The sequence below is a fragment of the Tasmannia lanceolata genome, unplaced genomic scaffold (genome assembly GCF_043159265.1).
Source record: "Tasmannia lanceolata isolate RefF3 unplaced genomic scaffold, GAP_Taslan_0.1 ptg000015l, whole genome shotgun sequence".
Lineage (NCBI taxonomy): Eukaryota > Viridiplantae > Streptophyta > Magnoliopsida > Canellales > Winteraceae > Tasmannia > Tasmannia lanceolata.
Window position 1 is genome coordinate 58,096,802 of NW_027518692.1, and position 57,644 is coordinate 58,154,445.

The 57,644-nt window shown below is 37.3% G+C and overlaps 5 protein-coding genes across 7 annotated transcripts; 4 read left to right on the forward strand and 1 right to left on the reverse strand.

The window, feature by feature from the left end:
• Positions 1-528: 528 nt before the first annotated feature.
• Positions 529-10,943, reverse strand: MKK3 (mitogen-activated protein kinase kinase 3). Of its 2 annotated transcripts, XR_013255569.1 has the most exons (12): positions 10,787-10,943; positions 9,218-9,409; positions 8,884-9,138; positions 7,865-8,083; positions 7,610-7,747; positions 7,278-7,445; positions 6,564-6,677; positions 3,688-3,795; positions 3,378-3,469; positions 1,756-2,145; positions 1,096-1,172; positions 529-795 (listed from the first exon to the last, which is right to left on the reverse strand). XR_013255569.1 is itself a non-coding variant. In XM_077397437.1 (11 exons), exons 2-10 carry the CDS (start codon positions 9,317-9,319, stop codon positions 1,785-1,787), a joined length of 1,557 nt encoding a protein of 518 aa, XP_077253552.1. In that variant the 5' UTR covers positions 9,320-9,409; positions 10,787-10,943; the 3' UTR covers positions 809-1,172; positions 1,756-1,784. The 2 variants fall into 2 exon arrangements, 1 of the variants encoding a protein (XP_077253552.1); XM_077397437.1 differs by lacking the exon at positions 529-795 and having other exon boundaries at positions 809-1,172.
• Positions 10,944-24,343: 13,400 nt separating this feature from the next.
• LOC143846242 (protein LATERAL ORGAN BOUNDARIES-like) lies at positions 24,344-26,354 on the forward strand. Of its 2 annotated transcripts, none has more exons than XM_077354673.1 (2): positions 24,344-24,629; positions 25,566-26,354. In XM_077354673.1, the coding sequence occupies exon 2, from the start codon at positions 25,570-25,572 to the stop codon at positions 26,104-26,106; it is 537 nt and encodes a 178-aa protein (XP_077210788.1). In that variant the 5' UTR covers positions 24,344-24,629; positions 25,566-25,569; the 3' UTR covers positions 26,107-26,354. The 2 variants fall into 2 exon arrangements, with proteins under 2 accessions (XP_077210788.1, XP_077210787.1); XM_077354672.1 differs by having other exon boundaries at positions 24,346-24,672.
• Positions 26,355-33,734: 7,380 nt separating this feature from the next.
• Positions 33,735-34,928, forward strand: OLEO2 (oleosin 2). Its single transcript, XM_077397438.1, has 2 exons — positions 33,735-34,120; positions 34,452-34,928. Exons 1-2 carry the CDS (start codon positions 33,809-33,811, stop codon positions 34,590-34,592), a joined length of 453 nt encoding a protein of 150 aa, XP_077253553.1. The 5' UTR covers positions 33,735-33,808; the 3' UTR covers positions 34,593-34,928.
• Positions 34,929-36,366: 1,438 nt separating this feature from the next.
• Positions 36,367-43,531, forward strand: LOC143892664 (lysM domain receptor-like kinase 3). Its single transcript, XM_077397439.1, has 10 exons — positions 36,367-37,152; positions 37,985-38,185; positions 39,114-39,253; positions 39,406-39,495; positions 40,076-40,181; positions 40,682-40,833; positions 41,892-41,989; positions 42,064-42,202; positions 42,308-42,406; positions 43,117-43,531. The coding sequence occupies exons 1-10, from the start codon at positions 36,480-36,482 to the stop codon at positions 43,279-43,281; spliced, it is 1,863 nt and encodes a 620-aa protein (XP_077253554.1). The 5' UTR covers positions 36,367-36,479; the 3' UTR covers positions 43,282-43,531.
• Positions 43,532-44,154: 623 nt separating this feature from the next.
• On the forward strand, positions 44,155-56,697 carry LOC143892665 (AP-1 complex subunit mu-2). Its single transcript, XM_077397440.1, has 11 exons — positions 44,155-44,598; positions 45,407-45,553; positions 45,674-45,736; positions 45,988-46,164; positions 46,248-46,351; positions 52,527-52,634; positions 52,791-52,887; positions 52,962-53,059; positions 53,189-53,330; positions 53,504-53,626; positions 56,180-56,697. Exons 1-11 carry the CDS (start codon positions 44,470-44,472, stop codon positions 56,276-56,278), a joined length of 1,287 nt encoding a protein of 428 aa, XP_077253555.1. The 5' UTR covers positions 44,155-44,469; the 3' UTR covers positions 56,279-56,697.
• The last annotated feature ends 947 nt before the right edge of the window (positions 56,698-57,644 follow it).

A 57,644-nucleotide genomic window follows, 5' to 3' on the forward strand; every position in this document is an offset into this window, starting at 1 on the left:
TCGCGCTTTGTTGTCTCTGGATTCTCATTAGGTTTACTGGGACGGGTGTGCCTAAAACCTTGGTGTATGAGTGTATGTTGAGAGGGATATAGCCGAAGAAGATAAGGTACAAACGAGTGATGATCTAAACCATTCATTATTTGGTATCCTCCATAGTTAGGTTGTGCCCCTAAAATGGGGCCATAGGATCCAAACACCTTCGATTTGTGGAGTTTTTATTACCGTGCCATCCAAAAATGGAGGCCACATACCGAAGGTTTCGGACCATCCCATGACCCCAATTTTTTGGGCACAACCTATCTACGGCAGAGACAAAAAAAAGAAAAAAAGAAGAAGAATTGTTGAGATCATTTATTTATGTGCCCCCCTATACTTTTCTGAGGCTACACAACTAATTCACAATAAGTTATTCTCAATCGTGCACCACATAAAAACAGCCCTTCTACACATAGTTATAAAACCCCCCTTTAAAACACCCCCGCAACATTGTGGACTCCCCCCCCCCCCCCCCCCCCCCCCCCCCGAGTCGAGTCCATTTTACCTTGGCCCCACTCGGTATTTTAATGCCACATTTGCCGTTTAACCCTACATAGTCAATAAAAACTCCTCTTGACTTTCCTGAATTATGACCGTGTCAAGTACCAGACGCATCGTGCCGAGTCGACTGGAATTTTCTTCAGCAGCGTTTTAAAACACTGCTTCTACATGCTTGGGGCCAGCAGAGTGTTTAGGTTGAGAATCATACTAAAGCTTTATGTGGGCTAAGAGATCATCCCTTGGACTGTTGGACATGCTCTGAAAGATCAGATGATCATAAAATTTTCAATCACAAAATTTTGGTAAAACGAACAGTGTAAAAATATTACATCCCATTTTAGTGCATGCAAACAAAGGGAAGATTCAGGCGTGAAATTTTACCCGGTTCACATTTTACCTCATAAAATGTTACGCCATTTTACATCGAAACAAACGGAGTCTCAATAAATTGACAACGGACTCCAAGAAAACTAGCGGACATCCCATAAATACTTCATATCTACAAAGCTCACTGATTCAAGCAGAAGCAACTCAAGAAAATATCACGGAAAAGCGCACCTGTCATTTTGTTATTAAGCACTTGCTGTAGCTCTTGCTTTGATAAAAAGTGGCAGCTTATCACTCTTTGATAGGACCTGTTCAAGGAAGATTGCCATCAGTTTTATTTGAGATGGTAAATGTACTTAGAAATCAGCTTGCTTCATTGCTAATGCAAGTTAATTCAAGCAATGGATTTTTTTAGCGTTGATAGCCATGTCACATCAATACAGGTACTAGCTATGTTGCACCAATACGGGTACGTGTCGGAATCCGACATGGATATCGAGTGTCAGATTTGACAAACCTCAGGAAAAAAGATCCATGGATTCACAAAAATATTTTATTATATTAAAAATTAATAAATTAAGTAAATGCAATGTTTTATTTCCATGTTAAACTTACTATTCAAAATCAAAACATATGGTACTTGTAAAGTTTTTAAGAAAGAATAGACACATGAGATTTAGAAGAATCTATGTAGCAGAGGTTAATGGTAATGCATTAAAAATTAGAACAGGCTACATCAGACAGCAGAAAGAGGCACCCAACAGCAACAGAAGAGAACAGAAATACAATGGATGATTTTAGCGCTAACTACTGATTTATTTTATTCCATTAGTGGACGGTAACCAATCTAAACTTCAGGAAAGAGAAGCAAAAATTCTTAAATCTACTAACCTTGGAGGAGAGAGATCCAAAAAAAGTTTCTATTGGAGGATGTATAGCTCTTGCTTTGCAATGAAGAAGCATCCAATAACATTCCCTGGTTCCATTATGAACTGTTCATGAAAGGTTCCCATCCGTTTGCTGGCGAGATTGAGCGAAAGATCTTGGAAATTGGGCATGCCGTCTACTTGTACACCATTTCCGCATATAAGAAACTGGGTTCCAATTATAAAAGACCCTGATACCCGGATGGCAACTCCATCTTGCCCGTGTGCACGGCACTGAAGATTTTCTACAACATGCACAAGCTTCTCGTGGGGCCGGTCACCTGCAAGTGTTCTTCGCGTATTCGACAGAGTAGTGAAGATATCGTTAGGCCCCACATGCACTTTCTCTGCAAAACTGGCAAATGGAAGGCAGCTTTATTTTTCAGTTGTAAACGGAAGGAAGGTACTAGAAAACCCAAGTGCCCGAATGCACCATCTCTAGTGATCAGTAACCCCAAATCGAGCAGCAACCATATGCATGCCAATATTTAGGAATTTGTTATAGTAAAAAACTTGCCAAGTCTCCAGACTCGGGTAGAGTCAAGGGGCATTAGGCCTTCTACATAACCCAATACAAACTTGATCACGTACTCAGGAAACTCTAAGGGCATGTTTGGCTACCGTGAATTTTTTTTTCTTTTTTTCCCTGGAATATTAGCTTACCCAAGGGTGAGGAAGGCTGGGAGAGGGATGGGTGAGGGACTGAGTGAGGAGACGGTAAGAAAAGCCTGAAAAACAAGGAAACAAAAAATATCTACCCAAAATATGATCGACTTTTTCCTTGTTTTTTGGGCACTTCTCACCTTCTACTCATTCGTGCCCTATTAAGTCTCTCCTCCCACACGAACTACCCCTCTCACCGCTTGGAGAAACTATTTTATCATGAAAAAAAGAAATCATGGTTGCCAGACACAGCCTAAAAATCAACCTCATACTAAATAAACCACAAAGCTATGAAGCCAGGAACCTGTGAATAAATAATATCAATCTGCATTCAGTGGATTACAAGACCTACCATTTTACACATGCAGTCCTTTTCACCAAATTGTTGATATCCCACTAGTCTTGTTTTTTTTATGGTAATATCCAGTAGTCTTGTTAATACGTGCATAAAGAAAATGATAAAATGCCAATATGGTAGAGTTGAGCAGCGTAAACATTTATTTGTTTCTTTACTCCAAAGAGGATGTCTAGTCACATGATGATTTTATTCTCTAATACCCCTGAACCCCAACACTATGAAGCCAGGAACCTGTGAATAAATAATATCAATCTGCATTCAGTGGCTTACAAGACCTACCATTTTATACATGCAGTCCTTTTCACCAAATTGTTGATATCCCAGTAGTCTTGTTTTTTTTTTTATGGTAATATCCAGTTAGTCTTGTTAATACGTGCATAAAGAAAATGATAAAATGCCTATATGGTAGAGTTGAGCAGAGTAAACATTTATTTGTTTCTTTACTCCAAAGAGGATGTCTAGTCACATGATGATTTTATGTATTCTTTGAAAATTTATTCGTATTATCTTAGCTAGCATGTATTCTTACTCAAATCAAAAGATCATCATTTCTGACAAAATTATACCTGAAGGTCGAACTTTGGCTATATAAGGTCTTTGTATGATGCCAAAGCTCATCAGGTCCATCAAAAAGCAAGTAATAATGTACTGTAAGCATCTGTCCAGGCAGGCACAGACAGAGTTACAAATATAAATACACAGATGCTACTAATTTCTGCAAGATGAAAATTGGTCCGGACATGTCTTTACATTTCTGAGTTTGATTTTGTCCAGTACAAGGTTTGAAATTTCGATTACGGTTTCGGTTTCGGTTTCGGTGGAAATTTCAGTATTTCGGCCGAAATTTAAAGCCATAGTCCAGTATTAGAAACTCACATCAGCCAAATCCTTCAATCTCTGTGTTGGATCAAAAACACTTCGGACAAATGAGGCAAGGTCCACTTTTGTTTTCTCATACTTGGTTATAAAGGGATGTGCTAGAAGCTGCAATATAACCATTATGAGAGAAGTGATCAAGTAATAATTTTAGATTATAATGAGAACCAAAAGAACTATTCAAAAATACTAAAAGGAATGACATTTGCATAAGGAAACATTTACTATTATAAAACATGGTCAAGGAACTGATACAAAGAAAATTTGCCAAATGCAGCTCGGAAAAGCTTCCTGGAATCACTTTTTCCAACAAGAATAAAATATCTATTAGCATTTTTTGTCACAATTGTGTAAGAACAAATGGAACACTCACCCACATCCATTTTTTTCTAAAGCTCTTTTTCATTATTTACGTTTCTTGAAGGAAGCCAGTTAAAAGCTTCCGCCCACTTTAACGGAATAAATTAATTTCAAGCATCAACAAAAAGACAAACACTGGCCTCAAATATCTACTCTGGAGATCAAGATAGATATTATGAGGTGAGCCTCTAAGAATAATAATCTTTGGGGTCTATATATAGATTATTTAATTAGGAATAGGATGCCAGTTGATTTTAGTAGGAAGCTACAAGTGAAGGCGGTGCCAAGATGGAATTCACAGCCTCAAAATACCACCAAGCTAACTTTGATGGAATTTCTAAAGGGCAACCCTCGACCAGAAGGAGTGGTGAAATTTTTAGGAACTCACTCGGCAAAGTAATCAAGACATATTCAGGTTCGATTCGTGGCATCAACTCAAAAGAAGTGGAGGTGAAAGGAGTTCTTGGGACATACTTCGCCTCAACAAGGCTCCTTTATCTTAGGTGACACCTAGGTGGATCCTCTCTCTCCCCCACACTTCATCAAGCTTAACTTTCATTTGATGTGACGAGCTTGGGGAGTCCCCCCCGCCCGGCAAAGTAATCAAGACATATTCAGGTTTGATTGGTGGCATCAACTCAGACGAAGTGGAGGTTAAAGGGGTTCTTGGGACATATTTAGCCTCAACAAGGCTCCTTTATCTTAGGTGACACCTAGGTGGATCCTCTCTCCCCCCAACACTCCATCAAGCTTAACTTTCATTTGATGTGTCAGGCTTGGGGAGTCCTCACCGCGGCGGGCGAGGATGGTGGCAGCACTGAGTGGGCTTTTACTAGACCATTGGGTCGCTCCGATTCGACTAATGCAGTGCAAGATATCTTGACTGGGTTACAGCTTATGGAGGAGGCAGATCTCGATCGTCTCACTGTAGGAAAGATTTTTGCAGTCGATTGAGGGACAGTCGATCAATATCCAACATGTTTAGAGGTCAACCAATAGTGAGACAGATAGGTTGGCTAGGGCTGGGGTGAACAGAATGAGGCTGGAGTTTTTCGACATTCTTCCTCCTTGATTTTAATCTTCTTTCCCTTCATCCTTTTTTGTTTGGCTTGCACCTCGGTCTGTTTCATTAATAAAATCATTGCCATTCAAAAAAAAATGAAGCAGAGGTGAAAGCTATTCTTTTTGGCTTTTGCATTTTAAGGTGGAATTATCTAGTAATAAATTGGTTCAAGACAGCCCAAATAATTATATTTCCTGAATATCAAGGCTTTTTCTGGGGCCGTGGCAACTAGCAAGCCTTGAATTTGTGCATGTATATAAAGCCATCCTTTAAGCACACTCCAAAGTTGGCATATGAAGACGGATGAACTAGCTAGGGAGGGTGTAGAAAGATCATAGTTAGTTTCAAGGTTCTGAAAATCGGAATTGAATCGTAAATCGTAACAGGGTTCGAATTGTATCGAATTGTAAATCGGATCATAAATCGTAAGATTTTTTCAGATTTATATAAAAAAATGAGAAAAAAGGTAAAAATATAAAAAAAGGTAAAAAAAAGAATAAAATGAGTAATTATCTATTTTCCATTTGAAACTATCAAATTAAATATAAAAGTCCATGATTAGTAATCCGAAGCACAAACCATATTCACCGCACAATAAATTACTAAACAAAGAACAAACTATATTCATCATATAATAAATCATTATATAATTTATCACAACAGTAAACAAAGCACATACTCAAATCTATAATAACTATCATACAAAGAAATGTCAGCAATAAACAAGGCATTTTGAAATGATTTTCGTTTTGAAATCACAATCAATTCTCAAAATCCAAAACAGACAGAATCGTAAAAATAGTAAAAAGAATCGTAAAAATCTCACGATTCAAAGTCGAATCGTACATGAATCGTAAGATTTTTACCAAAAAAAGATTCTTCACCCGATTTGAATCGTTCAACCCACGAATCGATTTGAATCGTAAGATTCAAATTGTAAATCATAAGATTTTAATAACAGATGTTATTGGAAAATGATTTCCCTTGTAATTGAGTGTGCAACAGTTAGCTGTTTTTTGGGAAGTTCAAGCAGGAGACAACTCCCTCCCTCTCCAGTTTTTGTTCTTTCTAGGCTGTACCTATTTTTATGTTTTGCTTTTTTTCATAACCACCTCCCCCAAATAAAATAAAAAATAATAATAATAAATAAAAGGGGGATATGATAAATTCGCACCCCTGTAACGTGAATTGACGTCAAAAAGTGTCAGATTTTAACGTTTTTTGACATCAATTCACATTAAAAGTAGTGTGAATCATCCTACAGGGGGTGCAAATTTATCATTACCTAAAAAAGGAAACAAATAATAACCCCTTGAGCATTAAAAGCTGAATAATAATTCGAGTATGAGGGAAACATTGGCATCACCAAGCTGCAGAAGCAAACAGATGAATGAAAAGGATGCAACCACCTTCAATATGCAGACATACCATAGAAGGGGCTGGAACCTCTTACCTGCTCGGCTGTTGGCCTTACATCTGCATTCTTCTGCAAGCAAGCATCGATGAACGAGCAAAACTCTAGGGAAAATGAATTTTTTGGAGGTGAAGGCGACGGGTCATACAAAATCTGCGCCAAAGCATGTAAACTCATTGTAAGTTGGAGCATTTAGATATCGGACGTAGATGGATTGTGTATACCAGAAGAAGGTTGTACGCACATAGAGGTATTACCAAACGAGAAGTAAAACCTTGGAAGGATATAATCGGCAAATAATTATGCAAGTTTCTGTATAGGTTGCTTTCCCCAGTAACGAGCACAAGTGAAAGTAATCCAATGCCATATTCGTACAACTGGTTGGTGTTAAACTTTATACTCAATCCATTTCGAAAAAAAAAAAAAACACCCTTTATACTCAAAGACAATGACAAGTTAATGTTAAATGTAAATTCTTCTTTCATACCAAGAAATAAATGTGTTCAATACTGTGGTAATGTGGGCCCTTTAGAGCACTATATCATGTTTATTTGCATGATAATAAAAACTGCTGCATGTTAACAAGGAATTCAGTGACTAATATCCAAAGAAAAAACATATAGGGCACCTAGTTCAAGAAAGCTACAGTTTATTTACATTCATCATAGAAAGGCCTCTTGCAAGAATCAAAGTATCAAACTTGAATCCTTACAATTAAATAAACTAAAGAGACAAAATGGCACAGAATCACACCTGCAACATGAGATTAACTGGCCCATCATTTGCTGTATATGGAAATTCTCCTGTGCCACACTCAAATAAAGCTAGTCCAAGGCTCCAAATGTCAGCAGGGTAAGAATAGCTCTCATTTCGAATTCTCTCAGGCGACATGTATGTAACAGTGCCAACAAAAGTAGCACACTGGTAAACCATGTTCATGGATATATTAGGCACATGTCCCACACTTGCTCTCTAAGTTACGAAAATAACCGTAAAACCGATAACAAAGTTTCTAAACCAGCCAAATATTAAGTAGGAGACTAAAATAATCTTAGGCACCCATTAATATGATATAAATCACATACCATTGCCACTGAATTCTCTAAGCCAGCACTTATACCAAAATCCGTGATCTTTGGTTCCCCTTTGAGATTTATAAGCAAATTTGCAGGCTTTATGTCTCTGTGAACTAAATGCCTTACTCCATGCAAGTAGCTTAGCCCCTTTAAGAATGATATAGAAGGTATACATATTCAGCTAAAAAAATAATGTATGATGTTGATCAATATCAAGATGACATAAAATGAGAAGAGATGGGTGGAATTGGGAGAGAATATTACATGCAAGAGTTTTTGAACCATAGATGAAAGGACTGGTTCTGGTATAAACTTCCTCACTCGCAAAACATCTGCAAGGGATCCTCCATCCATGTACTCTAGAGCTATGCTGATTTGCCCTGAATCAGGGGTATAAAATGCACCATGGAATTCCACTAGACCCTGATAACAAGGTGCCTCACACAGCGTCCGTATCTCATTAAGAAGTTGTTGCCTTTTTTCCTTCATAGGGAAAAGGAAGATTTACATAAGAAAAAAATTTCATAAAACACATTATCCATAGCTCACTACATGTCTGACAATTATTCCAAGAGTTCTTATAGAATGCCCATTACCCATATCTCATTACATATCTGACTATTCTTCTAGGAGTTTTCAGCTGTCTCAGATATAATATGCTAGCAGTGGATGACAAGACTAAAATGTGTCGTTCATTTCTCTTATTAAACATGCCAGACACACTTAATAGTGAAATGGTTAATTCTTGTTTGGAAATTTGTGCCATTGTGCCATCCCTTCAACAGAAAAAATAGAAAAGAACAAGGGAAAAAAGGAATTGACAAGTAACACTTAATTTCATGAGGGCTTCTGTCCTTCAAAATAAACGATCCACCAAGAGGAACACTATTATATAACATCTCCATAAATTAACACCATGAAGCACACTCTTGTATAGCATCTCCATAAATTAAGTCCATGAGACTAAATATATGTGGTAGAAGGGGAATGCACATCCATCTTATTAGTTCATTAGTTCGTTCCAAATAGAAGCAAATCACACGGTTATGGCTTGGACACAGCAAAAATATTTCAAGGTACTCTAAGAAAGGCTACTCATGAAGACAAGGGTCTCCTTCTAATGATGAGAAATGCTTTCAGTCATAGACCCTTTTAAATGTCACATTATAAAGTGTTCTTCCCCATAATACTAGCTATCCTTTCAACTACACAAAGCATTGCCAAGCCACATAATTCTTGACAAAGTACCTGAATAAATAAACAGAAGAAGCAGGGATATGCACCTTTTCAAAGATGTTAATATTCTTCAGGGCTAAAATTCGATGGAATGGTATATGGATTGCTCTTTGAACAACACTGCTTGCACCACAACCTATAGCTCCAAATGTACGCATCTCATGAGAAGCACATCGGTAAGTTTTTTCACTAGCATCTGTGTCATCTACCAATCCAGACGTGCGCTTTTGCAGACCAAGTTCGTTGATATTGTATACACCACATGATCTACTCAATAAATTGACGGTCCCACCATCCGATACCTTCAGGAAAACCAGTGGTATATTAGAGAGAAACTGACCCCACAAGCCAAAAACTTTTTGCCGAAAGCCTGAAACTTACCATGTATGATGCACAGGGGTCCATAGCCATGTCATCTTGGAAGCCTTTGTCGGCATCAAACAAGGGACCTAACTTCTTTTTCAGTTCCTCCAATGCAGCCATATTGACTCAATGTTGTTCTTCTCTTAACATGAAATAACAGCAGCTTCCAGATGGCCAGAAGGGTCCCCAATGAAAACCCATGGTTACCACCTGACAAAAGAAGACCATAGAAATAGAAAAGCACATGAAGCTTCAATCCTACCTATTATTCCTAATGTTGCTTGTTTATTCAACTTAGGATAGCATGGCCAAGAAAATGCTTTACTATATCGTTGCACTACCAAGTTTCCCATAAACCAATTGGTGATGGAAAAGACGCAAACATTATCTTTAGTGAGTAGCAACCTAGCGGGACGGGATGGGTTAATTACACCCTGGTGCGGTCTAGGCCTTTCGAGCACAGGAGCATCGCTGGCCCTCATAAGCCAACAATATGTTAAAATACGAACATGATAGAGAAAATAACTAGAAACATGGCACTGATGGAAGAAGGGAATCCCTTCATATACAGTACCCTCTTTCATAATTCAATGAAAGTGATTGCAGGAAGAGGTCATTAGGATTGGAATTTTAACAAACTGCTAATCTGCATTCCAACAACCCTGCTGCTAACATTGCTAATGAATAATGCAGTTTCATTGAAAGGCATAGAAAGAAGTAGAAAATTATACAGCATTGTTTCATCTTTAATCCCTATTTATCCAATAATGATATCATGATATAGTAATTAGCATAATGGGTCAATAAAATCAAAATTTCAACAACATAATGATAATGCATTCCAACAACCCTCCGGAAGAGAAAAATGGAAAACTCAAAACCCCGAGCAAAAAAGTTTCTATTCAAGCGCAATGCAATTCTACTTTTGGGTAGAGCAGTCCAATGAATCCAATGCAATACACCAACTTGCGCAATGCAATTCTATTTTTGGGTAGAGCAGTCCAATGTATCCAATGCAATACACCAAATTGCGCAATGCAATTCCACTTTTGGGCAGAGCAGTCCAATGTATCCAATGCAACACTCCAACTCCCCATGTATTAAAACATTTCGAAAACTAGAATGCCAGCCAACACGAGCAGTATACTTAGCCTTCGATTCACACGATAAATCAATCAACTTAGCAAAACCATGTCCCTACCAAAATCTAAGGGAATTCAACAACCCTAACTTAATTTAAGGGAATACAAAAACAATGTCCCCCAATTTCACGATCCTTCTTAACTGACCTAGAAGTTATGATCTGATCTAGAGATTAAATTGATAGTGTCTCCAAATCCACCGAAATTCACGAAGATAATACGAAAAACCCTGATTCGATTTTCATTTCTCACAAGATTGGACTCTGAAATAACCACACTTCTAATCATCAGACATTTTACAGAAATTAAAAGCTAAAATAAAAAAAAATTAAAATGAAAAGGAGAAATTACATTCCCTAGATCGAATCAGAACCAAAAATTCAAGTACAGATCAAATAGCCAAAATAAAAGAATTTATAAAAATGATCATGAGAAAACTGATTACCGATCAAAAGGAAAGGGAAGAAAAAGGGAGCGAAACATAAACCCTAGAAATCTCCTCCTCGGTTTCACGTTTTTTTGTCTTATCACTGCGTTTGTGTTTGGTTTTGTGTTTCACTGTTTCTTCAGAAATTAAAAGTATGGGTTAGGCTTTGAGTTCATGGTTGCCACGTGGCATCCTCAGAAGCGAAACACGTCCAATCCATTTTAGCTCCTATTTTCCGAACGTTGACACTGACACGCGTTATGCTTCTTTCGTCTAGACGGGGCCCACTACAATCGTGGCCGTCCACGATCCAAATGGATGATTCTTAATTTCTTACCCTTGACAAGAAGTCTGACATTTTAGCATGGTCGTAATCTAGTGATTAGATTGTGACAACCGATTGTGGGCCCCAAACCGATTATTGTGACAATTGGTGCTGGCCTGCCACAGATCAACGGCTCTGATCATAATCTAATATACATGTATGACATGGATGGTAGGGACCACGAGCACAAGCTGATGCAAACTACAACACAACACGGCAAAGGAATTTGTTTCATGCAACTTAAAACTTTGTGAAAAAATAGATTTGGGTTACATAGTTATGACACAGCAGGAGGCGAATGATATTTCCATTAATATTGGTTTATTACATAAAGGGAAATGTTATCAGCACTACTATATTTTGACGAGGGCACTCCTCACTTTATTAAAAGTATGGTATGGCCCGCACCATAGGATGATCCAAACCGTCCATTAGATGGGCCACAGCCTAAATAGGATGTCCCCCAAAAATTATTTCCATAGGTTGATCCTAACACTCCGATCTGAATGTTGGAGGGTTGATCCTAACCCTTTATAGATCGGAGGGTTAGGATCAACCTATGGAAATGATTTTTGGGGCACATCCTATTTAGACTGTGGCCCATCTAATGGACGGTTTGGATCATCTTATGGTGCGGGCCATACGTACTTTTAATAAAGTGAGGAGTGCCCTCATCAAAATAATGTAGTGCTGATAACATGTCCCTACATAAAATCACTAATAAGCATGGAAAGAGGTTATGATAAACCTGGAAAAAGATAATCCTAATCTAACTAAGTTGCCTATGCCCCGTTCGTTTGGGATTATGACATCCGATTGACAACACGCTATCCAATTAATGGACCCCAAATTACATTAATTTTGGGTCCAATAATCGGATTGGGGGTGGCAATCGGTTGACACAATCTTAAACGAACATGGCCTTACTCTATTCTAACCACCCCAGTAATCCAATATATACTCTAACGCGAAGGAAGTCATAATCGGAGTTAGGGTTTTCAAAGCTAGCAAGGGACGACGACAATGAGGATCTTTGAGCGTATGTGGGGGAGATGGACATGAAAGTACGCGAAGAGAGTAGGGTTTGGTTGTAGCAACTGTTTGTAATGTTTTTTTTTAAAGGAAGAAGAGAGCAGATCGACAATGTAAATTAAAGCCAAGGAAACCAAAAAGATTGATTGTGTGTCAACAATGTGGTGACATTGAATTTTTTGACCTTTTGGTGTATTGGGGGAGTTCCAAGTTCGTGATGTGTATATCAATTGCTTAGATGAGGCCAGAACTGATCAGAGAAGTAACCCATTGGAAGCGTGAGTTATGTACTTCAATTAATCATGCACAAGAGTCTAAGGCTACAGGCCATTAGAAAGTGCATGTATAATATAAAGTCTTATGGCATCGAATGTAATGGATAAAAGATAGCTTCATTGATGGATTCCATTTATCAAAGACCAATACTCTAGGTGGATTCTTAGGGTTCGATTGTGGATTTCATTGACTTAGGCGTTTCTTCCTTATGTCGATTTCCAAGGGACTAAAAGTGGATTCTTTATGTAAATCTCTTTTAATCCATCTTAATTACGTTATTTATCTTCGGTTTGTATTTTCAATCGTAATTTAGTCTTTTCTACTTAATTCTAATATTTTTCCCATTGATCTTTCAATAGATTGCTTGTTTAACAATTTTCTAGTCACTATGATTGTCATCCATTGTTTCCAACTCACAACTTTTAAAAATGGCCACTGATATTTACACTACTATGTTTTGATAATTAGACAAATTCACCCTATCTTTCCTTTTTAATTGGCTGTTGGGAGCTTTTTGGGAATTGTAATAGCTTTTGAGAGCTGGTTATTGATAAATGACAAGGTGAGTTTGTCTCGTTATCGAAATATGGCAGTGGGAATATCAGTAGCCAATTTGGCAGTGGGTATCTGAGCTCAAGATAGGTTTTCTGAGCTAGAGTTTTTAAATAGAGTGGGTCCCTATGTTGTTTGGGTTATGTTAGATATTGATTCTATAGGACCTAACATAGATAGGGTATCCCTAAGAAATCATCTCCATAGGATCATGGTAAGTGTTGATTTGTAGAAGTTTAAAATGGACGTCTAGAAAATGGTCCATTTTGTGCCTATACAGATCGAGCGGTGAGATATGATGGTTTCTTAGGAACAACCTATCTATGTCAAGTTCTATGGAATGATTGAGTTGGATGAGTCAAACAACATGGGAGATGCCATATTTAAAAACTCTACCTCAAAAGTTCTATCTGAGCTCAGATACCGCGCCCCCTATATATACATAATCATCTAATTAACTGTAATATTTTAAATAGTGTGGGGGTGAAAACCCATGTTTTTCAATTATACAAAGAGATTTTCTATGTTGTGTGCGCGTAAAGTCCAATATTTTTCATAAAGTACAGTGGCGCCCACTTCTTCATTTGTTCGGCCATGACATATATCTCCTAAATCATCCTCATAAGATGATCCTAACCTTCTGATCTGTAGAGGGGGAGATGAATTGCAGGGTGCATCCTATTTACGGTGTGGTCCAACAAATGAACGGCTTGGATCAGCCTATGAAGCATGCCCCACTGTACATTTTAAAAAATACTGGACTTTACACGCAGACAGCTTATATGATCTGTATATCTAGGATAGATGGTGTACTACATTTTATTTATAAAAAATACAATACAAAGTTATTCTGTTATGTGGACAAGCCTTATTGTCGTGCATGCAAATCCTGAAAGGGCCATTTTTAAGATATACAGACCACGACCCTGTGGACTCTTCCAAGCTTCCTAAAGCCATTTCAAATTTTCAATAATACAGCAAAGTCTTCCCCATCAATAGCCCATTCATGGTTCTTGAATTAAATACTCGAATTTGTGTTAACAAGCAAAAGGTTTCTGAAGAAGCCACCCGCTTAATACTGATTAGAGGAAATAAATTGTTTAGTTGGCAATCTTAACTTCTAGGGGTTTCCCCAACCAAACATATATATGTAAAAGTTGCAGTGTCAATGAACATTATTTCAATCATTCATTCAAACAAAGCTATTGGCTTCATGTGATGTATGCAATTATTCTCTTCTGCAGTGTTAGCTTTTTTATAGGGGCAAAAGGCAAAGGCCCCATAAATGTACGAAGAATATGATAAAAATGATTCCCTACATCAAAACATTTCCCTTAAAAAAGAAGTGTACTAAGTATTTGGACATGAGCTTTATAGAACATGACAAAAGCTATCACTTACATTTTGCTACATTTAGAATACCATCTTCTAACTGGCTAGAACCTATGATTTAGCTAATAATATGAACTTACTGTTTGCACACGTGTTGACGCATGTTGACACTGACACACATATCAACACTTCTTTTGACACTTGTATATGTATGGCTGGCAGTGTTAGACTTAATGTGGGAGTATCGACATGTTTTTGTACTGTGTTAAATGTGAAATACGGTATTATTATTAAATATTGTGTTTACTCTCTTCTTTAACTAATATTTGTTGTTATCTTCACCTGACTCCTAAACCTAAAATCCTAAACAAACTCTTCTTCAATATTATATTCATTTACCCTAATGGTCTCTCATTCTCGCTGCAGATAATATTAAAGTATCTCATCATCCGATATTTGTTTTAGACTTATATTTGCTTAATCCTAAGAATTATTAGTTTGTTAACTGAATATCACATTTATCATGTTGTAAATTATGATTATTGATCAATACTCAACTCAACTCAACTCAACAAAGCCTTTGTCCCAAACTAGTTGGGGTCGGCTAAATGAATCCTTTAGAACAAATTCATGAAGAAGGTAAAAGAAGTCTACTCGGCTCTAATCCTGATTCTAGCTGGGTTCTTCTACGTGGATCATTTTCTTCCATTCTATCCTATCCAAGGTCATGTTCTCTGTTATGTTCCTAGCTATTAAGTCTTTCCTCAATGTTGTTAATTATAAATGTTTATAAATGTGCTAGCGTGTTTCCGTTTCTGAATTTTTAGTGTTTTTCATGTCAGACACCTCATATCCATGTCAATACTCAACACACGAGTTTATGTCCAAATCATAGGCTTGTACCCAACTCTCGTCTCAGAGCTTCCATAGAAAAGCTACTGTGTGAGAAAATGCCTATTTGAATAGTTTGATCATTAGTTAGAGATGGACCCACATTGGCTAGCTAGAATCTTCATAGATCTATGGAAGACAAGGGCTGTGGTATAAATCTAGTGTTGTGTCGCAAGATTCGACAATCGGTATCCAACGACTGTGATTGCATCGTGTTGAATGCATAACCATCTATGTATATATAGTGCCCGACAACTTTATGCACTTGCAAGTTGAACATGGGTAGAGAACCAATGGACCATTTCCTTCTTCACTCTAACTCAATGATAAGAGTGATAACTCAATGATAAGAGTGGTATGGGAAAGGTTGTAGAAATGCAGGGTTCTAGCTTTTAGTTTCAGGGTTTGGAATTAAGACACTAACTATTTGTGTTTGGGTTTTTTGTTTTGTGTTTTGAACTCATGGAAATGATATATAAGATTTGAGTTTATTTATGAAAGAGCAACTGCATACTATAAACCAAGAAAAATCTTATTATAATCTACCATTATTTATGGAGAGAGAGAGAGATGATGTTTAAAAAGAATTTCTCAAAAAGGCTACGTGGTTCCAAATCTAGGGGCGGTCGACTAGGTTTCTGTATGGTGTTAAGAATCAGAATCTTGTGAATGGGTGGGAGAAAGATGCATGCACCCCTTAGTTTTGCCTTTTAAGGCCCCCACACCATTTGTCTTCGAGGTATCTTTAACGTGAAAGGAAATTTCCTTCGTAACAATAAGAATATATATATATATATATATATATATATATAGGGTGTCCACAAAAAATCCTCCATTTTACCTCCACAAATCGTAGGGTTGGGATGATCATATAGAGCTGATTTTTTGAGCACACCCTATCTATATGAGGGCCCATCAAATGAATGGTTTGCATCACCCAAACAATGTGGGGCCCACTGTATTTTAAGCCGTTGGTGTAGCTAAGTTAGCTACACATATGTGTAGCTACACTTTTCTCATATATATATATATATATATATATATATATATATATATATATATATATATATAGAGGAAACTGTTGGTGAGCCAAACTTTTGGTGAGCTAGCTTGCCCAATCACATGGGGTCCCACATTTTGGGGAGTGATCCAAACCATTCATTTGCAAGGCCTTATTCATTTTACCTCCACAAATTGTAGGGTTGGGATGATCCTATGGATCTGATTTTTTGTAGACACCCTATCTATGTGAGGGCCTTCAAAATGGATGGCTTGGATCACCCAAACAATGTGGGCCCCCACTGTATTTTAAGCTAGTGTGTAGAGAACTCTCTACACATATGTGTATGAACCGTTATCTCTCTCTCTCTATATATATATATATATATATATATATATATATATATATAAACAAGAAAAGGTCTAAGAGATGAAGATACAAATCATAATCAAAATTGGTGAAGATACAAGCGGGTGATCGACTGGTTTTCTTTTACTTCACTCTTTTTTGATTGCTTACAAGCCGGTATTCATTAGTCAAAAAGGGCTGAATTCTCGGTCTCATCATCAGAGGGAACTGTCTTCTCAAGATACATGTAACTTTATATGTCACTCTCATATGAGAAAAAACTGTGAAAAACCAATTACACCAAAAGCTTAAGCACTTGGAGTTGGCATTATTTAATCTTTTATAAATTATATGGTGCCCAATCGTCAAGTCCCGTGTGGGCACAGTACGTCAATAGTACCGCCCTTGATATTTGATCACGGCAGGCACCGTAAAAACTCTTTTATACTTTAACACTCCCCCTCACGTGTGGCACATATTTTAACATCAAGGAGGTTTGTACTAATGACCTTTGATATGATACATGTGAAACAACCAATTACTCTAAAAGCTCAAACTGTTGGAGAAGGCGCTATTTAATCTTTTATACTTTAACAAAAACATGTTTATTTCATCCAAAATATCAAGTAGGGGGTAAGAAGCAGCTAAGGCCATGTTTGGCAGACATGAAAGTTTTTTCCATAGAATATTAGTTTATCAAATGGTGGGAGAAGGGCAAGGAGGGTGGGAGATGGAGGGAACTGAGAGGGCATGAGTCAAGAGAGGGTGAGCAGTGACCGAAAAAAGGGAAAAGAAAAACTATTTTTTATGGGTAAACTGGGGTTAGGACATTTTCTAATCAATAAAACACATGTTATGGTTTTCTCCTCCAATTTATATCCATATTTTCAAGAGCCTCCTCCATGTTATGGTTTTCTCCTCCAGTTTGAGATGCTTCATCAAGGTGGAAAAGATAGTGTTTTTGTTTTCCTTATTTTTCTTCCACCTGGCACCATCTCCTCACTCATGCATGCCTTCTCAATTCTCTCCCTCTCCTACTCTCTCTGCCCTCTCAACACTTGGTAATTAAGCTAATATTCCATGGAAAAAAGTTTCATGGTTGCCTAGTGTTAGGCCATTTTCTAATCAATAAAACACAGGGAATATACATGGAAAAAATGAAAACAATTGCCAAAATACTTTCACTTCAAAATATATTCGTGGAAGCTAAAAGTTTAAGTGAGTTTGCCATAAATGGATTAAATATCAGGAATAATCTGATTAGATCGATCATCATCAATAACCATAAAAGTGGAAAGAAAATTATAAGCTTCGCCTAGAAAGTGGGGCCCACCTCAATTGTTCTACGACCATCCACCTGGTAGACCCCACTTGGATTTTCTATGGCTCAATAAACATTTTGATAGGATGATCCTAACCATTATTAAATTTTATTTTTGTCTTTCTATTTGCCGGCTCTTGATTGGGCAGTTAGGACCGTCCAATGAGGATCCTTTTTGTCAATAGTTCAGTGGGGACCACCAAGTGGATGGTCCAAATTGCTCGAAGGCGGGACCCATCTATTTTCAATACAGGCGCACCTTATCATATTATAGTGAGGTCATTGTATTATAAAGAGGATGCACCGCATTGTACCACAAATTAAGTGAGAATTTTATGTTTATTTGGCAAAAGCATGTTGAGTATTAACCAATAAAGTCATTTTCTAATCATTGAGCCACGTTGCTTTCTCGTTTATGCCTACTTGTTTTACGCTACAGGTGGTGGCCCAGGGAAGAAAAGGGGGTGAATATGTCATTTCTCTATCATAATCGGTTTAGTGTTAATTTAAGGGTGTGTTTGGCGTACTGTTTGAAATAGCGTTTAAAACTCTGTTTTGCAAATCAGTATTTTGGTTCAAAACGGTATTTTGCCAAATGGCATTTTCATGTTTGGTTGGCCAGATCAAAACGGCGTTTTAAACGGCAAACAGAGGTATTGTGTGTTTGGTTGCAAATGCCCCAGAACAAAGTTTTAGTGGTAAAATAACCAAAAAGGCACTGTTTGGTTGGCTTCAATGTAACTCAGCTACTCTCTCATTAGGCCCAATATTAAAAGGTTATTAGGATCTCATTCAAACACTATTAAAATTTTAACATCATTGGGAAAAAAAAAAAAAAAAGGCTATACCTTTGGGGTTCTTCTCCTTCTTCTTCTCAACGGCCGGATTTGCCGGATTTGACGGACGAGTGGAGGCGCTGAGGCGTGAGAGGGTTTGCAACTTTGCAAAGTAGATGAAGAAAGTAAGAAACTAGGGTTTCTTTTAATTCTTTTGTCTTTAAAAAATCAAAATTAAGAGATCATATAATGATATCAGCTGCCCCTTGTTTTGAATTAAATATTAATAATTTAACAAATTTGTGTCCTCAAGAATGATATTAACACCCCCACTTTTTATATATTTGACGTAACGCATAAAATCGCACGCATATACGTAAAAATGGGTTTTGGTGAGGGCAAACATGTAAAAACCCGTAGCCCAAAAACTCCGTTCAAAACGGCGTTTTGCAAACGGACCTCCCCCCTTCCGTTTGCAAAACGCCGTTTTGAGGGTTCAAAACGGTGTTTCAAACGGCGTTTCAAACGGTGGCTACGCACCCAAACACTCCCAAACAGCCGTTTGGCCCCAAAACGGTGTTTCAAACGCCAAACGGTGTTTTAAACGATACTCCAAACACGCACTTAATCTATTCTGCCTGTGGACTCGCCAAAATTAATCTGACCCACATGCGGGATTCGCCAGATGAGCAAGCGTGTGTGGGAGAATGGCAATCCCCTTAGCTAAATGGAGAAAAAGAAAATGAAAAATATCCATTAAAGAATGTCTTCATAGTTGTTTAAATAGATATGGGTATAAAGAGAGAGATAAATAAATGAAGAAATCATATATCTTTCTGCACAAATCTTAAGATTATCAAGAAATAATAAATTAAATAAAAGATGAAAAGTTATTACTTTTTTATTTGATCCTTATATGATATGAGAGTGTAATGATAAAGGAATTATAGGCATCTTTCACATACTATATACGCAGGCGCGCACACCGGCCCGTTCGTTCGTAGAGCTATTTACTTGATCATTTTTTTATTTTTTTGAAAACCTCTTATACAGATAATATGCAAATACCAAGCCCGTTCTCTATATGTGACCCATGAGAAATGAAAGAGGATCCATAAGGAATTCATAAATTTTTTTCCTTTGAATTTGGATTTGCAATGACCCTCTTTTCACACATCAAATCCTAATTAATTAGTTTAAGTAACACACACACACACGCATATGTAATATGTAAAACAAAAGTTAGGTAAAATCATAATAAATTTAAGGCGAATAAAACTATGAAATGCACCTATATGAGACATGGCCTAGTTGATTCTGTGGCTATGGTTAGGATTGTCTAATGGATACAAACTTTAGGTTATGGCATTTCATGATAGGGCCTACTGGATGAATGGTTTGACGGATCTCGTAGTGTCACTCTCCTTGGTTTGAAAAAGTCATACCGTATATGACTTTGATTATGTGGAGACATACATGGTTTAGAATTCAAACAAGTTTTGAGACCCTCTGAGGGCGTTTGGATCTAAGGGAAAGACAGTTATGGAAAATAAAATTTTCCACGGGCAAAATATTCTATGAAAATAAAATCCCAGGGTATAGTAGGTTTAAAATTTTCTTGAATATAAGGAAATTTTTTTATTTTGAAAAAAAAAAAATCACATGGAAAATGACTTTATCAAACATGGGTAAATTAATTTTCCATGGAAAAAAATTCTAATTTTTTTTCCCTACATCCAAACTGCCCCCTAAGGCAATCATGAAAAAATATCATAAAATATTTGTTTACCTAGTGCAAGAGAGGTGCAAAGAGGTAGGGGAGAGAGAGAGAGATGATACTGGAAAATAGGGAAAGCAAAAGTCCTTAAGTAGGATTCTTTTTTTGTTCTTTACCAAACCCATCATATGCTCCCCCTCGCAAATCTCTCTTCCACCAGCCTTCTCTACTCGTTTTTTAACCTTGGGTAAACAAATATGCCATGATTTCTTTTCGTAGTTGCCCAACAAGCCCTATAGGCTTTCTTTTTACTTCCTATGTTTCAACACCCGGATTCAGTGTAAGTGGCAATCAGGCCCATTGAATTCTTCTGATGTCAAGTTAATCAGCCCCACTTGATACACTGGCTCTGGGTGTCCCTGGTAATCAAAAAGGGCGGATATATCACTTCCCGATAAAATAAAAGAATAAAGATTAAAAATAAAGAAAAATTGGTATTCTATATAAAATTGTGCAATTATAGCTTTCATATTTTAGGTGGACCCTACGTGAGGAAATTTCTTTGTTTCCTATAAGGCGTTGTTTGGGTTGCAAGAATTTCTTTGGAAAAGAAAACTATGTGCAAAATTTTCCCACTTCTTTTCCCCAAAAAAAAAAAAAAAAAAACTTGAACCATCCCTATTCAAAAGTTTGGAAAGGAAAACTATTTTTAAAATTTCCCACTTTTTATACACACAAAAGAACTCGAACCATCCCTATTCAATTTTTATTCCGAGGGAACTTCAATTTATGATGATATCCTTCTAAATTAACCATAATTGTAGGGAATTTAACCCGGTAGAACTCACCCCCAAAAGATAGCCTTTAGAGGGAGGGTGCTCATTCCCTTATAACCCATCTCCAGCCATTTCACTTATCCGATGTGGGACTATTTGCTTTTGTGCGGAACCCCCAACAATAATCATATCATCTCCTTCCAAATTGTGGAAAGATAAAATTTTCCTGAGAAAAAAAATTCCACCAGAATATTTTTCTTGCAATCCAAACGGGCCCTAAGGGTCTGCTAAGATCTTAAAAAACAAGGTGAAAAGTTGTCATTGGCATCATCTTCTTTTGTTTCGTCACATATTCTAAAAGGGCATTTGAGTATATGAGTTTATAAAATCAAATGTGGCTATAATTTTCTCATATTTTTTAAAAGTTAGGTATCTATGCATATTTATTCATTTCTTTACTAAAAATATACGCAAGAGATATGGTGGGGGTCATGTGTGTGCACGCCAATATTCTCCCATATCAGTGACTGCTAAGAGAATGATGAAATCATCATTTTTCTAGAGGTATGATTCATTGGATTTCTTTATATGTGTATCATACACTTTTTAAATACCTTATAAATATAAAGTCTTATAAATCTAAAGTTTCCCTTAGCTATTAAATACTTTCCCAACCTAAAGTTTGTTTATAGTGCAATTAAATACTTTATTTGAAATTCTATTAAAGAAACCAATGGAGGAAGGCATTACAAACGTCCAACTAGCGAAAATGCCAGCCATAGGTAAGGAGGAAAGTGAGGGTGAAGATTGTGGTCAGTTTGACCATAGGACTCGAAGTCTCTCTATTGTCAATTCTTTCTTGTGAGATCCCTTAGCTATAAGCCATGTCTCGTGGCGTTCAACAGAGCCATCGGTTTGTCGTTTGATCTCGGAGACCCATTTGTACCCGATCATAACTTTTTAGGATTTGGGCTAGGCAGGTGGGTATAGTCTCGAGCAGTGACATATTATTTTTACTGTTTTTAGGGATATCCCATGCTCTCTCCGTTCCTCTACCGTCTCTCTCTCTCTCTCCCTCCCTCCCTCCTTCCTTGATGTATGACGGTTTATGTAGATTTCTTTGTCAGTTAGAATTTCTAATTCTAAATAAGCTAGAATCTTTATTGGATTAGGAATAGTTAGTATTTTATTCGAGACATGTGAGGAAACATGAACAAATTCCGTAAAGATGGACGAGATTTTTTTTTCTCCTTCTTGTGGATTCAAGGATTTTATCTTTGTATTCAAGAGTTTTTATTAAAGGAGACGTTGTTCTTCTTCAACAGGTTGATGATGATGGCTATCTTCGCCTGCCTTTCCGCACGCTTCCACCACGTTACTTCTCTACATATCCATTCCAATTGGGCCCACAAATATACTAAGGAATAATTTTCATGGTTGCCAAACATGCCTTTAATTTAATTTAATTTAATTTTCTTTGGTATATTTATTTTTATAATTGAGCATGAATAGAAGAAAAAAAAAAAAAAGTAAAGAAAAAGTGTTCCAGCTTATAGCCCTAGGGTTTGACAGGGCGTTGCTCCCTCGGGGTCCACTCGAGATGAGTTTGTAAACGATAATAGAGCAATTTCTCGTCCAAGATGTCAACTATTTCTCATGCACGACATTTAATGAACAATTATTCTTCAGCTTTTCGTGTCTTCCTTTTCTTCTCCCTCTTCTTTTTGACTGCAAGTTTCAGCTAAGTACGGTTTTTCAAGACCATGACCCCAGTCTTACATGCAAACTTCATATCAAAAGTAGGGATGCGTACTACGCACCCGAGTTTAAAATAGCCGTGACCATATATACATTTTCATGTAAATTCTTGTGGGTCATTTCTGTTATCAGTTATTACACCCTAGCTAGTAAAGCCCGTTAGTTACTAACAATTATAACAACAATTTGATCTCAATAACATCATATTATCTAGGGGTTCTTCTTTTTTCCCAGGCTTTTTTTCAACAAATATCAGTTTAGTGTGTATATGACTACTCTTTTTACACTACAAGGGATGGCCCAAAGAAGAAAAGGGGGCGAATAAATCATTTCATATCTTATAATGCTGATTTTGGTACAAAAATCAGTTTTGTAAAGTTTTTCTAATAAATGCAAGAACGTGAATGATTTGGTCATATCTGACTTCTTTTATATTAGTTTTAGACTTTGTTGTACTTATGTTGAATATCTAAATATAATATTTTCATAGTTAAGAAATGAAAGATGATTGCATTTGAAAAATCACTTAATGCAATAAATAAATATCCATCCAAATGTTATATGGACTAATACTTTAAGAGGAATATATGCTAGATTATGGTTGATTTGATTATATCTTTGTGAAAACAACCAATTCTTAAGCTGGTAGAGTTTATGTTAGTGAATCATTTATACCTTAATACTTCCCTTGCTTATGGCCCCTCTTTTTTTTTTTTTGGGATTAGCCATACACGTGGCACATGTGGACCCTATTTTTGGGTTGGCCCTGCACGTAGATTTTTAATATTAAGGAGGCAATGGCTCTGATGACAAGTGAAAACAACCAATTACTCCAAAAGGATTAAGCCTTAAGCTTTTAAAGTTAGTGTTATTTAATTATTTATACTTCAACAATCTCGTGTATTTATTATTTTATTGATCATAGATGAAAAGGTGTTGTAATTTGCAGTGTATTTATTCTAAACTCATTAACGATGTTACCATCTGATAATCTGAACCCTCTACGATATTATGATCATATATAATTTCAAAACTCTATCTATTTATAGGATAATTAAAAGGACCATTTTTTATATTTTTAACAGTAATGTAAGAATAGTATTTGGGAAAAGATATTAGCACAACAATGATTTTATATTTGAAGAGCTGTCAAAAGGTCATTACAGTTCCCAAAATGCTCTCAAAAGGCAGTTAAAAAAGAAAGGGCAGTGATAAATCGACTCTAGAGAGAGAAAGACGCATGGGGGTCGATTTAAGATATTTGGGGGTGGATTTATCACTCCCCAGAAGAAAAGACAAGCAAGGATCTTAGCGATTATTAAAACATAGTTGTGCTGCTATCATTTCCCTAGTATTTTTGTTGTTTTTATAAGTTTTGTATTTAAAAAAAAAAAATTCTCACGAGATGAGAAGTGATGAGGAGTTTTAGTGACCAGAGGATGATATTATTATAAGTGCAGTGTCATAGTCTTCCTTTTTAATGTACCTCCTCCCATTTATTACCCCTGTCTTTTACCTTCCATTCCTCCTGCAACATTAAATGCACTTTGCCTTCTCTTCATCTCCCCTTCCCTTTTGTTCCTGGGTTTGCAGGCCTTCTTCCTCCAATTAGGGTTCTTTATCCCTTTAAAATATCACTTTTTTCCCTTCTCCCACTCATAAAATAACGAGAATTCTGATGTTTCAATGGCTACAGCTTGTTTGATCCTGCATCAACCCAACCACAGGGTTTGAAAGAGTTCAAACAAGGGATAAAGGTACTTCCCTTTCTCTCTGGTCAGGAGCCTAGATCCATAAAAGGTAACCCATGTAACTGTTCTCTTTGTTTTCTTATGTACATTTTTTGGGCAAACTAAAACATAAGATTTTGATTTTCATACTCTGATCTAGGGTTTTCCTAGATGCTTGCTTTACTATTTTTTTCCTTCTTTTCTTTCTGCTAGAGTAATAGGTGTTCCAATCAATTTACTGTAGTTATAGGGGTGAGGATGATGACTGAAATTGCACCATCAGATCCATGCTCAGATTGCTTAACAAGAAAAGTACTATATATAGTAAAATGGTGCAATTGAATTGTATGAAATCAAAGCCTCTGCAAGGAAAAAATATAGTCAGGTTAAATTGACTGAAAAAATTCCAAATTCAAGAAAACATGCAGAAAGCTTTGATGGTTGCTGTGGACTACATTTTTGCTATAATTAAACAAAATTATCAGCTTCTAACCCCAACCCACTTTCCTTGACAACCCTAAATTTAAAAAGCAGTAGCAACAACAAAAGGAATTTTTTACTAGAATTGAACAAAATTATCTGATTCTAACCCTAACCCACTTTCCTTGAAACCCTAAAAAAAGCTGTATCAACAACAAGTCAATGCACATTTTTACTATAATTAAACAAAATTATCAGGCTATAACCCTAACCCAGTTTCCTTGAAAACCCTAAAAAAAAACAGTATCAACAACAAATGGACAATTTTATTAGAATTGAACAAAATTATTAGATTCTAACCCTAACCCACTTTCCTTGAAAACCCTTAAAAAATAGAAGAAGTAGCAGTAACAAATCCTGCATAAAATCTCTCTCAAAAGAAAATTAAAAGGAGGACAAGAAAAGTCAGAATATTCAATAATTCTTAAGAAAAAGGTGGATAAATGGTTGAAGGTTTTGTGGGTGTTGTATCTCTTGGTGCAGTGAGATGGCATCATCATCATCCAGCGCTTCCAATTCTCCCTGTGCTGCTTGCAAGTTCTTGAGGAGGAAATGCATGCCAGGTTGCATCTTTGCACCCTATTTCCCACCTGAAGAGCCTCAAAAATTTGCAAATGTTCACAAGATCTTTGGAGCAAGCAATGTCACAAAGCTCCTCAATGAACTCCTCCCTCATCAGAGAGAAGATGCGGTGAATTCGCTCGCTTATGAGGCCGAGGCCAGGATAAAAGATCCTGTCTATGGATGCGTTGGGGCGATCTCAGTCCTCCAAAGACAGGTTCACAGGCTCCAAAAGGAGCTAGATGCGGCTAACGCCGATCTGATTCGTTACACTTGCAATGAAATCCCCACCGCATTGCCTCCCATGCCATCTCATCAAAGGTTTATGGAATTTAGTAGAAGGATGGGTAATGGAGTTTCATTTTATCAGACTTCTGGTTTGCCTATTCCATATCCCCCTCCATGGACTAACAACCCTTCAGGATATATGAACGAAAGGGGAGGAGGAGATAGCAATATGTGAAATTAAATGGGTACTCAGATAAAATATATCTATTTGTGGCTAATCTTTCCATGGACAGTCTAGAGAACTTTTCATGGTATGGGATGTTATTTTGGTAAGTTATCTAGAAAGCATTTCATTGGACTGGTTTTAGTAAATCCAATGCTTGTACTATGAATTTTCTTGGTAAGAGTGGCAGATTATTTCAATATTCTGTAGCTAGTGTATATGGGAGATTTATGAAGTTCTAGAAGATGATGATTGATTGATCTCCTGTTGTTTCCTTACTGCAGTTTTTTGGACATGGTGAACGTCATATTCTCTTTCTTAATTATAGTTCTTATGTTTAAGACAAAGTTCTACTTAGTTTAAAGAAGAATCTATAGCCATCTATAGACTCTAGCCCTCTTTTATATTATCTTATTTTCACTTCATTTCTTTCTTTGTTCTTTGGAATGACACCACTATCTTACTTTCTCAGCAACATTACTCTACTATATATTTTTATAAGGTGAGTTTGGTCAGTTCTCATTTATGGTCATCTCTTCAATTTAGTTTATGTTTCCAATAAAGTTCTAACATTACACTATCCAATTTCAAGTCATTACGGATTGAGGTTCTATCACCAAAAATCCATCAAGAATGATGTATATTTCTCTGGGATTTCTAATTCCTTTCATGAACTTATATTTCCTATCATGATTTGGGCACCTTAAATTTCATGATTTTTTCTTGTAACTTTTTATTAATTATGTATGGGTACTAAAAATCTCCTACTTCTCAGTGTAATCAGGAGGAAAAGAACATAAATGTCTTCAAAACCATCAAGAGTGCTGTAAAGTTCTACAAGCATTTCTATCTTCATTCATTATCATATGTTCTGTGTAATGGTTATTTCTTTACTGATCATGAGGACTAAGTTTCTAAGGTTTTCACCCTGTTGGTAGTAATCAATGTGAGTCAGTATTATATCAATATGCTAATGTAGTAGATTGTTAGTCTGCTGATATAATTTTAAATCCATATTCAAATCAGGAAAAAAGTTAAACTTTTATTAACGTTTTTCTTTTCTACTTGTGATCTCATTTTTGCATAATGGCAATCTTTTTACTGATCATAGGCGTTGTAAATTTATTGAGTTTTGCTGGTAAAATGCAACTCATTTGATGGGTGTCTTTATCTGTAACAGTGAGATACAGTTGCCTACTCTTATAGGATCCATAAAAGAAGTTGTTGATCCATGTGAGGGTACGTTCAGAGCAGAATTATTAACTGCGTATGGATCATAAATTGTTTTTCACCTTTGTCTTCCCAACCATTCACTATTCTCCTCTCACATTTCTCAGACCAAACAGTAAAACCCACAGCAATCTCTCTCTCTCTCTCTCTCTCTCTCTCTCTCTCTCTCAACGTAGTATGTATCTATGAATGTTTATACGTACTATGTATATCTCTATGTGTCTATATGAGAAATTAATCTAACCCAAATAGCTTTATGAATGAAAACTGGTTTAGTTTGCCCATATAAAGAAATAAAAGCAGATCAATAAGGAAAATAGACAATGAAAATCTTGGGTAGCCATGTTTATATACGGGTGTGTTTGGTTGCACAAAATCCTGGTGAGCTTAGGAGTTTAGGGTTTTGTCTGGCATTTGGGTGCCATGCCAGCAAAACCCCTTATTTGGTTGCTAATATAGCATTCACAACCCAGTAGAATGCCAGGGATGTCTCCTAGCTAATCATTGCATGTTTGTTGATGTGCTACCCTTGCACCCTCCCTATGAAGTTCATATCAAAATCCACAAAAAAGATAGGCTTTTGCTTGGATTTATGGGGAATGATGCTTTTTCTCTCTTTGTCTCTCTTCCCTCTCCCTCTCTTCTCTCTCTATTTTGTCAGTGACACCTCATACCACTACTCTACAAGCTTGACAACCAAACACTACATACCACCGTTCTGCAAGGTAAAGGTAAGTTCCAGGTAAATCCAATGCTTGTCTCCCCTGTTGACTCCATACACCACTTCTCTACCTATGTTGATACTACCATGTTTTGATAATTGCACTAACCCATCTTGTCTTTAATTGTTTAAACCGTTGTCAATGGTCATTACAATTCCTAAAAGCTCTAAGAAGCCAATTAAAAAAGAAAAACACGTTTGTGCAATTATTAAAATTTGGTAATGCAAATATAAGTAGCCTTATATATATGACTTTGGTTAACCAACATATCAAACGTAAAACAAAGCAGTGCCATTAGTGCGGATATCAGTCCCCTTTGTACAATGAAGATAATATGTGCATTGAAATGATATCAGCACAACATTGCACTAACTCGTCTTCTCTTTTATTATTAAGGATCTCTCAAATGCTAGTACGGTTCCCCAAAAGCTCTCAGAAGCCAATTAATAAAGAAAAGACAAGCTGAGTTTGTGGAATTATTAAAACATGGTAGTGGCAATATAAAATGGTAACATAAAGAGAGAGAGAGAGAGGAATTATTAGATTTGACATGTCAATGATTTTATAATTTCCTTATTCTCTTCGTCCAATCTAATACTCTCTTCATTCCTCATGACCTTCATTCCTCATTACCTCCTCTGCTCAGTACAATGTGAACATAAAAGAAACATGAATGGGAGTTTGCCATTTTGTTTCTCTGTCAGATCTCTTCAGAGAAAAGAGACTAGTTTGTCTCCTTCCATTCGAGACGTCTATCACATAGCCAATTCCTCGGCAGTGGGAAGACCCCACCACCCATCTCGAAATCAACGAAAGATCGTCTCTACCCACAACATCCTTTTTCAAAGCTTTCAACTTGCGTGAATCAAATCTCATGTAGAGATTTCTGAATATCTTTGTGGGCTTTTCACTTTTTATAGCCTGATATATTTGTACTGTTTAAGGCCGTATAGATTTCAGATTTTTCTGATCAATAAGTCTCAATCCAAAAATATCGGTCGAACTAGTAAATTAAATATGAAAAAAATTTGTGGGTCCCATATCTATGTGTTTCTGCTTGCTTGCTCGTACCTACTCTCTTTCTTTGAAAAAGTGGAGGAAGACTATTAAATTGGTAGTTTAGATGTTGAATTGGAATTACAAGTATTAGTAAAAATGCTTAAATTATCCATTTAAAATTGTACATGCCACATCATAGGTTGATCTAAACCGTCCATGTGATGGAACACAACATCAATAAGTTGTGCCCGTAAAATCATTTCCATAGGCTGATCCTAGCCCTCCAATCTATAGAGGTTTCCATGATTGTTGTTCATGTTAAGGTGTCCAAAATTCGTCAATATTTTTATAGGTGTCCTGCATTCGTAATATCAACATTTCTGTAATTTGACCCGCACATAATGAATAAGGAAAAGTAGTTTTCTCGTCATCGTTAGGGGTGCAACTTGGGTGCAACCCGACCCAATTCGGGTTGGGTTGGGTCGGGCTGACCCGATTCTATATGGTACCAATTGTTGACCACCTCAACTCAAGCCGGGTTGTTTTGGATTTTGAGAACCAATAGTGAGTCACTAATAATCAGTTTTTAAATCACAATCGGTTCTCAAAATCCAAACCAAACAAGGACTAACAATTAACAAAGGGAAATATTATCCGCACTACTATATTTTGATGATCACACTCCTCACTTTATTCAAGTACGATATGGCCCGCACCATAGGATTATCCAAACCGTCCATTGTGGACTGTGGAGACTATTTCAATGTTGAAAAAGAAAAACACACATATACAAAACTTCTTCAGATGGAACCCAAATTCGGGTTTCAGGTCGGTTCGGATTGCCTAACAGCCCAACATGACCCAACCCGATTTCCAATTGGGGTTGATTTTTTCCAACCCAACCCAACCTCATTTGCGAAAAAGCCTGACCCGACCCAACCCAAATTCGGGTTGAACCCGACCTGCGTGGGAACATCCAAGTAACAACGACGGTTTGAAATTATATACAGTGCTAATGTTGTCACTACCATATTTTATAATGGCACTACTCACCGTATTTTGATGATCGCACTCCTCACTCTATTAAAATGTACGGTATGGCCCGTACCCTGTGTCGGTACTTTTCGTATGTAGATTACGATTTTATCCTGAAATAATTTCTCATAGAGATAGATGTTAGATATCAGCAAAGGGGTTAATGGTAAAAGAGTAATGCTGACGTGTAAATCCCAGACAAAAAAAAAAAGAAATTTCTTTTGGATGGGCCACTTCCTACATAGGTTGTGCCCCAAAAATAATTTTCATAGGTTGATCCGAACCCTCCGATCTCTAGAGGGTTATAGGTTGATCTAAACTGTCCATATGATGGAACACAACATCAATCGGTTGTGCCCGTAAAACCATTTCCATAGGTTGATCCTAGCCCTCCAATCGATAGGGGCTTCCATAATTGTTGTTCCTCTTTAAGTGCCCGGAATCCATCAATATTTTGCAAGTGTCTTGCAAGAGTAATATTAAGTAGTTCTTTCATCATTGTCATATGTCTTTACCTCTACTTGGTAGTTTTTTGCCGTAATTCTCATAGACATGTACCTGTGTCGGTACTTTTTGTATGTAGACTACGATTTTACCCTCAAATAATTTCTCATAGAGGTAGATGTTAGATATCAGCAAAGGGGTTAATGGTAAAAGAGTAATGCTGATGTGTGGATCAAAAGGTGGACAAAAGATGAAATAAGGGCAAATGACACAAATGCCCTTACATGTGGGATACAGTTGGAATTATGGCAGCGGGACACAAATGGAAATAACAGCAAAGGGTGGAAGAACTTAACCCACGATTCCGCCTTTATGTATAGTAGTTAGATTAGAATGCTAAGGGGATTGAGCCTCTACCTCACATTCGAGCTTACCAACCAAAAATAAATAAATGGTGGCTTAGTAGTATGTATGGAGTTTTTATATGATGCTCGACCGTCAAGTACCGTCAAAAAGGTACCGCCCTTGATATTTGATCCAACAGCTGCCCACTTTTTAAGAGGCTGCTGTTGGATTAAATATCAAGGGTGGTACTTTTGAAGTACCACCTTGACGCTACTTCACGGCCGGGCACCATATAATTTCTCGTATGTATGATATAAATGTGGGCTTTATAATTAAGGTGGCAACTTGGGCCAGGCTCAACCAGATTTGGGATCGAGTTGGATTGGCATTTTGATTGAGGGCTTTGGCAACACAATCTGTCCCTAACCCTATATCCTCTAGTTTTATCATGATTTTATTGTGATTTTTAAATTCTTAAGCTAAGATTTTATTTTATTTGTATTTTTTTCCTCCTTTTGTCACTGGCAAATTCGCAACCCAACCCAATATGACCTGATTTGAAAGTCAGGTTAGATAGATTAGGCAGCCGTTGGGAGAATAAGGGCATATTTTGGCTATCATGATTTTTTTTCCATGGAATATTAGCTTGACCAATGGTGAGGGAGGCTGGGAGAGGGAGAGACATAAGAGGGACGATGGGATAAAATGAAGATTGTAATATGACTACTCTTATGATTGTGCAAAATAAAATTCAGCTCAATATGAAGATGGAGGCAGATGCACTTATCGATTTGAGAAGAATCAATTCTTGTATAATGCTTGCACTTATCGACTGTTGAATAAGACGTTGCTATGCTCACAGATTGTTGAAGAAGAGAAAAGGTTGAGGAGTACCATTTGGTCACTCTCCTTAAGAATCGTATCCGCCCCTTAAAGTGCAACCATGATGCGCGAACTGACCTTCAAGATAAACCAGCCTGCAAGCCTCAATAGGTGTGCACTTGCTTACTAGTCCTCCTCGAATCACTTCTAGATTGTGCTCAGACATGGAACGAACGATGGAGGAACAAAGAGTAAAAAACTTGAGAATAGATCGTTCAATATGTATTCTAAGCATTGTGTTATTCTCTTCTTATAAAGAAGAACAAACCTCATAAGGAGAAGAAGAGGCGCCTTCTCTGCAAAACTCAATTCATGTGTATGTTCGGAGAAGACGAACCGTCATGTTAAGAAAACAGACACTTTAATGGAAGAAATAAACCCGGCTCAGGCCCGCGCATGTATGTTTATTTTAGGTCATCTTAAAATGGGCTCAGCCAAACAAATCCAACACCCCTTGAAAGGCCTAGGGCTTTCCCTCCACACCACTTCTTATAAGGAGAAAAACGTTTCTTCTACTTGTCAATGTGGGACTAAACTTTTTGAACCGGATTTCATATGGCGCAAGCACACACTAACACAAGGTCTAGGGTTCAAGTTTCAAAACAACACTAAAGGACAAGGGAAAGATTCTTTTATTTTGAATCTTCCCTCGAAAATTTGAAACTGTTTATAACCAAAAATCCAATATAGGGACTCAGTAAGGAGAGAAAGGGAAAACAGAAAACCAAGGTAATAAAAAACTCCGCTGAAAATATGATTTATTTTTTCCATGTGTTTTAGTCCCTTCTCATCCTCTTCTCATTCGTGCCCTCTCAAGTCTCTCATCACCGACCTCTCCAGACTGAGACGAATGCTCCCCGACTACTGAAAATCCCAAGGTACTAGCTATTTGCAGCCCATCGATTCGACCTAGATTAACCAGGACAGAAGACTACTTCCTTGGCCCAAAAGACCCAAGGAAGTGGGGGGCAAAATGTTGGTGGTAAAAAGCGACATCCAATAGGAAGGCGACACATGGCATGGGAGGTTTAGAGGCTGGTTACGGTAAATTGGTAATTTCATAGTTCTTCCAAAAACCTGAAAAACCAAGATCAGAAGCACGAAAAACTTGGAAACCGAGATTTGTAGAGAGCTTGCCTAATCATACGAGTCTTCATGAAAGGCAACTTTCCTTCAATGTCTTAGAGTCTAGTCTATAAAAAAGCGAACCAAACTTCGAGGCTCCTACCATACGTGGCACAATTACTCTCTATCTAACTTAAGCATGAGAGAGAGTCCCCCTCCCAGGGTTAAACTCCAGCCCTCTCCCCGAAGTGTTTTTTGCAAGCGCAGCTCATCAATCTAGAGCCTGCTTAGATCGGGATCACTTCCACCGGTCTAAATTTCAACGGCAACAATGTGGTTACATCTAGATCAAGTATTTTTAAACCTTACTATATGGATCTATTGGACATGGTTGATTTTGCCTAAATCCTGTCCATTAACGTTCAGATCCTTTTGATCCATTGGATCATCCGGGTCTATTGACATCCCTAGAAACGACCAAGCCATTTGTATAAATCCGGTGAACTGGTCTGAGTTTTTTTAGTCATGTCATATATTAATTTATTCAAGCGTCTAGACTAAGCCCTAGTTTATTAAGAATATTATGGGCCAGGTCATCTTGGCCCTGTCCATTACACTTTTGGATCCAAGCGAAAACCCACCCGAGCTATAAAGTTTATTACGCTTATGGGCCTGGTCATCTTGGCCCGGTCCATTACACTTTCGGATCTAGGCGGAACGCCCGCTAAACGCCAAAAACTAATTGCATGCAAATACCCCCAACCCTCCACAAACCAACCGAATGGTGGCACGATTTTCCTTCCCAAAGTATACCTGAGTTGTTCTTCATGCACCCACAAGACCTCAGATACCCGACACGTGTCCTCATATTCCCATCTGTCAAACCCTTCTTCCTTTTATAATCAAACCCTCCCTTCTCTCATTGTACTCTACTCTCCCTTCTCTGTGTTCCTATCACTCAATTATCAGTTTTCAGAACCCCAAACGCCACCATGGCCACAGAGCTCCACGCCCAACACCAACACAACCCAACTAACGGTCTCAAGGGCATGTTACCCGAGAAGGGTCCCACCACATCCCAAATCTTAGCCGTTATAACCCTCTTCCCCATTGGTGCAATTCTACTCACACTCTGCGGCTTGACACTGACCGGAACTTTGATTGGAATGGGGCTCGCCACGCCGGTTTTCGTCCTCTTCAGCCCGGTCTTAGTGCCGGCGGCTATCGTGCTTTGCTTAGCGATGACCGGATTCCTCACCTCTGGCACCTTCGCGGTGACCGCACTCTCGTCCTTATCGTGGACGGTAATGTGAAATAAACCATTTACTCCAAAAGCTTAAGCTGTTAAGAGAGATGCTCTTATTTAGTCATTTATAACGTGTGGCCCTTCTTTTGGGTTTGCCGTACATTTTAAATTTACCTTTAATTTAAAAGAGTTAGTGGGTTTTGAATCTAATTGCTCTGATACCAAATGAAACAGCCGATGTCTCTAATTGTTCTGATACCAAATGAAACAGCCGATGTCTCTCTGAAAGCTTAAGCTGGTTAGAGAGTGTGTTACTTAATCATTTATACTTCACAGGTAAATTACCTGCTGGTTAGAGATTGTGTTACTTAATCATTTATACTTCACAGGTAAATTACCTTCGTGGCGTGCAGAAGTCGGTACCAGAGCATTTGGAGCATGCGAAGAGACGCATGCACGAGATGGGGGCTGCTGTCGGGCAGCGGGGCAAGGAATTAGGGCAAGGGGCACAAGAGAAAGCGCGTACGTGAAGGAACGAGGGCTGGTCATGAAAGAGGAGGACTTGAAGGTTAGGGTTTGTTTGATGTTTCTAGGGTTTTTAAGGGTTTAGTTGGAAGTAAGTGAAGGATGTGGCGCCAATTGTCTGTTTTGTGTTGGTTTTAGTGGTGTTAGTAGTGACATGTTTAGGGTCTGTGTAGTGTTTGAATTTCTTTAGTATGTGTTCTTTTTCCTTTTGCTTACAATAAATTTAAGATGTGGCTCTATGTTGAAGAGATGCTAAGGAGGATGTAGGAAGAATGTAGTAGAAGTGTTTGCCTTCTCATTGTATATGCAATATGAAGAGAGATTTTTCTCTTTTCTCATCAGTCTTCTTGTAGAAGTATGCGTCCTTTCTGCCCTCTCTCTCTAGTAAGAATTTTAATAGACTTTTGCATAACACATATTTCTAAAATTCGGAGGAGAATGTTTGATTATAGTTGAGATTAATCTAGATCCCCTCATAGAGGGTAAGTGTGATCATCTCTCCCTCTTATTTCTACTCTTGTTTATTTCTTCCTTGTGGAAGTATCATGTACTTGAAAAAGAAGGGGAACACCAAGGTGTCTTGCTGGTGCTTTAGTGGATCTCTTGATACTCAAAGGAGTAGAAATTCTACAGGAGATATACTACTTATCATTTTTCTTTGAACAAAAAGCCAAATACAAAGGAAAATAATATATAGGGACGGAGAAAACAACGACAAGAAAAATACTAACAAAATGATGTCTGAACTCCCTTGCTTTAATAATGACACTCTCTTTATTTGGAGTTCTCTTCTTAGCTTTTCAAGAAGATGTCCACACTGCCTCCCTTTTTCTAATAATGGCACCTCCTTTATTTGGACTCATCTTGTTAGATTAAGAGCTAATACAATTAGGATCAATGGTCTCGATTACACACACATGCCCCTTTGTAGGACTTAAAACATTTGATCAATTAAGATTATCCACAATCTGACCCTTCCCGAAAGTCTATCCATTGCCATTCACCGAAGTGGTAGCGAATCAAAAGAGTGTTTATGGCTACTCTTTTAACACTGCAAGGGGGTGGCCTGGGGAAGAAAGCAGGGCTAATATATCATTGTCCCAAATTCACTAGAAATGACCCCTGAAATAATGTTTGTCATTTTGTACTAAAACCCAGCCGATCATGTGCTTGCTGAGTGACATGTGGCGCTCCTACCTTCTTCTAACTCATTTTTGGAAATAGAGAAGAGACAATTCATATTTATTTATTTATTTTTGAAATGGTACTTTAAATGATTGAAACAGAGAAATGATATTTCCACCCTTTTTGTTTGTCTTTCTTGAAAACAATTGCATTTTCACTCCCTTTTGTTTGACTTAGAGTCGTCTTCGAGAAAAAGACAAGCCCTAGAAGGAGGCTTACAATGATGGAAAAAATAAGGTGGAAATATAAGAATAATAATACAAGTTATTAGTGGTGAGACAACATACTATTATATTGAATATGAATAATATGCTCAAATTCTTCCCTCAAGCAAACTTGGGAATCTCATTCGTCAGTAAACAAATATGGAAGGAAGATCTCATTTTCCTCGACTTAATTGCACTCATTATTTACTTGGGTATGGTTTTCTCAATATCCACTCTTGTTTTGATAATGGCACTCATCACTATTAAAACAAAGGACTGGATTTTATTTTCTTTTTTTCTAAAATTAAAAACCCAAAGAGATTAACCATTAAAAAAAAAACAAAAAACCAAAAAGATTAGTTGAATTGTCTTTAAAAATCCGACCAACTTCAATATTCTATCAAGATAGAAAGAGACAAACATAAGATTATAACAAAGAGGACAACTGGCATTATAACAAAGAGGACAACTAGCATTGCTTCTTCTTCATTCATTTATTAGATGCTAATCCTTCATAGAAACAGATCCATGGCAAAACCCATAGCTCTCCTCCTCTTCTTCACAACAATCCTCACTAGAATTCTTTCAAATGCCTCTCAGAATGTTAGTCTAATGTCCCCTTTAAATTGCTCTGGAAACCCCATACATACATGCAATTCATACTTATACCACATCTCTAAAGGCCTCAAAATAGAAGAAATTGCATTTTTCTACTCTGTAAACACAGCCCAAGTCATGCCCATAAACAAAGGATCTAAACAAGACTACCTTATATCGGTCCCTTGCGACTGCGAAGCCACCAACGGCACGGTCGGATACTTCTACGACAGCATCTATAGGGTGAAATCAGGTGACACCCCGATAAGTGTCACAGACCAAATTTATAGTGGGCAAGTTTGGGAGATTGGAGGAAGTGAGACCTTTAATCCAAGAGATGTGATTCCTATACATCTTTTGTGTGGATGTTTAGGTGAAAATTCTCAAGTGGTGGTTACATACACAGTTCAACAAGGTGATACCTTGACAGATATTGCTGTTTTACTATCTTCTAGTTTGGATGGGATTCTAAGATTGAATGGGAGATTGACTCAAAATCCTGGGGTTATAGATATTGGGTTGGTGTTGTTTGTGCCTGCGCAGAAGAAGGGAATAATCCAAGTGACCTCTAAGGACGGTAAGTGGGATTTTTAAGTAAAACCCATGACTTGTTTTTGTTCTTTTTATGAAGATTTTTTACCTTCTATTTTTTTCTTAATTTGTTATAAATAGGGAGAAGTCAATAAATCTGAAGTCTGTAAGGCTCTAATAAAATCCTCATTTAGGTTCCACAATGCTATCAAAAACCATATATTATTTGATGGCTTTGAAATGCCAAACCATGTATATGAAACAGGACGGCCCAGTGCATGAGGCTACTGCCATTGCAGGGTCTGGGGAGGGCTAGAAATGCCAAACCATGTATATGAAACACACCCAAAAAAAATAAATGGAAGGACATGTGTTGGCTGGAATAGGATATGAAATCATTTTCACTAAAATTTCTTTTCAAAAATTTTTAATTCCTAGCAAGCAGATTTACAGATTTTTAATTCCACATTTAATTCAGAAAATTCACATTTAATTAAAAAATGAGAATGCTTTATTTCTTCAGGACTTTGTTAAGCTTTAAACAGTTACATGGCAGGATTTAGTAAAGCTTAGTTCAAAACCTAAAAGTATACTACAGTATATTCGTTTATTTTTACTTTTTACATAGAAAAGCATCATGGTAATTTCATGTTCCTTTTTGTTCTTCGAATTTTTTTTCTTAAATTTTATATTTTCATATACTTTTTAGTATTTTATTTTTCAAATTTCATTCTCGATGTAAACCTGAAAAATAACAAAAGCCTAAGATGATCTATACAGATATATCCTTGCTAGGAAATTCCCAAGACAAATATTTGTGACTATAATTCCGAGATCAAAATTTTTTGATGTGTTTGTTCTTCTTCTCTCTGTTTCAGGAAAAGGGAACAAGATCCTAATAATCATCAGCATATTGGCATCCATAGCAATACTTGCAGTAGTAGCGATGATTGTGTTCTTTTACTGGAGGCACAAATCACGAAAGATCACCCCCGGAAAACCCAAGTCTGTTACCAATCCTAGTGCCAAAAACATGGCTTCGTTCACAAACCAATACCTCCCTGGTGAAAACATGGAAGGTAAGATAAATTTAACCCAAATTTATAGTAATAATCAATTTTATATGTATTTATCTCCGACTACTTAACGACACTCTTAATAAAGATTATGCAAATCTAGGATCAAATTGATTGCCATTATCATCAGATCACAGACCTAGTTATTCTAGATTGCCACGATCACATATACAAATCTAATCAAATTGATTTCCTAGATCTATTAGAACTTATCGCAATCGGATCGATCTAGGTTGGATCGTCTACTGCCTCTCTTGTTTACCTGAGTTTTTATGGAGAAGGTAATTTTATATATAGTAAGTTAGATGGCAGCAGAGACTAAACCCTCTATTCATAGAAAAGGACCTCTTAGAGTTCCACCCATAATAGAATTTCAATTAGCTTAATCAACTTGATCAACTACTAATTCTGATATAGTTAAACTTAAGACTAGACTAAACGTCCATGTCTCAATAATGATATGAGGCACTGATTACCCTTATACTCCTTACTGTTACTTTGGTCATTGGGTAACTCCAGTGATTTCATACTAATCTCATTCATCAATCTAGACTGTTGATCTAATAACAATGATTATCCACATAACATTTTACAAATTAATGCAACAGAGAGACTTTGATATAAATAACCTCACAGCAATAATTTTTGTTAGTGAAGAAGTTTTTGAAGAAAAAGAGTTCAACTTGTAACTTGGGCATGAATTACTTCTAAGCTTCAAGCCAACACTAAGCTACTTTGCTCTAACTAAATACCCCTCTTGTACTAAACTATATATTACTTTGCAAATGTTCATCTAAGCTGTTTTGATTTGATCTTATTTTGCATCATATTCATCCTATCTTTGCTCCTCGGATCGGGGTATTGGGGTTGTTTATGATCCTCAATTATTTGCTCCTTTTAAGAGTTAAATTATGTCGGGTGTGTGGTACAGATATGACAGCTTTTGAATCAGAAAGACCCGTAGTATTTAGTTTGGAGGAGATCGAAGAAGCAACCGGAAACTTCGACAAGACGAGAATAATCGGGGAGGGAGGATATGGGAGTGTATATTTCGGGATGTTAAGAGAGCAGGTAGTACAGTTATAATCACTTTAAGGTTCCATGAATGTTTTTGTCTATGCTATGTTAGTATCTATGTCTAGTACTTCAATTTTAAATGTAGCTTTAGTTATTATGGCCTGTCATACTAATACCTTAAGGTGAGTCATGGCTTGTCATTGCAGGAAGTTGCAATTAAGAAGATGAAGTCTAACAAGTGCAAGGAGTTCTTTGCAGAGCTGAAAGTGTTGTGCAAAGTTCATCACATAAATGTGGTAGGAAATCATCTCTTAATTCTTGTAATCACTATCACCATGAATCTTTTGAGCAAGTTTTCAAACATCAAACCCAATTCGGACTCAGCGATGCCTCAAATCCATGTCTACTTGAAACAGAGTCGAGCTGTCGACTTTCATCAGTTGACAAGGTCATGTTATTGCATTTTATTTTCAGTTTAAAATACCCAATAAAGTTCTTCAAGTTCTTGATCAATTTCAGGTTTTAAAAACTAAATTAACCCTTTAAATACTCTGTCTTGATCGTGTTTGAATCAAATCGGTGAGTTTTCTCAACTATTACCATGTACCCTAAAGCTGCTAATCTATTTGAATGCTGAAATGAATGACTCTATCTGAAATCCTACTGAAACACTTGTTATCTCATATATGCTGCGATTGAAAGAAGACCAATTTAACTGGAGGTTTTCTTCAGTTAGATGAGCATTTAACTTGTTGACGATATCTTCTTTTTATTAATTTCATAATTTGGAATATGAAGCTTAGCTGTAAAAAATAAATCACTTTTATTTCTGCTTAACTGTAAAAAATAAATCACTTTTATTTCTGAAACTGTTAGGTTGAGCTGATCGGATTCGCCTCCGGAGATGACCACCTCTATTTGGTTTACGAGTATGTAAAGAACGGTTCACTCAGTGATCATCTTCATGACCCATTACTAAAAGGTACTTGGGCTAATTCTTCTTAAGTTCATGCTTATTGCTTAAGGAATAAGAGAAATTATAAACTATTATCAAGTAAAAAAGATACAGATCACTTCTTGTGAAGTCCTCTTACTTCCAACGTGTTGTTTATGGCATTGTCTTTCCTACTGAATAAGCAACACAAATCAATGAAAATCAAGTCATGTAAGTCAAAATTTTCCAAGAGGACAAGGGTCTACTTACGGGGAATTGCAATATATCCACCGCATTCAAATTAGTCTAATGACTCTAATTAAATCATTTCTAAGAGCTTTCAATTCGAAAGACCCTCCAATCGGCGACATGACCCCAAAAAAAAATCATTATGCACATAGTTAGCTTCAGTTTTGTGTTTACGAATGCAATTTTAATCCATTTTGCAACTTGATATAAAGATGGAATCTGATGTGATAATCTCATCCAAGAAATACAACTCAATTGATAGAGGGTGTGAAGTTTCTTACTTTATAGGGTGGAAACAGGTAATCAGCCTCTCTCTTGGAATGCAAGGGCACAGATTGCACTTGATGCCGCAAGGGGCATTGAATACATCCATGATCACACGAAGGCACGCTATGTGCATCGCGATATAAAGACAAGTAACATTCTACTCGATGAGGGACTCAGAGCAAAGGTATCAATTTTTGTTTTGGTGTAATCTTGACAAGGAACTCTGTTTCTTTATCACCTTAAATTTAAGTAATCCATTTGAATTGTTTTTCACTTAAGGGAATAATCACTGTAGCAATAACATTGGTGTGATTTTTATTTTTGGTTACATGGTGTGACTACCTGCAGTTAAACTAAATCTCTCTGACATTTACAATCACTGCAACTAGAGAAGGTGCTATTGATTGGTTATACTAGTTAAGTTTGTGGCCAATGATATAGGAAATTGATATTGACATTCCTTTGCTTTTAAAGGCTGTTACAATTCCCAAGATGCCCTCAATAACCGATTAGAGAAGTGGGTAATTGTTGTAAACCAAGAGATATCTCCAAAAAAAAGGGGGATCAAACTCATGTGCCACCAACGATACAATGAGATGCTATCACTAACAAAAACAACAAATGCAAAAAACATGAACATCTAGAAAGGAAAAATAAGAGTTTACATGGCTCAGAAATGTGCCTAAGTCGCGGGGGGCGGGGGTGTAATTGAGTTTCACTGCCTTGATTATCAGAGTTAGAAACTCTCTTCTCTAGATATTTCCTCAGCCAAGAAAATACCAAAACTCTCTCTCTCTCTCTCTCTCTCTCTCTCTCTCTCTATATATATATATATATATATATATATATTTATTTATTTATTTATTTTATTTATTTTATTTTTATTTATTTATTTATGAATAATACCAAAACTCTATATTATGTAACCCTAAAACCCAATATGCAGCCTATCTACCTATCTATCTATTTACATCAAGAATTTTTTAAATAACCCCACATTAGACCACTCGAATGTTAGCTAAGAACCCATATGTTTATAATCCGTACTGTTATATCTGATTTGTTCTCAGTTCTCACAGCTTCAAACGAAGATTACATGGTGGATTCTCATTATGCAACTGAACTTTTGGATGGCTAATCTTGAATTACTATTTGACTTTGAGGCTTACCATACCGAGATATGATCTCAATCCTTTGTTCTAGCATGTGCACCAGCTCAAGAACTGTTCTAGCCTTCTGCAGGTTGCTGATTTTGGGCTCGCAAAGCTTGTTGAACGCAGCGGCGAAGAAGATTACATTGCGACACGATTGGTTGGAACTCCGGGTTACCTACCGCCTGAGTAAGTTTAGATTTATACAGATCTGATTATTGTTTTTATTCTGTTAATCCTGAATTTCTATAATTTTATTACAGGTCTGTTAGTGAGCTGCAGATGACCTCTAAAACCGATGTCTTTGCATTTGGTGTGGTTCTGGCAGAGCTAATAACCGGTCAGCGAGCTCTCATCCGAGACAACCGGGAACCCGGCAAGCTGAAATCGTTGATCACAACCGTCAGTTTCTCTCCCTTTAATTTACATCTAATTTTTTCACTTGATTGCTTAATTTAGACACTGTGATTTAGCTTTCTAGATATAATTTTCTCTGAAAATAATCAGGTTTATGCAACATTCTGCCAAGAAGATTCGGGGAATCCTTTGGAAGCCATCATAGATAGTAATCTGAAGGACAGCTACCCTATGGAGGAAGTGCACAAGGTTGGCTTAATTTCAAAATATAACATAGAAGAAAAAAAAAATGATCAGTGCAGAACACCAATAGCTATATTTGAGTCTCATTATTTTTTCATATTGGCACCACTCTCTTGACTTCTTTTATTAGATGTTATAGTCCCTAACAATGTCTCAATGGTAGGGGTGCTACTTGGGCCGGGTTGGATCCGGTTTCTGCCAACCCTAGCAAAACCCGAGGTAGCATTCCCTCAACCCTAACCCGACCCAACTCAAGAGTCGGGCGGAGGACAGTCAACCCTAACCCAACCCACCTCTAAATCTCTCAACCGTAACCTAACCTGTCTAACTCCTTTTTTTTTTTTCAAACCAGGTAAGGTTGAGTCGGTTTAGCCAGGGCAAAACCCATAAAAAATACAGAAAAACATAACACTACGATTTTGAAAATTGGGATCCTCAACCTCAATGCAACCCAAAATTAAATCAGGTTGGGTTTTTTCAAACCTAACCAAACCAAACCCGAGGAAATGCCAATCCAACCAGCGCCGAAATCAGGTTGAACCTGTCTGGTTGGGGTTGAGCCAGACCCAAGTTGCACCTCTACTCAATGGTCAATCAAAGAAATTTAAAAGAGGGTGTGAAAATCAAAACAAAGTGTGAATATACGTTATTATATGTGTTTAGATAAGTTGATCTCTACTTAAATTACTCTCCAATGACGAATCTCACAATTGCAGATGGCCGAGATCTCCGCATGGTGTCTGAGCAAAGACGCGATTAATCGACCGGAGATGCAGGAGATCGTTGTGAAGCTATCGCAGATTGTGATGTCGTCTATACAGTGGGAAGCTTCACTTGGAGGCAGCAGCCAGATTTTTAGCGGCGTTCTTAATGGACGGTGATAAAGCCCGCAGTGTGCGATCTATGCTCTAAGACGGGTTCGCTATAAGATGGGTTCGGCCTGTATCCGAGCGAGCCCGGCACTCGTAATGGTTAAAAAAACTATAAAAATGTGAATTTTTCTCTGTTCCAATCAAATGCTTCAATTCACTAAGCCATATGGGTCTTAAAAGTATTACATGTTCCAAAATGATTAAGAGCTGTTTGAATCTATGGTAAAAAAAAGAAGGGCTATTGGTATTGGCACTACAATGTTTTAATAGTTTCACAAACTCAGCTTGTGTTTTTCCTTTTTAATCGCCTTATGATAGCTTATTGGGAATTGTAATAACCTTTGACAGCTGTATAAATCCGCGACGGAGCCAGGAATTTGCCCCTGGGGGCAAACAATGGTTGTCCAAATGTTCTTTCTTAAAAACTATTTTTATTAATTTAAAAACTACATTCAATATATTTATTTTTATATAAATCAGATGTCCAAGTAGTTTGATTAATGTTGTGTGGGTGTACACTGTTGTTTTAAAAAGGCTTCCACAATTGGACAGCCAAGATTGCCCTACACCTTTTAGCAAGGCGAAAGGATCTCAAATGGATGCAAGGGCTCTTCCAAACCCTCCTATTTGACCCTCACAATCAATCTCCTGATCCTTTACATTGAGAAGATTACTATGTAATAAAACATGGGCATTGATAAATTCGCACCCCCTCTGGGATAATTCGCACCCCTCTATCTTGAGTTCACGTAAAAGGCATTAAAGTCTGTCACGTATGACATACGCTCCTTTAAGGGGATGCGAATTATCCTACAGCGGTGCGGATTTATCATCCCCGCAAAACATAGATTTACCAGATAAATTCTCAGAGAAGGAAAAACTAAGGAGGGGTGCGTATTACACCAACAAGCGTATTTAAGTTCTTCTTTACGACCGAGAGACACCCTCCCTATTTCTCAGGCCTCTTCAGACAACAAGAGATCGGAACTCGTCCCGTCCTCTACCAAAACCCTCCCTTCATATTTATAAAAACTCTCTGTCTCTTTTCTTTTTTCTTACCCCCCCGAATTTACCTGCGGAACATCTCTGAAATGATGCAAGAAACCCTAGAAATCCCTATTCTAAACTTGTCTTCTACATGCATTACCAGATCTGATCTTGCGATCTGATCCCGATCTCTTCCAAAAACCCTAATCCATGGCAGGCGCCGCTTCGGCGCTTTTCCTTCTCGACATAAAAGGCCGTGTTCTCGTGTGGCGAGACTACCGTGGTGATGTCTCAGCCTTGCAAGCTGAGCGATTCTTCACGAAGCTCATCGAGAAGGAGGTGAGTCTCTAGATTCTAGAGTTTCAATGAGTTCTGATTTGATTTGGTTCTGTTTTTTGCGATTTTCTGTGAGGAATTTGGTATTTCTTTTGAGTTTTGACCGATTTCGTTTGCCGTTGTTTTACTTTGATGTTTTTCTGGATAGAAAATTCTAATTTTGTACTTTTTATTTGTTTTCTTGATGCATTTCCTTTCGTTTTGAATCCTTTGACGTATATTTAAGAGAGAAAGTGGTTTGATTGATCACGAGTTTGGCAGGTTTTTGTTCCTATTGTTCCAAAAAATTCTAATTTTGTACTTTTTTGTTTTCTTGAGACTCATTTCCTTTGGTTTTGAATCCTGTGATGCATATTTAAGAGAGAAGTGGTTTGATTCATTACGACTTTGGCAGATTTTTGTTCCTATTGTGCCAAAAAATTCTAATTTTGTACTTTCTTTGTTTTCTTGAGACTCATTTCCTTTGGTTTTGAATCCTGTGATGTATATTTAAGAGAGAAGTGGTTTGATTCATTACGAGTTTGGCAGATTTTTGTTCCTATTGTGCCACAAAATTCTAATTTTGTACCTTTTTTGTTTTCTTGATGCATTTCCTTTGGTTCTTGCGATGCATATTTAAAAGAAAATTTTGTTTGATTCATTACTAGATTGGCAGAATTTTTGTTCCTAATGTTGTATTCCATGAGTTGAACCTTTTGAAAGCTTTAGCTTAATTTGTTTCGGTAGATTTAATTTGCTGGTAAAACAGAAAGAAGAAAATAGCTAAATCTGACATGAACTTGGTCCAATATTTTCTTTTTATCTGTATCAGGGTGATACTGAGTGTCAAGATCCGGTGGTGTACGATAATGGCGTCACATACATGTTTATACAACACAATAATGTTTACTTGATGACCGCGTCAAGGCAGAACTGTAATGCTGCCAGTCTTCTTCTCTTTCTGCATCGAGTTGTTGATGTGAGATCTCTTATATTATTCTGTGTTGTTCAATTGAAGTGAAAATTTACATGGGTTTTATTATTTCTAATGAATAACATGGTTGAAATCTGAGCTTAAAGGTGGTCTCCCTACTGACAGGTATTTAAGCATTATTTTGAAGAGCTAGAAGAAGAATCTCTAAGAGATAATTTCGTTGTTGTGGTAAGAGGATAATTTAACATTCATTTTTACCTTCTCCATATGTAATTCTTACTTATGTTAAGATCATGAGTCTGATTTACCCTGGAAAAAAGATATTAATAGGAATCTCTCTCTCTCTGCATTAGTAAGCATAATGATACCCAAATGCTGCTTACTTGTACCTAAAACTACATGATAATAGGGTATTGAGTGCATGTTTATGGTGACAAGTTGGATTTTATGAGTTTTGTAATGCTGTGTGGATTTTGCAGTATGAGTTACTTGATGAAATGATGGACTTTGGTTACCCTCAGTATACTGAAGCAAAGATTCTTAGTGAGTTTATCAAGACAGATGCATACAAGATGGAAGTCACTCAGCGACCTCCCATGGCAGTAACAAATGCAGTGTCCTGGCGTAGTGAAGGAATACGGTACAAGAAAAACGAAGTATGTTTTTTCCAATACATTTCTTAGTATTGTTTTTGGAAATTTGTTACCTTTTTAGCAAAGGATATTTCTTGTCTTCTCAGGTATTCTTGGATGTGGTGGAAAGCGTCAACATACTCGTCAACAGCAATGGGCAAATTATCCGATCAGATGTTGTTGGGGCATTAAAGATGAGAACATACTTGAGGTCCATTGCTCTTTTGATATATTTTTTTAAAAAATTCGTTCAGATCTTTGCACAAACGTATTGCTGAAAAAATTCTCATTGTCTGCGTGGTTATTGTTTTCATCACATGGTTCTTTTCTGTAGCAAGTATGATTACTACATTCAAAATCCTTAATTATTTCTATATCATACTCAAACTACAACATAGTTAATGTTGATCAAATTACTTGATAATGAATGTTGAAAAGCATATGTATCCATGGTTTTTTTTTAAATTTCCATCGAAACCGATGAAAAAGTGATTGCTTTATAAAAGTGATTTCCATGGCTTTATAAAAGTGATTGCTCTAACTACATCCCGGGTAAAGATTCTCCCAAGCTTCAGGTTTGTCTCGGGCCTCTCAGCCTATGCGATAGTGGCGAACAGTTATCAGCTCCATCCCAGGATTTGACCGCACCTGGCCCAAGTACCTTAAAGATAAACTTCGACGGTTCTAATATTGGGAACCCTTGTCCTGCAGGAGTTGGTGGCCTCCTCATAGATGAGTTTGGGGCAACATTGTGGGCCTTTTCGGGCTTCATAGGGTGGAAAGATTCAAACTAAGCGGAGGTCAAAGCTCTCCAAGGGATCAAGATGATTGATAGGATCCGCCTTAATAGAATAATTATGGAGGGTGATTCCCTCAAATGAGATGGTGAAGGGAAGTCACATTTGCCCGTGGGGATTTACTCCCTGGAAAGATGAAATTTAGGAGGGGTGACAAACTCTTCTATCTCCTTCCAACATGTTAGAAGATCGGCTAATTCAAAAGCTGATAGGTTGGCTAGGGAAGATATAACAAGAGGGCACCTTGAGTTTTTAGATTTTCTCCCCCCATGATGTCCATATTGTATTAATCTAGCTTGAGGCGCTTAGCCCCTGTTTGTACTTTGTACCATCTTGGTCGTAGGGTCTTCTCTCCTCTTCATTTTAGTAAATTCCTTTATCATTCAAAAAAAAAAAAAAAAAATCCATCGAAACCGACATGAAACGGCCGAAATGTCTCCGTTTCCATCCCCACCAAAACCGAAATATCGAAATACATAAACTAAAATCTAAAATCGTTAAGTGCAATAGTGGTATGGTATATTAGTATGTATTAGATCATTATATTTATATGAGTTTCATGCCAAATGTGGTGCACGTATTGTGTTTAAATATTTATATGAATTGCATGACATTCGGTATTTGTATGTACTCAATTATCAGACATGCTCGACAATCCATGTCACTAGGTATTCGATTTTTTTAAACCATTATGGATGGTTGTATTACTTATGTAATGATTTCTAAGTATCTATTTGTGCCTATTTAAGCATTTCTTGAAGATGTTCGGGAGAGCATGACACAATATGGATTCTCCTAACCAAATGTCCTCCTAAAATCTAATTAACCCCGCCCCTCCTAATTGTTGACTCGTAAAAGGACCGGCATTCAAGGTTTAAATTTCAGTTTCCGTCATTAATGAAACCGAACATTTCTGTTTCGGTACAAAATTTCAGCCGAAATCTTGTAAATTCACGGAAACATTTCGGTAACAAATCACGACCAAAATCCAGGTAAGATTCTTCACCACAGGTTTTCCTTTTTCCTTTTTGTCGTTTTTAGAAATATCTTAAAAGAATCTGGTTGTTCCTTTCTTTTCGACAAAATCTTTGTTTTTTTTTATCTGAAAAGTTGCAAGTTTTTTACATTTCGACCATAACATTAATGAAAACCCCAAGTCCAAACCATTCAAAAAAAAACATCAAAAAAAGGTGAATTCCTGAAATTTGGGGCGAAATATGGTATTTTTTTAAATCCAAGTGGGTTTTGTTTTGGTAGCAGCCGAAATCGTTGGTTTAGGGTTTTTAAGTGGCGGCATGCCTACCACGATTTCCCTTTTCCCTCCTCTCTTATGCCATTTACAAACCCCCTTTCTCTCTCGGCAAAAGCAGGAAAGCACGGAAGGAGGTTTTACGCTACTGTACATGAATTGTATTTCGATTGGTGATCTTCAGTGGAAGTTTCTGTCGGAACATCTGTTTCAGGTTAGTCTCTTTACCTCTTCTCAGTTTCTTTTTTTTTTTGGCCTCCAATGAGATATGATTAGATTAAAGCTGGGAAGGAGAGTGGTTTTTTTTTTGTTCTCTTTCCCCCTTCTTCTTCTTCTTTTTCTTCTTCCTCTCTCTCTCTCTCTCTCTCTCTCTCTCTCTCTCTATGTATCTCTTCATTTCCTGAGGATCGCTTGGGTCACCATTTTTGGCAATCCGATTTGAAAACGACCAACGTTTGGGGACGGCAACCTGGATTGTGGGTCGGAGGGTGGGAGGGCGATCTCGGTAACATTGGGACGAATTACTCTCACCGGAGCATCGTTGCAAAATTTCACGTTTTACTTTATGTCCCTATTCCAAATACCTTCAAAGATTGGAAAAGTTTGAAAAAGAAGCATCGAAGCATACCATCATTGAGGCAAAATATGGGTTGGGATGGGAGGCTTGAGGGAATAGGAACCAATCTATGGGAAAAGGTTTGGGGGCATGAAGGTTCATTTGTAAATGTCGACATTGATTTAAATTTTGGCCGAAATAAGCCTACTAATATTGGCACTACAAGTTTTAACATCTTTTTTTAAACAGTTGTCAAATGTTATTGCCTTTTTAAAAAAAACAAAAAAAAAACTAATATTGGCATTACGAGTTTTATTCTCTTTTTTAAATAGTTGTCAAATGTGATTGCCTTTCCCAAAAACTATCAGCAGCAACCACCAATTGATATGCTTGACCGTCATATTTAAGATAAGGCCTAACAATGCTTTAGCATCGTTTGGCATAACATTAAACTAGAGAGAGAGCACCAGAGCGACCCAGATTAGTACTCCAAACAGACCCGTGACCCCATATGGCGAACCCCCTTAGCCTACCCTCATCGTACCGCCTACTGGACTACCATCGTACGCTATACCCGTTTCCGTACCGGAACGAACCGTGCTCTAGGTAACCTTGATTCATCCTCCAAAGGAAAGATAGCCTTTTTTCCCATGAAACCGGTTTATTTTCAACAGTTTCAATAACCGGATCCAATCGAGAAGGTGAGAGAGTACCTGCCTGGCTGCCCCCAGTTGAAGACCAAGATAAGTTCAAGGGAGATTACCTTTCGGCCATGCTTGAGTTCTTTCACGCCACCATGTTAATACACACCACTAAGCTTTTGACAAGGTTAATTTTAAGGCCCAAGATAACTTGAAACCATAAAAAATTCTTTCTCAAGTTCCTCATTTTCTCCTCTTATTGTTTAGGAAAATAAGGATGTCGTCTGCAGATTGCTTATGAGTGATAGTAGGAGCATCTCTTCTAACTTGGAAGCCAAACACCACATCCCCCCCAACACACACACAACCACCACACCACACCACCCTTTTCTTAATCATCAAATTTAGTGCTTCCGGCATTGGATCTCCTTGTTGAATTCCCCTTGAGCTACCAAAGAAACCAGCTGATGCACCATTGGGATTCAACAACCTATGATATTGATATGCTTGTGTATTGGTTATCCTTCAATTTCAACCTTTTAACTACTTGATTTTAATGCATACTTAATTTTAATGGTGCTTGACCAAGTTCTTCAACTCTCTTTTTTCTGTATTTAGTTTCATATTTTCAACAAGATTATTGAATCAACGCCATGCAATCTTTATGTCATTTCTGCATCTATTTGAATGTATGTTATACACACATACAAAATAGAAAATCCCATGTTTCTTTTCCATGGTTGTATACACTTGGATTTTATATTGCAATGCAGAAGGGAAAACAACAGTAGAAAAGGCCAACAGATTTTCTTTCAAAATAAGGAGTAATAGATGGCTTCCTAACCCTATTAGATGATTAACTGCTGTCATCAACCTGCAAGTATGGATTATGACAGGTCCACTACCAACCCTCAAGCTTCCTTGAAGTCTCCACTGTTTGTGATTATTGTTTAGTGATCGGGACTGGGAATTAAAGACCATTAGTATAGGGTGTACTTGCACACCCTTTTTTGGATTAGGTTAGATATCATGTGTAAGACAGTTAATTTGTCCAACATTGCTATAATACTCTGGGCAGTTCCACATCTACCAATTCAAATGGCGGATCCTTGTTGGCCTGTCATAAATGGATTCCTGTTAACTTCTTAGTCTCCCAAAGGAATGACAATGTCAGTGAATGTTTTCCCATAAATATTTCAAGCTGTAACATGCGATAAATCCTAACATATCATATCAAAATTGGAATTTGTCTTTGGCCTTTTCCCTTTAATGTTTCATCAATTTGTATGATGTAAACAATTATATTCTATTCTCTCAAACACATCCAAGAATAGTTCATGCAAAAGATTCCAACTTAATCTAAATAACATATTCATGATAAATCAGTTTGTCTGAATCGATGTACTACTACTTCAGGAATTATAAATAGAGGTACTTATTTATATTTATTTAGGGAACAGTTGCCAAAGCCTTTAATCAAGTGAACCGTCTACAGCTCCCTACTTGGTCCCTTGCCGTTTCTCAAGTCCATTGGTATCTATCATTCCTAATAATTGCTGTACCTCACAAGTCACATAAATTTGTTGCTGACCGACAGTATCTCGACCCTTAACTACCAAAGCATTGTAAATATTAGGCATCTTGCCCGGGGGAAAAACTACATCCAGTACCGGACCAATGATTTGAGCGCAGGGTATCCAAACGAATAAAAAAGCCTTCCTTCCTATCTTTATCTATAGATAAGCCACTATTTGACTAGTTAGTTCAGGTTGTGGGACATTCCACATTCTCATCATTGGCGCCCCAAGTTCCAACATTAAACTGAGAAAGAAAAAAGAAAAGTTCCAGCATTAACTTTACCAATGATCAAATCCTCGATCGAGCTTCAGTTGTCGATCAAAGGATAATTATCATTATGGATGTGATCCAATGGCACTAACCTATGCTGAAAGTAGTGGAACTTAACTATGCATCCTTGTGCATGCCATACTATTATGTATGCCTTCAAATGAATCGATAGGCTCTAATCCCCTACCAAGTACAAGTTAAAGTAACTGTAAAACCCATGGCTCCATAATATCCTACCAAAGTGTGACGTCTGATCCTGCCACTAGGTCTCTGACACTTACCGTATTAGGGTTGGCATTGGTACTTCCCAAGGGTACTCTCAAATTTGTGACCCGAAATTTATTTTCACCAGTATTACTATACTACACATGACAAGTCTTGTGAGCCACACAATATCCCCTACAAAAACTATCATTGCCATTTATTTCACTGTCTCTATTTGTAGTGTCTCCTGTGTTATCTACACCTCTATAAGTAATTTCATCCAATTGTTTTTTGCCTTAATCTCTGCTATCTATTTCTTACATTTTCAGTAGGTAAGCTGGGATTGAGGTTCTCTACTGTATATACATTAGTTTTCTATTGCAAAAGGAACAGTTGCCTTGATCTGATCCCAACAGCTAATAGGTGCATCCTAGATTTCGCTAGTATAGCTACTAATAGACCACTTCACATTAGCAACACTCTTCAAGAAATTCTTATTGCTGCAGGCTTGCTGTATCTCAATCCTTTATTCTAACACATTGCAATGCTCTGGGAGTTCTCCCACATGTAGTAGCTTGGATTTGTGCTCTCCCTGTTGGTCTACTTATATCCACCTATTTATGCTGTCGTTGGACATGGCACCACTACATGCAAACCTTGTTACCTCCAATATGGCTTTCCGTGAATGAATGAAGCATGTGTAGAGCTTCTCTAATATCAATCAATTAATTAATTAATCTGTAAGGGCCAAAACTAACACTCTAAGTTTATACAGCAAGAATTTCTGACAAAAGAAAAGCATATATACTGTCCTGGAAAAATCTCGCTCATCATTCCGTGTATTCCAGTTTTAGGGGGCATGTTAGTATTGGTATCTAAATAGGCGCATAATAATGTCATTTGTTCTTACATCCAAATGGTTGAACTTGAACCCTAGAGGAACGCCTCCTCTGGGTCCTGAGTCCTTATCTCATGCAGAATTCTGAAATATGGTGCATGGACTTGAGTAAGCATTAGGCAGCTAATCAATAAGTTGTTGAAATCATATTAACAGTTGTTGGTAATATTTAATAATGCATCATATGTGGCAGTGGTATGCCTGAGTGTAAGCTCGGCCTAAACGACAGAGTACTTTTGGAGGCACAAGGGCGATCAACTAAAGGAAAAGCCATTGATCTGGATGACATCAAGTTTCATCAGTATGTGGCTAACTCTTGTTCTAGTTATATATTTCTTGTTGTTCATGGAACTGTTTATATTATCATAGCAATGGGTGCAATTATTACCTTGTCTTAAATTAGGACTCATTATATTCTTAGTGCAACTGGCATTTTGACAGCTTTCTGTTGCTTTAGGTGTGTGCGTTTGGCCCGTTTTGAAAATGACAGGACAATATCCTTCATACCACCTGATGGATCTTTCGATCTGATGACATACAGACTCAGTACTCAGGTTCTACGTCTTGCATTATGCATTATCTACTAGCTAGTGATTTTGCTGCTGGCTCATTTTATCTGCCTTCTCAGGTTAAACCTCTGATATGGGTTGAAGCTCAAGTTGAAAGGCATTCAAGAAGTCGTATAGAGCTAATGGTAAAGGCACGGAGCCAGTTCAAAGAGCGCAGGTACCTTAAAGTTTCTACTGTTATAAAGTTATAATATCCCAATGTTTTTCTCTACTGAAATGTTCCCTTTCAATGTCAGTTGATTTCTGAACCTCGTGATGGTATTCATTAGTTGCTTTTCACATACAGCACGGCCACAAATGTTGAAATTGAGCTTCCTGTAACCGCAGACGCTACTAACCCTAATATACGGACTTCCATGGGGTCTGCCGCATATGCACCTGAGAATGATGCATTGCTCTGGAAAATAAAATCCTTCCCTGGTGGCAAGGTGCGAGTTTAACTGTAAAACTCTTTCCTCTCTTTAACTGCCAGCTGCTAATCTTGTAGTTTATAGCCACAAATTATGGATGGGTCAGGATGGTAATATCTTTATAAATTTGCTTTAATTGTGATCTTGACTTTTTTTTTCTTTTTTTTTTAATTATAAATTTGATCATTTAGGAATATATGTTGAGGGCTGAATTTAGTCTTCCCAGTATAACTGCTGAAGAAGCAACCCCCGATAAAAAAGCTCCTATCCGAGTGAAGTTTGAGATCCCATATTTTACCGTCTCTGGAATACAGGTAAGTGGCTCCTGACATAAATGCCTGCTCTCTGAAATGAATTCTTTGCTGTGATGGTCTGTCTGACTGGTGTCAGTGCATGTTCAATGTAAATAAGTAATGTGTTTACTTATTGTAAGATTGCCGATTTTATACAGTAATTTCCTTTATTTAAGTCATGTTAACAGAGTTTGTTTTCCTAACTAGATATTTCGTCCTTGACATTAAGTAGTTTCTTTTATGTTATATATAATTTTTACTGGATGCTTCCCTTCGGCAAGCCCATTCTGAGACAGAGTAGGGGTAGAAGAAAATTGAGCATGTTTCCCATCTCTTCTCGAGAAACGAGTGGGGTATTTCTTTACAACATTGTGTTCAATTTCATGTGGCAATTCCGCCAAGATCTCTTCATTAGTTGGGGGAAGAGTCGGCATGAATCGAATTTTTTGAGGAAACTATCGAGAGAAGTTGATTGATTAGACTTTGTGTGGTTGGTAAACAAGGATCGGTTGTTGGTGAATAGCAGGTGAAAGACAAAAATCTCAAAAGGCCTTGGAAGTGTTACTCACCACGTCCATCACTTCGCATGACGAGATATGTGGTCCATAGTACTCACTAACACAAGTATATACAGTAGAGAAACCAAAATACACATCTGACTTGTGTCGAAAGGAATAAATCCAAGAAAACCCAGTAATCACCAACAAATATGTATAGTAACAAGAACCAAACCAACTAAGGACTGGGGCGGGTCCCCAAACATCGGAGTGAATAAGCTCAACTCGAAGAGATGTCTTAATATCATTAGAAGCAAAAGGGAGTTCACAATATTTCTCAAGTTGACAATAGTGACAGTGGGAACTCTGTAGACTTTCACATGAAGAAATAATATGTAAAATATTGGCATTGGTGAGCCAAACGTGATGCCACACTAACAATGATGGAGAAGACACGGATGAGGAAAAGTCCTCAACTTTGCAAAGAGAACGTGAATGCATTGAATCTGAGGAGTCTGTCATATCCTTCACAGGAACCCAAGTAGGGGTAAAGACAAAATAACCACCAAACCGGGATTTAAACTAGGAAACAAATAGAAGTTTTCACTGACTGCTGGGCAAAACATACACAAATGGGACACTAAAGGAGCCACAAGCAGAGGAAATGGAGAAACAACCAACATGAGTTATGGGAAGTGAAGGGCCATCACCCAAAATAAATAATATGAGAAGAACATGAGTTAAGGTTTGATGGAGGATATCTTGCCTGAGTTGTCACTAATATGGTGTGTGGCGCATGTATCTACAACTCACGCAAAGGGCACTCGAGAGAAAGGTCGGCCATATGATGAGCCATAGGACTATAGAAGCAACACCGGAAGGCTGGCCAGCATATCTACATTAGTAATCGACTGTTGAATGATTGTGATGTCTACATATCAGACAACCATGGAACCTCTGAGCCGTGGGGCACGCGGGGTCCACCCTAATGCTGAGCTAGCAGGGCAAGTGTTGTTATTTTATTTTTGGCGAGGTGGTTGCTATTGATATTGCTAATAATGGGGCTGTTGTTACTGATACTGAAGAAAGGTGCACTGACAACATTGCTGTCCAATGTAATAAGGTGGTTGCTATTGATACTTACTAATTATGTGGCTTTTGTTGCTGATACTGACGGAAGCCATGCCCACAACCTTGGCTGTGACCTTGGCCATGTCTGCGTGTGGGGAAAACCTTGGGTTACGAAGGGTGAAGGCCATGGGTGGAGAGAGAAGATATCTGATATTTTTTATTCGTTGTTTTATGAAAAATAAGTTAAGGTAAGAGGAAATAAGATCTATGGATTGAAAGAGTATGGAGGAGAAGAGAACAAGTAAGTTTTCACGGGGATTGAAAGATGAAAGGAGGATTGCCCGTCGATCTTGATCGTCCCACTCTGATACAATGTAAATAGTATAAGGTCGAGATAATGCGAAGAAGGTTAGAGATAACAGACGGATAGATTTTGTTTGGAGGAGTTTTAAACTCAATTCCCTTATTAACATCATATCATGTCGTGACAATACATTGATATTTATAAATGAGTAAATGACCAAATTGCCGCTAGAATGCTTTTTGTGACCACATCATCAATCTGTTTATCTTTCATAAACCCTTTCTTTGCGATAAGATTTCTCATGGCACTGAGAAATCCAGGCCAGTATGGCAACTTTATTTCTTTTTGTTGGTTTTTATATATTGTAGTGAGGGAAACTATCTGATCAGTTTTGGAGTCAAAATTCCAAAACAAACAGGGCCTTGGCAATTTCCGCATGAAAATATCCAATTGATGAAAAAGGAAAGAATTTGCCACTTCATGCATGCGTGTTTCTTTTTGCTTAAAATGCATGCTCTTTTTTTTTTTTTTGATTGCATTTTTTTTTTTTTTGATTGCTAAAGAATAGGTTGATGACATTTTGAAAATGTATTTGGATCTCAGGATGTTTGATGATCTTTTTTTTTTGAAAATGTATTTGGATCTCAGAGAACATTAAATAATTTTCTGATTATTCATACATAGATGTATGTGATTTTGTAGGTTCGATACCTGAAAATCATCGAGAAAAGCGGGTATCAGTCTCTTCCATGGGTGAGATACATAACAATGGCAGGCGAGTACGAACTTAGGCTCATCTAGTTATAGGTTCTACAAAGCTCATATGGTTAGTTTGAAGAGCTATGAGAGGCCATTGTTCTCACCCTTGGTGTATGTTCTGCAAAAACTTCCCCAAGCTGTATCTCTCTTGTTTCCTTTTCTGTGTTGTCATTGTTTTTTGTAACAATGGTTCCTTAAGGGTGCTGTGCTGTACACAAAGATTATTTTACCTATTTTTGTGAGAATTGAAGTCATTTGTCGTAAAAAGAAGCAGGCGGCTCATGGGTCTTGGATTCAAACCTTGCGAGAACAGTTTACAAATCAGAAATGGGAAAAAAAGGGGAAAAAACAAATAAAAATGATGGCAGGCAAATATGTAGTTTTTTTTTTTTTTGGGTTGTGCTTTTTGTAGTATTTTTTGAATTAGTATTGGCAATCTGATGTCATTTCCTTTTTTTTTACTCTGACTTCAAAGATTGAGTGATTTCGCATTATTTAAAGCCAAAACTCAATTGATAGGTTGAATGTAAATGTATCAGCTACCTGCGGGTGAGATGCATTTTAATGCACTAGATGATCCTAGCCCTTTGATCCATTAGGCTCTGTTTTGGCTTCAGCCATTTTGTAGGCCTTAATATTATAGATTTGATATCTATTTTTCTTTGCGACAATGACGATAGGTAGCCTTATGATGGTCGTACAGATTATTGATCTCCACAGACATTCCTATAAATAACTCACTGTTGAATTTAGGGTCATAAGTAGCTCATTGGTAGAGGTTTTGTTCTTGAACCTAGTGGTTGGAGGTTCAATCACAGCTTACTTAAGCAAGCCAAAAAAAAAAGGAATTCAGGCTCACAAGTATTGATCTGTATGATAAGTGGGTGTTCATCAATATAAGTGCCAAAAAAAAAAAAAAAATGTAAACTTAAGGCTACCTATCTAGATGGTCTAAGGTCGTTCATTTGTTGATCCCTGTGGTCGTGGGTAGGCTGTGCCCCTGTAAAGAATTCAACTCGCTAGTAGTGTAAAAATGTAAAATGGATGGCTTAGAAAGTCCAACAATCAGTTTAGAAACCTCTTCAAATACAAGGGTTCAGAACATCCTATGGAGATGATTTTTTTGTTAAGCGTGCAACAGTTGAATAATGGTTTAGATCGGCCAAACTTATGAGCTTCATTGTACCATTTGCTTAAATACATGCCGGCACATCATATAAAATCTCCATAAATATACGGAGATGATAATATATTCGCATCCCCTGTAGGCTCATTCGCACCCCTGTAACGTGATTTGACGTCAAAAACCGTTGAACTCTATTCAGGTTACACTCCTTTTTTTTTACACCAAATCACGTTAAAAGGGTGTGGATAATCCTACAGGGGATGCGAATTTATATTCTGAAAA

What these genes read in the sequence shown, in the direction of transcription:
- MKK3 (XM_077397437.1), bottom strand. Translation starts at nt 9,319, where the DNA reads ATGGCTGCATTGGAGGAACTGAAAAAGAAGTTAGGTCCCTTGTTTGAT. An exon ending in ATATTAACATCTTTGAAAAG is followed by an intron (nt 8,084 to 8,883) that starts GTGCATATCCCT and finishes TTCCCTATGAAG; the next exon opens with GAAAAAAGGCAACAACTTCT. An exon ending in TAGAGAATTCAGTGGCAATG is followed by an intron (nt 7,446 to 7,609) that starts GTATGTGATTTA and finishes ATGGTTTACCAG; the next exon opens with TGTGCTACTTTTGTTGGCAC.
- LOC143846242 (XM_077354673.1), top strand. Translation starts at nt 25,570, where the DNA reads ATGGCATCATCATCATCCAGCGCTTCCAATTCTCCCTGTGCTGCTTGC.
- OLEO2 (XM_077397438.1), top strand. Translation starts at nt 33,809, where the DNA reads ATGGCCACAGAGCTCCACGCCCAACACCAACACAACCCAACTAACGGT. An exon ending in TCTCGTCCTTATCGTGGACG is followed by an intron (nt 34,121 to 34,451) that starts GTAATGTGAAAT and finishes TATACTTCACAG; the next exon opens with GTAAATTACCTTCGTGGCGT.
- LOC143892664 (XM_077397439.1), top strand. Translation starts at nt 36,480, where the DNA reads ATGCTAATCCTTCATAGAAACAGATCCATGGCAAAACCCATAGCTCTC. An exon ending in CCAAGTGACCTCTAAGGACG is followed by an intron (nt 37,153 to 37,984) that starts GTAAGTGGGATT and finishes TCTCTGTTTCAG; the next exon opens with GAAAAGGGAACAAGATCCTA. An exon ending in CTATGGAGGAAGTGCACAAG is followed by an intron (nt 42,407 to 43,116) that starts GTTGGCTTAATT and finishes TCACAATTGCAG; the next exon opens with ATGGCCGAGATCTCCGCATG.
- LOC143892665 (XM_077397440.1), top strand. Translation starts at nt 44,470, where the DNA reads ATGGCAGGCGCCGCTTCGGCGCTTTTCCTTCTCGACATAAAAGGCCGT. An exon ending in GAGATAATTTCGTTGTTGTG is followed by an intron (nt 45,737 to 45,987) that starts GTAAGAGGATAA and finishes TGGATTTTGCAG; the next exon opens with TATGAGTTACTTGATGAAAT. An exon ending in TACGGTACAAGAAAAACGAA is followed by an intron (nt 46,165 to 46,247) that starts GTATGTTTTTTC and finishes TTGTCTTCTCAG; the next exon opens with GTATTCTTGGATGTGGTGGA.